This window comes from Equus asinus, chromosome 28 (genome assembly GCF_041296235.1).
Source record: "Equus asinus isolate D_3611 breed Donkey chromosome 28, EquAss-T2T_v2, whole genome shotgun sequence".
Lineage (NCBI taxonomy): Eukaryota > Metazoa > Chordata > Mammalia > Perissodactyla > Equidae > Equus > Equus asinus.
In genome coordinates, this window is record NC_091817.1 from 31,153,283 (window position 1) to 31,225,371 (window position 72,089).

The window sequence follows — 72,089 nt, forward strand, 5'->3', positions numbered from 1 at the left end:
TCTCAGAAAATTACCTATCTAGGCCTCTGTCACAGGGACAGATCACCTGACAGGTAACTACCTCAGCTCTGATAATAAACACCTAGTGACAGAACTAATAACCAACCTAGAAAGCCCTTATAACTCTCAACTGACTCCTATAAAACCTCTGGTCTAATATGTTTAGTTGCTTTGTTTAGTTGATGTCAACAAGCAGTTGTTGATCCTGGATGGTGTGGTTGACACAATGCCGCACATGGAGATTATGGCAAAGACATGGCCCCTTGTCCTCAAGGCACTTTCAGTCTAGGTAAAATCTTACTCCATGTAATCCCTTCCTCCCATTAAATCTTGTATCAAACTGAACCTTTTGATTATCATTGAATAATAAGCCCTACAGGAATCTGAAAAACAATTCTTTCCTTTCCCGACAAGCATCTCTCCTCCAAGCTAGCCATCACAATGCCCTCCAGTTCTCGCTAATATGCCCTTATCTGAGTTCCTCCACATTTCTGGTCACCCCCCACCTTGACTGCCTCTCCATCTTGGGCATATATGAGTTATAAACAAAAGATCCATGTGCGCTTAGCCTTTGATCTTGATAGAAACTCTCCAGTCAAACAGTCCCTTATTATAGATCATATAGTAGGTTAGGTGAATTAGGACCAAAGCCAGATCAGTGATCGCCAGCACTGGAATATCAATAAAGTTATCATTAACCAAGAAACGCTGAAATCACACTTCCATGGTGGGTGGCTATCCATCTCCAAGATAGCCTGTTCTGAGTGGAACATCTTCAGATGTCCTTGACCTGAACATCTAAGTCCCCCAACGTGCATCCTCAACATCAGTTTCACATATATTCGCTTGGCTTGGTCTGTTCCAAAACTTCCCACAATGTCCCATGATGTCCTTGACCTTCGAGAGGGGAATCTCATTTTGGTCCAAACATAGGCTCTTCCTTAGCCACATATCTCAAGCGACAGTGCTCCTGTAATAGGTGACTGTAAACTTTAATGAGAAAATGTAATGCTGCTACCCTCACATTCATCTTCTCACATTCTGCACATGTAATATATAAATGGTGCTTTACAGGAGATTAAAATAAGTTCTGGAGAACAGTCTGTGTGTGCTTACCTATTAGCAATATTAGCAGTCAGAATGACTCAAGCATCCAACAGATTCTACTCTGTGTCTGGCTCTGAGCTTTGTTATGTAGTACCCAAATAAATAAGTTGTGTTCTATCAGATATGATCTAATAAAGGTGTGAGGGCAGTGATCTGCCCCCCGTTTTAGAAACTCCATGGCATTTCAATGTTAACACCAGAGAGGACATATCCAGGAGAGAGCTGGTATCTCTGAGGCTCACTTCACCTTGGGGTTTCTGATGCCGATCCTTTTGCCACCATCACATTGACCCGTACAAGTCCTGTGACATCCCCAGTATGGACACTGGCTCCTTTTCTTCATGTGGTACCAGTAAAACAAAGGTGGATCATTAAAGTAAAATTTTATTAAAGATTCATAATTAACATGAAGGAAATAAGGAAATCATAACATCACAACTTAGAACCTGAGCCCTGTAGTCAGACAGATCTGAGGTGTGAATTTTGGCTTGGCCAACTTTTATTTCTGTGATCTTGAGCAAGTCATTGAACTTTTCTGTATCAAATTTCTTCATATTAAAACTAAGAATTATAGTACTGACCACACTGAGCTGCTTTAAGGATTTGATGAGAACAATAGAACATGCTAGATGCCCAAAGAATTGGCTATAATTAAACATAGAACAACAGTAATCTGGCTGACGTGTAAGGCTACTCTCCATAACTGTTAGCCTATTTTTATACTGTAGGTACCATCCAAGTACCAAACTTTCAAGAACATACCTCAAAATCCAGACCCAAAAAAGAATGGCACTCTTGCCCTTCTTGTCTCTTAAAATGCAAACTTTATTTGCTTCGCATTCTTCTCCAAAGTATTAAACATATGGTATTTCATCTGTCTCCATAAAATTTTAAAGCAGATACAGATGTTCTTCTCTACGAAGTGTTGGATTTAGAGTCAGAAGACCCGGTTGTGAATTCTGCCTCCTCCACTTATTAACAGTGGGATCTGAATCAACTGGCTTCATCTCTCTGAGCCCTGGTGTCCCCATCTGCAAAGGAATGACAACGATGTGATGATGGTGGTGGTGGCAATTATGACAATGATGGTGAGACAAGGACATCTACCTCACAAGCTTGTTAGGAGGATTGTATGAGCTATTATGTGACAACAGTTGCAATGCATAAACTGTAAAGTCCCCACTGGTCTTATTATTTATGATTGGGGGAACCAAATCTCACGGCATGGAGAAGTGGCTCAGGGTCACCCACAGTCAGATTGTACCCATGAATGTCAAATTGGGACACTTCCAATGGAATGACCACTTGTACAACCTCAGGACTTTGTTATCCTTTGGCCAGAATCTGGTCCAACTTCAAGATGAAGCTTCCATATGACCTCTAGACCAGGTATGAGAAAAGCACATTGATTTCTTTTTAATCTTATATTCCTTTAACAACAGTGTGTTCCACACAGGCTGTGCAAGGCTAAATCAGCAAATACGTCAGTGGCAAGGCCCTCACTTTATTATAGTCTACTAAAAGTAGAACAACCTTAACAATGATGTAGTTTTAAAGCTTCCTTATAAACATGAGGCTATTGAGGCTCTGACTGACTAAACAGCTTCTTGCATCTCCCTCAGGGGAAGGGAGAAAAGTGGAACGTGAGCTCCAATTTTCCAGATCCCCAGGCTAATGCTCTGAGTCTTGTGTAACTCTCTGGCATAAATAAGGCACCTTCATCATGCTACTAATTCTTTCATACTTCAAATAGGATTGCCCTGTGACTTGATAAGATAGTTTGCTTAAGGTATTAGATGGGTATTAAAGAGCTATTCCGCCTTCTTCAATTCCTGCTTTGGTGGGATACCCATGGGCAAGAAGAGGCCCAGCACCTTCACATCTGTATGGTTTTAGTGTGATGGACAGTCATCCCTCCACAAAAAAAAACAGTATTTAAGCTTTTAACTTAATTAATGCACTATCTTAATTAAGGCTTCTTTGGCTAGGTGAAATAAATTGAGGGATTTATTGAAAAGCTCCTGGAGTGTCTCACAAAATTGAAGCAACCATTGAACAGCCCAAACTTGGCAAAGGAGATACCCAAAGAGGCTCTGGGGATTTCCTTAGTAAAGCCAAAGGCCGTGAACCTGTAGAGCTGCATTGTCCAGGAAGTAGACACTAGCTATTAAATTTAAAATTAAATAAAACATAACTTAAATGAAAATTTCCACAGTCACACTTGCTGCATTTCAGGTACTTGGTGTCTACCTGTGGCCACTGTATTGGACAGTGCAAGCTACAGAACATTTCCACCACCTGCAAAAGTTCTACTGCAGAGCACTGCTCTCATTGGATGCCTTGAAAGTGCCTCTATCCACAGACCCCCAGACTCTGTGTCACCCTATTCCAATTCTCCAATTCCTATTCCAAGGGAGAATTTGGCCAGGTTTAGATTGTGTCTATATTCTGGAACAATCAGCTATGATCAGGGTGGCCCAGATCATTTCAAACAGGCCTCCTTGACTAGGGTGGGGGATACAGGGATCCTTCTCAGAAAAGGAGTATGGTCATGCCACCTCCTAGTCTCACCAAGTGCGGTACCTAAACAACGCTCTCCTGTGTCAGGCCACCCCAACCTTTCCTGTTCAACCTCCTGACCCCCACGGCAGCTTGGGCTGATGAAATGGAGGATCTGGGAGGTGGAGAAAAGCTCCGCCCACGACTCCAGAACACGTGAGTGATAGATTCAGGGTTGCAGCCCACTTCCTGTGTCCTGTTTGTTACATTCAAGATGCTTCTTTCACATTCCTCTTAAAATCTAATTTATTAGGAAGGGTATTAATATTTATTTTCTCATTTTTCATTTTGGACAGTCTTCTGGAAACATCCTAGTGAATATCAACCCTCTTTACGAAGTCCCACTGGGTATGTCAATAGGAACAAAAGACAAAACACCATTTTTATGTCTCTTCATCTCGAGGTATAACCCAATGTCTCTAATGTGTCTGGGCTTGTGTATGCCAAAGGGATGGCTTATTTTGAATCTAGAGAACCCTCTGAATGCAGGATGTGTTTTTTAGAACACAAGTTCAGAGGAGAGACAGAGAAGCAGAAGAGGATTCATTTAGGAGCTTTTGTCCCTTCTATGAAAAGCATCTGCGCTCATAACAAAGAAACTGAACACACAAGCTAATTATTGGAGCCATTTTTAATTAACCTGGCCAGCTAATGTAATCCCTGGAACATTTTTCTTCCATAGGAGTTTTTCTTCAGGATGAAAACCTCATTGGTTTTCGCATTCATTGGATCTGTGTTGACTGAGCATCGTCAAACCCTTGTATCAAGTGGATGTGTTTGCACATCTAGGTCACTTAAGAGGGCCGAGGAGGGCTGAGGGATTTTGTTTCCCCCACTGCTGACAGTTTCTCCTTGAGTTTGTCTCCCTGTAGACTTCATTTTCTTAGGTTTCCCACAGAACACTCAGGCTTTGGGTCTTATCGTGTCTAAACTCGGTGCATACCCTGGCCCAAAGATGCCCTCAGCCCAGGAGTGGCAATGCATCACCTGTCTGCACAGCCAGTGGCATTCTGAGGATGCACGCACCTGAAAACCCTCCAAGGCAGCGGTTCTCAGCCTTGACTGCACATTAGAATTGCCTGAGGAGCTTTTAAAAAGACCCAGTCCAGCTGCACTCGAGGCCAATTAAATCGGAATGTCTAAGGGTGGACCAGCATCAGTAATTTTTATAGCTCCCCAGGTGACTGCAAAGATGCATTGAGTGGCAAGTTAGTGGACAGAAGCATGAGTGCCACCTGGAGTTTGTTAGAAGCACAGGCTTTCTACCTCAGACCTATAGAACAAGAATTTGCATTTTTAATAAGATATCCCAGGTGACTTGGGGCTGGCCTGGTGGCATAGTGGTTAAGTCTGCATGGTCTGCCTTGGTGACCTGGGGTCAGAAGGTTTGGATCCCAGGTGCAGAACTACACACTGCTCATCAAGTTGTGGCAGCATCCTACATACAAAATAGACAAAGATTGGCAAAGATGTTAGCTCAGGGCCAATCTTCCTCACCAAAAAAAGAAAGAAAGAAAAAAAAGGAAAGATATCCCAGGTGACTCATAGTATATTCAAGATTGAGAAGTACAGCTCAACCAGTGGCTCTCAAGCTTGAGCATGCATCAGAAGCACCTGGAGGGCCTGATAAAATGTAGATTGCTGGGCCACACCCTCAGAGTTCCTGATTCACAAGGTCTAGGGTGAGGCTTTGCACTTCTGACAATGATGTAAAGCTGATGATCCCAAGTGATGCTGATACCATGCAGGAACCAGATTTTTAGACACACTGCTCTCTAAGGCATACTTTATCCCCAATTCATTTATTCTCCCAATAACATCTTTTTATGTCTTTTTTTTTTTTTTGAGGAAGATTAGCCCTGAACTAACATCTGCCACCAATCCTCCTCTTTCTTGCTGAGGAAAACTGGCCCTGAGCTAACATCCAGGCCCATCTTCCTCTACTTTATATGTGGGACGCTGCCACGTCATAGTTTGCCAAGCGGTACATAGGTCTGCACCCGGGATCCAAACCAGTGAACCCCAGGCTGCTGAAGTGGAATGTGCAAACTTAACTGCTGTGCCACTGGGCTGGGCCCCCAACACTTTTTGGAAGCACAATAATATTTCGAGGCACAGCAGATATTCCAGTAAACAAGGAGATGATCCCTGTCTTCATGGAACTTAAATTCTAGAGGAGGTCCAGACAATAAATTAAAAAATCAATTAAATCACTGAAACAAATATTACAGATCATCTTAAGTCATTATGAAAACAATATATGAGTGATGAGAGAGGGGGTGACTAAAGGATATCATTTTAGGTTAAACAGTCAGGTAAGGACTCTCTGCAGGCTGGCATTTGAGCACAGACATGGTGAGTGAAGGTTTAAAAAGCACAGTAAAGAACAAGAGAAATTTGATTCTAGGCAGAAGGTAAAGGAAATGTAAGTGCCCTGACCCAAGGTGGGGCTTAGTAAACTCCATGTAGGATGGGAAGGCTAGAAGGAGAGTTCCCTTCTTCATCCTTGAGATCCACAAGCTATGGGCTGAATGATTTTGGGAACTCTTCCTTTCCTTTCACAGCCTGTTTACTCCTCAAGCTTCCCTGTAGCATTCTTTGGAAGATTAAAATTTCATTAAGAACTTAGTTCACGCTCTATTCACACTGAAGTTACATTTGCTTGCTGGCATTCGGTCTCCAAGGGGGAAAGAAAACAGAACTTTCCAACAACAGTGGGTGAGCCATCCATCTTTACTGAACCTTGTAATAGAGACACATGAAGGAGGAGATGTTTTCTCTGCCATCAGGAAACCCCCAGCCAGATAGGACAGAAAATGGCAGGAGAAAATAGCAAAGAATGAAGAAAGAAAGAGAGCAGAAATGGCTACATAGCTATGAATTGTGAGGTAGGAGTGATGACACCAAGATGGCGACTTAGGTAGTTCCTGACTTCACTCCCTCTCACAAGAAAAACAACTATTCGTGGATAAGACACCACTGAGAAAATGCTAGAACACATCAGTGAGGCTGAAGCACCCGCCTGCACCACAGAGACTGAAACAAACCACATTAGAAGAGTAATAGGAGCAGCAGCAGTGTGACAGCATTGCCCCTCCCCCAGCACTGCAGGTCACTTCTTGGGAGTCCTCACTCTGGTCTTGCCTCAAGGGGATCAAGAGGGAATCTGTGGGAGTTGACCACTAGGAATCAGACTGTGATGGAGAAGAGGGAGAAGCTTGCAACAACCAGTACTTGGGTCTCGACAGACTGAGTTCCTACCTGCAGCACCCAAGTAGAAGCCCCAACCAGCAGCACCACTCACCTGCAGAGCACAGACAGTGGCACAGTCTGAGCAGGGAACATGGCAGGGTGTAGGTCTGCCTGATTTGGGACCTCAAGTGAAGACCTTTGCTGGACCTTGAGCCTGATCTCCCCATCCACACCCACCCCCACTGCTGCCCAGGCAGGGGAGCTAATTCATAGCCCTGACCAATGCTGAGCATAGCTCCTGGCCCAGGTGGACCACAAAGCCTGCCTGGAGAGTTTGGTGCACAGGTCAGCTTGAGTAGCTCTCCAAATAAGGATCTTGTCAGACTTAGGATCTGTTCTGTGGCTCCCCCGCCTCCCTGTACACAGAAGATAATCCATAGCCCTGCCCTCTGCTAAATATAGCCTCCAACCCTGCTAACCAGGAATCCTAACCAAAGCTCCTGGGAATCTTCGTAGCACACCCTGAAGGCCTGATTACAGTGGCATTTATACAGAGAACAAGCAGCTATCTATGGAGCCAAGATGGTGGCCCATCTCTCCAAGGAGCTTAGCAGGCAGGTCTGTCTGATTTGCTTATCAAAGATCTTGCTGGCCGTGGGGCCTGTTCTTTAGCCTGACCTCGCAGGGAAGTTAATGTATAGCCCTCCCCAAAGTGAAATACAGCCTCCAGCCTGACAAGACCAGGAAACCTAACCAGAGCTCTCAAGAATCTGTGTAGCCTATCTTGAAACTCCAATTAGAGCAGCACATGAGTAGAGAACATGGCCCATAGCCCTACCTATCTGTAAAGCTAGGACAGTGGCTAGTGAGGCCAGAGAACTTGGTACATAGTTCTGCCTAATTTGACTTCCAAACAACAGCCTTGCAGCTCGGGCAGAAAAACTAGTTCACAGCCCCAGTCACTGCTAAATACAGCCTTCAGTCGGCACAACCAGGGCACCTAACCAGAGCACACAGGAAGCTGTGTAGCCCATCCAATGCCTTGCTAACAGTGACATTTGAACAGAGAGCAAAGCCCAGGACTTTCCCTGTGTGCAGAGCAAAACCTGTGACCCTGTCTGGCCAGAAAATTCAGTGCACAGCCTAGCCTGATTCAGTTCCCCAAACAACAAGCCATGCAGGCCTTGGTGCCTGTTCTGCTGCCCCATCAAGGCAGGGGAGCTAAATCATATCCCTGCCTACTGCTGAGTATAGTACCCAGTCTCAACATCTAGGAAGCCTGACCAAAGAACCCAGGCAACAGCATAGCCCATCCTCCAGCCTCATCTGGGCAAAGAACCAAGGTAGTGGTATTATTTAACTGTTCTTAATGAGCAACAAGACCCTCTCATGTCAGAGCTTGGGCAGAGGCCTTGCCTAAATAGACCATGATAGCAAACCCCACCTGCCCAAGGACATTACAAACTGACATGTGTAGAAATCCAAATGCAAAGATACCAACACGAAAAATCAGGGATCAATTTTAAAAAAGGTAAACATGACACCAACAAAAGAAACTAATAAACTTCCAACAACTGACCCTAAAGAAATGGAGAGCTATGAACTGTCAGACAAAGAATTCAGAATAATCCTCCTAAAAAAGTTTAGTAGACTACAAGAACACGCAGATAACAAACAAAATTAGGAAAACAATGCATGAGCAAAACAAGTTCAACAAAGAAACAGAAACCATCAAAAACATAGGCAGAAATCCTAAAGGTCAAAAATACATTGAATGAACTAAAAAATTCATTAGAGTTCTTCAACAGCAGACTCGACCATGCAGAAGAAAGAATCAGTGATCTAGAAGACAGGGTGTTTGAAATTATCTAGTCAGAGGAGCAAAAAGAAAAAAGAATGAAAAAGAGTGAAGAAAGCCTACAAGACCAATTGGACACAATCAAAAGAAAAAATATCCTGTATTATGGGAATCTCAGAAGGAAAAGAGAAAGGGACGGAAAGTGTAGTTAAAGCAATGATGGCTGAAAACTTCCCAAACCTTGGAAGAGAAATGGACATTCAGATCCATGAGGGCTAAAGGATCCTAAATAGGGCTACATCGAGACACATTATAATTGTCAAAACTCAAAGACAAAATTTTGAAAGCAGCAAGAGGAAAAGAAGTTACATGAAAGGGAATCCTCATAAGACTATAGGCAGATATCCTAACAGAAATTTTCAGGCCAGGTGAGAATGAGATGATATATTCAAAATACTGAATGAAAACCAAGAATTCTATACCCAGCAAAGCTGTTATTCAAAGATTAAGGAGAGAGAACAACTTTCCTGAATAAAGGCTGAGAGAGTTCATCAACACCAGACGTGCATTACAAAAATTGCTAAAGGGAGTACTACGAGTGGAAGTAAAAGGACACTAATTAACATTGTAAAAATATATGAAGGTAGTGTAAAACTCACTGGTTATGGTAAATGTATAATCAAAGATAGATTCTAAAAAAAAATAAAAATAAATTTAAAAAAAGATAGATTCCGTAATATGGTTATGATGGTGCATAATTTGCTTCCAACTCTAGTTTAAAATTAAAAGTTAAAAAGCAAACATAGTAAAAATAACATAAATAAAATAATCTGTTAACAGATACAAAAAAATATGTAAATTGTAACATCAATAACCTGTAATGTGAGGGGCAGGAGAAGTATAAGTATAATGTATAGGAATGCTAACGAAGTTAAGTTGTTATCACTTTAAAATAGGATGTTATAATTTCAAGATATTTTTATGTAAGTCTCGTGGTTATCACAAAGATAAAATCTACAGTAACTACACAAAGGAATATGACAATCAAGTCTAAGCAGACCAATACCAAAAGGATTCAAAAGACAAAAAAATCAGGATAAGTAACAATGGATCAACAAAACAGTCAGAAAACAATTAGCAAAATGACAATAGTCCATTCTTACCTATCAATAATTACTTTAAGTGTAAATGGATTAAATTCTCCAATCAAAAGACATAGAATGGCTGAAGGGACTAAAGAAACGTGATCCAACAATATGCTGCCTACAAGAGACTCACTTTAGCTTTAAAGACACATATAGACTGAGAATGAAGGAATAGAAAAAGATATTTCAAGAAAATGGTAACCAAAAAGAAGCAGGAAATAGCTATACTTATACCAGACAAAATAGACTTTAAAAATGGTAAAAAGAGACAAAGAAGGTCATTATATAAAGATAAAGGCATCAATCCTTCAAGAAGATATGATAACTGTAGTATTTATGCACCTTATATCGGAGCACCTCAACATAGAGGAAAAATAAACAGCAATACAATAATAATTGGGAAGTTTAATATCCCATTCTCAATAATGGATAGATCAGGCAGACAGAGAATCAATAAGGAAAGAGCAGATTTGAACAACACTATAGACCAGATGGACCTAACAGACATATACAGAACATTCTGTCCAACAACAGCAGAATACACATTCTTCTCAAGTGCACATGGAACATTTTCTAGGATAGATTATATGTTAGGCAACAAAACAAGTCTTAGTAACTTCAAGAAGATAGAAATCATGCTGACTATCTCTCTGACCAAAATGGTATGAACCTAGAAATCAATAGCAGGAGAAGAACCGAATAACTCACAAATACATGGAAATTAAACAATGCTCTCCTGTGCCACCAATGGATCAAAGGAAAAATTAAAGGAGAAATAGAAAAGTATCTTGAGACAAATGAAACTGGAGATGCAACATACCAAAATTTACGGTTCCAGTTCCAGGAGGGAAGTTCATAACAATAAATGCATACATTAAGAAACAGATATCAAATAAACAAGCTAATTTCAGGCCTCGAGGAATTAGAAAAATGAAAACTAAGCCAAAAGTTAGCAGAAGGAAGGAAATGATAGAGATCAGAGCAGAAATGAACAAAACAGAGAACAGGAAAACAATAGAAAAGATTAACAAAGAGCTGGTTCTTTGAAAAGGTAACCACAATTGACAAACCTTTAGCTAGACTAACCAAGGAAAAGAGAGGACCCAAATCAACAAAATTATAAATGAAGGAGACGTTACATCTGGTACCACAGAAATATAAAGGATCACAAGAGGCTACTATAAACAACTGTACCAACTAGAAATGGAAATATTCTTAGAAAATCTGAAGAGACCAATTTAGTAAGGAGATTGAATTATTAGTAATGAAAAATCCCCCAACAAAGCGAAGCCCAGGACCAGCTGGCTTCACTGGTGAATTTTACCAAATATTTAAAGAAGCGTTAGTGTCAAACCTTCTAATCCTCCAAATAATCAAATAGAGGGAACACTCTCAAACTCATTTACAAGGCCAGCGTTACCCTAATGCCAAAGCCACAAAAGGACATTATAAGAAAAGAAAACTGTAGGCCAATATCCCTCATGAATTTAGATACAAAAATTCTCAGTAAAATACTAGCAAACCAAAGTCAGCAGTACATAATAGGATCATTCACCATGATCAAGTGGGATTTAGCCCTAGGATGCAAAGATGATTCGACATATGTAAATCAGTAAATATGATACTATCACATTAATAGAATGAAATCTAAAAATCATAGGATCATCTCAATAGATGCAGAAAAAGCATTTGACAAAAGTCAACATCCATTCATGATAAAACTCTTAAGAAACTGGGCCTGAAGGAATGGACCTCAACATAACAGAGGCCATATGTGACAAGCCCACAGCTAACATCATACCCAACTTACCCAATGGTGAAAGCTTGAAAACTTTTCCTCTGAGGTTAGGAACAAGACAAATGTGCCCACTGTCACCACTGTTATTCAACACAGTGCTGGAAGTCCTAGACAGAACAATCAGGCAAAAAAAAAAAAAAAAAGAAAGGGAAATTAAAGGCCCCAGAATTCAAAAGGAAGTAATATTGTCTGCATTTGCAGGTAACAAGATTTCAGATAAAAAGACTCCACCAAAAAACTGTTAGATCTAATCAACGAATTTAGTAAAATTGTAGGGTACAAAATTAGCATATAAAAATCAGTAGTGTTTCTATACACTATCAACAAATTATCTGAAAAATAAAGAAAATGTTCTCACTTACAATAGCATCAAAAACAATAAAATACTTAGGAATAAATTTAACCAAGGCGGTGAAAGATCTCTACACTGAAAAGTACAAAGAAATTGGTGAAAGAAATCAAAGAAAACACACATAAATGGAAAGGTTTCCCGTGTTCATGGATTGGAAGAATTAAGAGTGTCGAAATGTCCATACTACCCAAAGCCATCCATAGAGCCAATGCAATCCCTATCAAGATTCCAATGGCATTATTTACAGAAGTAGAAAAAACAATCCTAAAATATATGGAACCACAAAAACGCCTGAACAGCCAAAGTAATTCAGAGAAAGAACAAAATGGGAGGCATCATATTTTCTGATTTTAAGCTATATTATAAAGGTGGAGTAATCAAAACAGTTTGGTACTGGCATAAAAACAGACACATAGACCAATGGAACAGAACTGAGAGCCTAGAAATAAACCCGTGCATATATGGTCAACTAATATTCACCATGGAGCCAAGAATACTCAATGGAGAAAAGATAGTCTCTTCAATAAATGGTGCTGGGAAAATTAGATACTCACATGTAAAAGAATTAAGCTAGACCCCTATCTACCATCGCTCACAAAAATTAACTCGAAATGGATTAAAGATTCAAATGTAAGACCTGAAACCATAAAATTACTAGAAGAAAACACTGGGAAAAAGCTGCTTGAGACAGATCTTAGCAATGCTTGTTTGTATATTCAAAAATAAACAAGTGGGGGGCTGGCCCCGTGGCCGAGTGGTTAAGTTCGTGCGCTCCGCTGCAGGCGGCCCAGTGTTTCGTTAGTTCGAATCCTGGGCGCGGACATGGCACTGCTCATCAGACCACGCTGAGGCAGCGTCCCACATGCCACAACTAGAAGAACCCACAACGAAGAATACACAACTATGTACCGGGGGGCTTTGGGGAGAAAAAGGAAAAAATAAAATCTTTAAAAAAAAAAATAAACAAGTGGGATTACATCGAACTAAAAAGCTTCTGCACAGCAAAAGAAACAATTAACAAAAAGACAATTTATAGAAAGGAAAATATTTGTAAATCATACATCTGATAAGAGGTTACTATCCAAAATAAATATGGAACTATTACAACTCAATAGCAAAAAAATGCATAATCCAATTTAAAAATGGGCAAAGGACTTGAATAGACCATTTTCCAAAGAAGATATTCAAATGACCAACAGGTACCTGAAAAGGTGTTCAACATCACTAATTAGGGAAATGCAAATCAAAACCACAATGAGGTATCACCTCACACCTGTTAGAATGGCTATTATCAAAAAGACGAGAGCTATATGTTAGTGAGGATGTGGAGTAAAGGGAACCCTTTTCACTGTGGGTGGAAATGTAAATTGGTGCAGCCACTATGGAAAACAGTATGCAGATTCTTCAAAAAATTAAAGCTAGAATTATCATTGACCCAGCAGTCCCACTTCTGGATATATATCCAAAGGAAATGAAAACACTATGTGTAAGACATATCTGCACCCCCATGCTCCATTGTAGCCACGTTTACAATAGCCGAGACACGGAAACAACCTAAGTGTCCATTGATGAATGAATGGAAAAAGAAATCGTGAGATACACATTCACACCCACCCATACACACACGCACACACACACACACACACAATGGAATATTATTCAGCCATTAAAAAAGAAGGAAATCTTGCCATTTGCAGCAATGTGAATGGACCTGAAAGCATTATGCTAAGTGATGTATCAGACAGAAAAAGACAAATATCGTATGATTTTACTTACTGTGGAATCTTTAAAAAAATTCATAGAGAAAGAGAACAGATTTGTGGTTACCAGAGTCAGGTACTCTGTGTGTGCGTGTGTGTGTGTGTGTGTGTGCACGCATGCATGTAGGGGGATTGGATGAAGGCGGTCAAAAGGCACTTAATTTCAGTTATAAGGTAAATGGGTCCTGGGGACGTAATGTGCAACATGTTGACTCTAGTTAACACTGCTGTATGGTATATTTAAAAGTTGCTAAGAGAGTAAAACCTCAAAGTTCTCATCACCAGGAAAATTTTCTTTTTTTGTGTATCTATGAGATGATGGATATTAACTACATTTATTGTAGTAATCCTTTCACAATATATGTAACTCAAGTCCTTATGCTGTACAGCTTAAACTTAGACAACGCCGTATGTCAATTATATCTCAATAAAACTGGAAAAAAATCATAGGGTACATGACTGGGAGATGCTCCAAAGACTGAAGCAGTCTGAGAGGTCTACCTGGAAGCGGTGGTGTTTCAGATAGGCCTTAAGGGAGTAGCACTGGAGTAAGATGGTATGTATATAAATGGTCCATATAATTTTGTCTGTTTGTTTAGATGAAGAGCTAGATGCATAAAGTCTGAAGATGATAGTAACAAACAAACTTTAAACACGTTGTCTTCCAGAGTTTACAGGTCTCATCAATTCTGCAAAATATTTTCACTCCTCATTTCCCTCCTGACTTCGCTTCCAGGAAGCACAGAGCCAAAATTAAACCCACTTAGAGAAAACATATTTGCCTGAGCTTTATATGTAATGATTTGCTTCTTTCGTCGACAGCCTTAATATCATAATGATGATATTTTTTAAATTATCCCAAGTGGGAAATTCTTGATCTAGATCAACCAGATCTAGATTTGAAAGTTCTAGCATGTTCTAGCTTTGAAAGAATAAATAAATCTTACGGTCACTGAACATCCATTTCTTCATATAAAATGGACAGTTTTTTAAATGGCTATTTTACCGGTTTGTTGTATCACACACACAAAAAACACCAGCATGTGAAAGCAAGGGGGTTAGTTCATGGCATATGGCAAATGCTCTATAAATGCTGGCTCTCTTCCTGCTGCATTGTGCGATTTGCCATCTCTGCTTTCTACCCCAGTCCGAACAACAAAGAGCCTCTCCTATGTATGACTGGGAGATATTCCCATATGCTTAGATCTAACGGATGTCCCACCTCCGGCTCCTTTCCATTCCAACCCTAGTTAAATGCTGCATAAACAATCCCCAGCCCACACACATTTTCCCCCTAACTTCCCCCTAGTTAAATAACAGATGCCATTGTCTTCTATTAGGCTCATTAGAGATGTTTAATCATCCGAGCCTCTATGGTTGCACAACCATAAACGCGATGGCCTTACCAGAGTGTGGGGAATGCCTGGGCTCAGGTTTCGTGAGTCCTAAAATTGATGAGCGAGTTGCCAGTGGCTCTGAGCCCCACAGCCTCTTGTCGAGGGAATCCCCCCTTCCTGATTTGGACATTCTCTGTTCCTTATTATATTCGGAATGGCAAGGAATATTTCACAAACCTACTTCCCCTCCTTTAACTCTCTATCATCCCAAAAGGGACATCTTCGGTCAACAGCTGTTCATAAGTGAGTAATATAAAAAGATGCATTTAGAGTGTTCCTTTAACAGCCTAAGAGAACAGCAAGGCAGCCATGAAGCTGGGATTATGCTTGGAACCCCAGCCAGTGAGAGCAATGAATAGGAATGAGGGTTATTTCAGTCCAATTCTATGAGGATTCCCGAGTATGCGGAGTCCTCCACCACCCGTTCCCAAGCTCCATCTCCAGCTCCCAGGCTGACCAAGTTGACCTCATAGGTAGAAGCCAGTGCATGCCCAGGTGACCCAGTGACAGCAAGGGTACAGACCCCAGATTGACACCCAGCTGCTGCTCTCAGAACCTTCACTTATCTGAAGATTTTGAAGCATCTGTACCTGGCCTTCATGGTGTCTGCTTCTGAATATCTGTTCATAGGTCTGACTCCTGGAGCTGGGTCTGCCTCAGGGACACATCTGTGGATTCCTGGCACATCAGGCATTCACGTTCATGTCTAGCCCCTGTGGGCACCAGACATAGGCTTCTCCTCACACTCCTCTGTGTCCTACTGCAGCAGACGCTTTCAGTGCTGAGTAACAGCCCCTTGACCTAACTGTTGACAGCACTATTCACCCTGAGAGCTCCCAAACTGAATTATTGCACAGGGCAGAGGGTCCTGGCTGATGGGTAACAATAGCCCATCACAGCCCCAACATCCTATGGCCTTTTGGTTCATTCTCTGTCTTTGTCTGTCTGTCTGTCTCTCCCGTCTCCTTTTTTCTTTCCTTCCTTTCTCCTCAACTCCATATAGATATAGAAATACAGATATGGATATAAATATAGAGATGTTAAAGTGGGATTCACAGATGAAAAGCATCGTACCTGAGAGATTGTTGGAAATGCAGGATCTCGGGTCCCATTCCAGACCCGCTGGAGCATATTCTGGATTTTAAAATGATCTTCAGGTTATTCAAATGAATACTAAAATTTGCGAAGCACTGGTCTGGATTATTTTATGCATAGGAAAAAGGACTGACCCAAAGAAGCCCATTGGCCTTCTGCCTTCCCCCTCCTTTCAGATAAGGATGGCGGCTCTAGGATGGAATGGAGTAGACAAGACTCTTTTTTTTAAATATAAGGGGAAAACTGCCTAATGCGGTTCCCATGTTATATTTCATTGTCTGACATCAAGAATCATTCAATTAATTAACTTGGAAAACAAGTTACTTGAAACGACTGAATGCAGGTTCGTTTTGCTGCTCAAACACCAGCAGGGCCAGAAAGAATCATTTCCTGCAAGATTCCTTTTGCCACACAAAGGAAGTCATTCTTGAGGAAAAAATAAACAGCCCTAATATAATTGCTTTTCATTTGAACTCATGCAGGAAGTTGCCAAATGTTTGCACTCACCCATTCTATCAAAAAGAGGCTTCCTTGCCATAATTAAAATATATGATGGCTGCTCCATCGGCCACATCGTGACACTGGGCCAGGCATTGACAATTTCCCAGCTAAACCCCCTGAGCAGGTGTTGGGCCGTTGAAGTTGGGATAGGCTTTGTGCATGAAAGTGGACCAACTTCTTTACTTTACAGGACACACACACACACACGTGCACAAGTAGGCACAAGCACACGCATGGGGGCTTCAAGGAGTTGTCCCGTCTGGAATTCTATTACAAACCCCTCAACTCTGAACGCAAGGCTTTTGCTATGTCTTTTAAAAAATATATGAGCATTTCTTTGATTAAAAGATTGGAAGTTGAGAAAAAAAAGTTCATTCTAGCCGTATTATCTGTTGACCTCCCTCCCTCCTATCCTACCTACCTACTTACCTGACTTAGAAGCGATTGTTTAAAACCACGAAACATTCATTTGAGAAAACTCGGATGCACCCAGCATGGGACATAATCTTCCATGTAAATTCTGTAAATGGTAGCTGATGTTTGGCTCTGCACATCATGGCATTAAGGATTATTCATTCCTTTGAGTTCTGACTAATTTTGCTCCTTTGGGTCATCTGTAATCACATTGTAAAGATAGTTGGCAGGGCATAATTTGTAGCTTTTCTCTGTAAATGGCCACCATTTTGGAATCCTGAGCATCTTCTTCTTCCTGCCCGTATTTCCTTTGAGTTCAGCAAGGGAAGAATTTCTTTTTCAGTCTTCAGAGGCCCCAGGAACCTACCTGTGGGCTTCTGGTGTTGATTTACTCCAGGTTTTATAAATCATTCCTCTCTTTCTGAGACAGAAACCTACCTATTGCTGTTCACCAAGTTACAAGGGAGGAAGGAAATGCCTAGGATCACACAGAGGCAAATCCCACAAATCAAAGGAGGAGGGATGTCACATCTCCTAATACAAGTGACACTTCCTTATATCAACCCAAATGCTCATTTTTTGCAGCACACGCATCATCCAATTTGATCATCATCACAACCCCATAAACGGGCAAGTCTGACACCTTTAATTACATCTTCTAGAAAAACAAAAGCTCAGGGCTCAGAGAGAGAGAATGGACTCATTGGCCTGAGGTCACCTTCTGAGGGCCTGCTGAGAGACCCTGGTCTGAATGATTCCATGGCTGGGAAAATGACCCCAAGAAGCACATCAAGCCCCTGTCTGCTCACTTTTCATTCCAGATCATTCCAGGCTGGCTTTGCTGAAGAAATGAGGTGGTGTGTAGACGCACATGGGTCTGGAAGTCAGGTCTTCAGTAAATGGTCTTGCTTGTGCTACAGCCACCATGTATGGAACATGTTTATTTCTAGTGCTAAACTTTATCTTCTTGGCTGTGGGTTTCTCTCTCACCTTTTAAACTCACACACATGCAGCCTCTTTGACCACTAATACATTGTGATGGCTTCAAAGCAAGTCCCCATAAATGGAAGTTGCTCTTTAATTATTCAGAAACATGACAAAACCCATCATCAGTCCCCAGGTCTGACTCACCCTGGGACCCCAGCAGCAGTGCAGGCATTTACTCCCAAACCACTGCTACTTGGATGAGAATAATGGCAGATGCCTGGGTTTCCTCAGCAGCCAACCCAAGTCTAAACCCACCCCTCGGGGGTCTGCCCCTCTTTCTGTTGCATGATGGGAAGACAAGGGTTTTCAACCGGTGCTATGAGGCCAGGGAACCACCTCCCCCCAACACGTACACACTCACACATTCACAGGCTCACATCCAAAGTGTAAATCCATCTGTCTGTTAGGAAGAAGACTGAGAATGAAGAATCCTTAAGCTACTATTCATACCACTGCTAATGTAATCAAAAATAGAAACCTGTTTGCCCCACTGCTTTTACTATATTTTCCTAGTGATGGTTAGAGACTCAGTGCCTCTCCTTACTCTACCCTTCCCTATCCATCCCTTTGCTTTGAGCACTTAGGTTTTGCTAAGTCTTATACTGGGCTCTGGGTGATGGAGATGAGCATCACCAACCCCTTCCCTGAAAGAGAGACAGATCACACCAATCTCTAATGTGAGACTCTAAAAATAACAGCTGGAGGTGGTCCACGTTACTTTGGGGCTGGGTACCATGCCAAGCCCATCCATCACTCATGTGCCTCACCTAGTCAAGGCCACACCCCAACCCAGGAGTTAGGCTCCACTGTCATCTCCATTTCACAGATGAAGAAACCGAGGCCTGGAGATGTTTAGGACTTTGCTCAAGCATAGCTAGAGTGACTGCTATGGTCTAAATGTTTGTGCACTTGTAGAATTTATATGTTGAAATCCTAACACCTAATGGGATGGTATTAGACTGGGGGGCTTTGGCACGTGCTATGTCACGAGGGCAGAGCCTACATGAGTGGGATTAGAGCCCTTATAAAAGAGGCTCCAGAGAGTTCCATAGCCCTTTCCACCATGTGAGGATACAGTGGGAAGGTGCCAGTTATGAACCAGGAAGAGAGCCCTCTCCCTCACCAGAAGGCGGCCATGCCTGAGCCTTGATCTCAGGCTTCCCAACCTCCAGAACTGTGAGCAGTACATTTCTGTTTTTAGGACATGCAGTCGGTGGTATTTTGTTATATCAGCTCAAACAGACTAAGACAGTGGTCCATAAGCTGGCCATCCCAACATCCTACTATATAGAAGCAACCACAGAATATTATAGGGGCACAGAGGAAGCCCCCAAATTGAGACAGAGATGAAGTTGAGTCTGGGTAGGAGGCTCTCCCCAAAAGGAGATACCTGAGGTCAGCGCTGAAAAACGAGCAGGAATTAGTCAAGGAAAGGTGGGTGGAAAGAGCCTCCCAGTAGAGGGAGGAGTGGCACAGGCAGAGGCATGCCAGTGTAGAGCAGGGGTGAATCTTCAGGATGTTCCTTATGGCTGGAGGGGGTGGATGTGGAGGGAGGGGGAGTAGGAAGCAAGAGAGGGCAGAGCAGCCTCAGGATGGGATCTGCTCAGCTGTAGAAGGTGGTGGGTGTTAGGGGGCAAAGTCCCCCAGGAGAGATGTGTGGGGCCACTTCCAGTATTCTGATGTAATGTGACCCTACATCCATGCCTCACATACAGCACACACCCTGAGCAGGCAGTTGTGGAGGGCCAGAGACCCAAGCAGAGCCTACGGGCTCAGGAAAAACAACCAGATGATGGGGTGGGTGGGGTGCAAGCGTAGTTTCAAGGGGAACATCCCAGGGTGGGAGAATATTTTTTGTTCCAAGGTTAAAGGAGGCAAAGTGTTCAGAAAGGACAGTCCATGGTGGCATGTGGGCCAAGAGTAAGAGACAGGCTGCCCTGGGGCCTGGTGGGCTTAGGGACATGGATGACCCAGAGAGGGCAGTCAACAGGAGGACCCTGCCTGCCTCTGAGAGAGGGGCCTGCACCTCATGGGGCTGGGGGAGATCTGCAGCCCTCCTCTCCTGAACAATAAAAGACAGCAGTGCACCAGTCCTTACAGGCCAAACGCTGCATGTCAATGCTTTCCGTAAATGGAAGTTCTTTGCACTATGTCTATAATGCACTCTAAGTGAGCATGAAAGAGCGAGCTGACAGTTTTGGGTCACGGGCGCCATCCCCGGGGGTAGACGCAGGCAGTGTGACATGGGAAGACTGAGGAGGAGGTGGGGACCTGAGGAGGGCTAGGGAAGGGAGGTTCGCCCCAGCAGGATGAAGACCAGACCATTCCCTTTGGGAGGCAAGGAGAATGGTGACAGGAGAGAGAGGCAGAGATGGAAGAGAAGGGAACGTGGCCTTCTCATCTCCATGGAGAGGCTTTGGGAAAGTGGGCCAGGATGCCAGTGTGCAGCTGAGGGTGGACCTGCCTGGGCTCAGGAGGGAATGAGAGAAAATTACAAACTGAGACCCAGGAAAGAAGAGAAGAGTGAAGACACGGGTTCAGAGGCACAGCAGCAGCTAAGTCATCCCCAGCCATTCGACGGAAATATAGAAGGTGCAAGAAATGGGGATGTGGAACCCACAGATTCCATCTTCTGTGTGTCACTTAGTGGGTTATTTCCTCAAGGCCAGAGCCAAGTATACCTGGAATGAGCCCCCTCCTCTTCCTACTGGGGGGACCTCACATTCATGCCTTTTCTGTTGCACCCTCCAGCTCTGCTGGGGAACGTGGACCCCAGAGGTGGACTCTGACAACACTGAACCTTGACATTAACACCTCCTCCAAGACAGTGAGACTGTATTCTACACCCCAATACCTGGAGTCCTGTGCTGGCCCAGGTTCAGAAGGAGAAGGAACCATGACGGGGCAATAATGTCAATGTGTACCTGAAGCCATGTTGAAGCTGACTCAACTCCCCTGGTGCCAAGCCCGCCCTGAATATAGATGCTGGTCTAGATGCAGCCAATCTCCCCCATGGACAGCAGGATTTATACCCTCGTGGCCTTACCCTTACCCTACCTGGGACCCCAGCCTGGCACCCATCATATCATTGTGTGGGCTCCCCAGGTCCTACTCCCAACTAAGTCTCTTTCCCTCCCTCATCCCACCAGCCTCTGTGGAGGCTCCCATAGGCCTCACAGTGATGCACAAATCTGTCCAACTCCCTTCTTTGGCTCTCACTCTATCACAAGGTATGTCATCCTCCCTTCCAGGTTGTGTATTCATAGACAGGAGACTGCACCTTCTGGGTCCTCATGACTGATAGAAATATTGATCTGGCAGTGCTAACAAGGTCAGATTCACTTTCCACGTGACCATTTTGAGAGATCACCTCCTTCCCACCCATTGGGAATTCTCTCCATAGGAGGTCAGTTCATGAGACACGGAGACGAAGAAGGAGCTAACAAAGGAAGTAGGCAGAATAGGAGAATGGCAAGTGCTCCCTTCAGAGTGAGACATATTGGTTTGAATTCTGCCTCTAACTTGTACCACTCTAATACTCTGAACGGTTTTCTTAGGGATGAGAGCAACTCAACGAGAGCTACCTAAATAAGTTATCGTCATGATACAGGAGGACCTACCACGCATGTAGCCTGTTGTGAGCATTGTATAGACTTGACTCTCCTTTGATCCTTGTGTCATCCTTGGAAACTAGGGACTATTCCCATTTCACAGATGAAGGGAGTCAGGCTTAGAGAGAGAGGAGACCTGAGCAAGGTCACATGGTGTCTTAACACCAGAACCGGTATTTGGACCTTGGACTGGACATCACCAGAACCCATACACTTTCTCTACCCCACAGTGGCCTCCCTCTTTACCTCTCGTGCCCATAGTAGGAGGAAATGTCAAGTATAATTCCTGAATCTTGAGCTTAGAAAGTCAGGCCAGGAAAGTGTAGCAAATATAGTACACATGGCATATCTGGTGGGAAGCTAAAAAATGTCAAGTTTTGAAACCATGAATTATTTTCCTTCTGTTTCCTCAAATCAGCTCAAGCCCATCTGTGTGTGGTTTTCCTAAGGCAATGTGCTGAGAACAAGTTCCATCCAGGTCTTTCCCACCCCCTTAAGCTCCCATGACACTATCTGAAGAAGCATAGAGAACACAAGGGTTGGCAAAATGGGGACTGCCTTGTGGAAGGTTTCATAAACCCTGGCAAGACCTTGAACCTCACTCTTAAATGCCCAGCCTGATGGCAGGTATCTTTGCTCCATTTATAAGAAAACATGCCTTCATTCCTCAATCAGAACAAAATGGAGCTTGTTAAGAAATTCCCCAGGACAACACACTCGAAATTTCTTAAGAAGGTGGGCATGACTGGTATTAGGGAGAAGAAGAGGAGGGAGCATGCTCAGTGTTTTCTGTACATTTTTCCGTTAATCTTCATAGTAACCAGGCAGGATATGTGCTATTATTGCTCCCATTTTCCAGATAAGCCCCGTAGAATATATTTTTGTCACCAGTGACTAGTAAAAACCAAAGAACATTCCTTTGGCCAAACACAGACACGTTAGTGGGAGAGCTAGAGATTGAACTCCAGAGCCTGTGAACATTGGAATAGAGATAGACTCCTTAGAGAAAATATAATCCAATTTTCCCATTTCCCATTTCCTAGAAACTGAGTCCCAGACAAAATGATGTGCCCCATAATTGTTTACATAATCTGCTGAGTCTTTGTACTTATTTACTTAGGCTCTTATCTATTCGCACTTCCAATTACATGTCTTTTCTTAAGCGCTCCGAGAGCCACCTCCCTGTAGTAGACCCCTCCAGTATTCTGCCCACATCCTCTTTCCCAGCTGCTGTGAATGCTGGTTGCTCATAGCTCACTGCTGCAATTTTCTCTGGAGAACTGCCCTTGACCGACAGGCGCCAAATGACCACAATGGGGTTGAGAGGTTATTCTCATGCTGTGCCCCCCACAAGGGCAACACTTAGCCAATGGATGACTGATTCATTGGGTCCCCAAAACCCATGCTCCTTACTTCACAATGGCACAACCCTCCAGAGCGCCCCATGAGATCAGGCTAAAACGCGTCTCCGGTTGAGAAAACATCCTTCCTTAGCTTATTTTCTTTTGTCCTTTTCCACTTCCCTCAGTCTCCTTTTCCTAAAAATACTCCTTCAATAAGTCACTTGCACAAGAACCATCCCTGTCTCAGGATCCACTTCCAGGAAACCCGTCCTAAGCTACTGTCCAAGGAAGGAGCCGGACATTGCACAGGCCACAGGCCACAGAGAGTGAACACCAAAGTCTTTGCCTTACAAGTGTCCCTTGGATACTAGAATTTTCAAAATAAGACCTCAGTGCTACTTAAATGCAAAGGGACTTTAAAGACATCCATTTATTTTAGCAGTAGGATGGCCAACACCCAGTGAAGGGAAGCAACTTCCCCAGCTCACACAGACTTGAAATCCAGATCTACTCCCACATATCATAGTACAGTCAGACCGAAGACAAGGCATGTTCCCATTCCCACTGTGGGATGGATGTCACCAGCTCCGGTCTAGATGCGAGGGTTCTCTGTAGTGGACGAGGTGGGGTTAGAGCTCAGAGGGTTGGCATGTTCTGATCTGTCTACTCTCCTGCTGATAAAATGTTGCTTGCAGAATCAAAGCCACACTGTGTGGCCCCACATTTAGGTCCTTTCATACGGCAACGCCCTCAAGCCTTTGCACTTGACATCCCATGCTCCCCAAGGCACCCTGAAGTCCATGCACCCCTCATCTTTTCCTAAGCCCAAGCATGCTGTGCTCTTGCTGGTCCAGACTAGTATATATGTAGAATTACCAGACAAAATACAAACGCCCAGTTCAACATGAATTTCAGAAAAACAGCAAATACATTTTAGTACAAGTATGTCCCAAATATGGCATGGGGCACACTTATACTCCAAAGTTATTTGTTGTTTATATAATCTGGCATATTGTTTATTCCTTCTGCCTGAAACTCCCACCCTACAGAATCTTAGAAAACTCTTCATCCTCCAAAACCAGCTCGAATCGAACCTCTCTCCTCAGGAGCAGAGTGCCCTGGGCTCCGCTCGGCTGGAGCATCACTGCCACAGTGTTATAATGTGTTATCAGGAAGGCCTTCGATGCTGGACTCTCCGGGAACCACATGGGGGCGGGGTCTGTGTCTCCAATTCACACATTTATTCAGGCACACATGCATGCGTTGATTCACTTAATAAATATGTGCTTAGCATCTTCTCTGTGTCCAACATGTATGGGGTGCAGGGTCTACACTGGATTAAAAAAACAGATATGTTGCCTGCCATGATACAACCCAGTGGAGGAAAAAGGTGTTGGACAACTAAATAAACAAATAATTGATTTTAAATTATGAGCAGTCTTGAGAAAGAACAAACTAGAGACTTCAATACAGAATAACGGAGATGGCTAGCAGAGAGAGTGGTCATGGAAGGCCTTTTAAGGAGGGAAGTTTTTTAATGAGGACCTGAGGGACAAAAAGTAGCCAATTGTATGAAGGGCAGAGGAGAGGGGGTTTCAAGAAGAAAGGAGGAAGGCCTGAGGCCAGAAAAATCTTGTCTTGTTTGAACTTGTTAGATGAACTGAGCAGAAAAGAGAAGCATGAGATAAGTATGGAGCCGTAAGTAGGGGCCAGATCATACAGGACCTTACCAACCACGTTGAGGAGGTTATTTGAAGTAAAATGGGAGGCTGTTAAAAGATCTTAAGCAGAAAAATGACGCAACCCAATTTATGTGTTTGAAAGAGCACACACTTCTGTGAGACTCTTTCATCTTTGAATCCTCAACATTCACAATGAATGTACTTAATAAATATATGTTGAATAAATTACTGCTCCCTTGTTTGACCCTTGCCTTCCCCATGTGTAACAGGACCATTGGAACTTCCATCCTGGCACTCTTTCACCCAGGGACGATGGTGTCTCTCTATTGACACGTCCTCGCTGTTAAGAATGCTATTAGAGAGGTATTGCAAACACACAGAACTCCCGTCCTCTTTGAAAGGAGCTTTGGTTTACAAGAAGAGCTGATCTATCATTTAGCAAACTTTTACCAAGTAGCATGTTGACTTTTAAATTAAATGTCAGCACTGGTTTCCACTGGGAATCTGGCCCAGGCTTCTGGAAGGCAAGATCTGATCAGCTACACAGGCCAGACCCCCAGGATGGGGCACCAGAGAAACTGCTCTCAGGAAACATGGTGTGATGGCAGAGTACCCACTCCCAGCATACTGGTACTGAGGCACAAGCGGCCCATCCCAGGAAAGTGTGTGTGTGTGTGTGTGTCCAGCAGGGGTTAGGGGAGATCTTTCCACTGTCATGAAGGAGGAAGAGATGGAGGAGAGAAGGAGGCACTCCACACTCTTCCCCGACAGTCCACCCTCTTCATCCAGTTAAGACACAGTGCTAAAGGTCTTAAGGGACCTTCCGTTGAGGACCTAACACATAGGTACCAAAAAGTCAAATCCTAAGACAGGAGGAGGAAAAGAAAGTAGGGGTTCAGGGAGTCTCCTTTTCTCCTTTTTCCTTCCTCTTGGCTGGGATTTTTCTGGACCTCACTAAAGCCTGTATCCCTTATCTCAGGACTCAAGGATCTCCAAAATCACCCTTAATCGCTCTGAAGTTTTACAGCCTACTGTTCTGCTTCTCTTCTTCAACCCACTTCATCTCCAAAATACCTTACACTGCAGTCAACTTAAATGCCGTTTGCTCAAAAAACTCTCTCCACATTTTTTGTTTTCAGCTCCCAAATGTCAAAATTCTTAGCATCCCCTCTAGGCCCTAAGGTCTTCTGGCTCACCCTACCCTTCTCCTGCACCAGCGGGAAGGTCGGACCACTCTCCCCTGAGCACCCACTGCCTGGCATCTAGACCCTCCTTGCACCTTGCCTGTCGTCCACCTCATGCTGCAGTCAATTACATCCCACGGTGGAGATCAGCTCCTTTAAGAACCAGGAATGCCAGCTCTCCCTTTCTGAATGTGCTGCAGGGTCAGGCCCTATCATTGAAGGAAAGAGAGAAAGGAGGCAGAGAGCAAGACCCGCTAACCAGCATCTCGTTTCATTTTCACAATGACCCCGTCTGATGATTCTATTATCCACACTTTTCAGATGAGAAAAGTGAGGTTCATAGAGGCTAAGCAAAAACCCCAATCACCTAGGTATTAGGTGACAACATCTCAATTTAAGTCCAAGCCCATCTAATTCGGATACTGATGTCCCCTCACCCCCAGCTCCCAGCTCCCCCCAAACAAAGCTACTTAACTTTGTAAGCATATTTGCCTCCCTTTCCCATCTGCAACACACTCTTCTCCTGCGCTTACTGGAAAGATCACTTGTACCCACATCTCACACCTCTCCCCCAGCCCTTCCCTGAAATCTGGCATTTAATGGGAGCGAGCTTGCTAAGCCTCTTGCAAACGCTACGGGAATGCAGGGACTGTTGGATTCCAAGCGACCAGATTGGACCAGAGGCACCAGAGAGGACTACATCTGCCACAAGTGCGATGAGACATTTTAGTCTTCACTCGTTTGACGATCTCATCTGGAACATTCGCAGTCTCAGAGAAAGTGAACGTCATAGCCACCAGAAGGATTTTTATTTTTTTGCCTTTCTCCAGAGGTCAGAAGTGACTACTATAGCAAGAAGTCTCCTTCTGGGCACCCATTGCCAAAAAACAAAGTCTTCTTTGCAAGGCTGAGAGACTTCATGATCAGGTCCCTGGTCTCTTCCTGCAGTGGCCTGCTCTTTCCCCTGCTGTTCCAGTCTATCCTCAGGTGGGCTCTGACCCTACGCAAGGCTGGAAACGCCCCCATCCCAGAACCTTGGTATGAATTCAAGATCCACACTCCTGCTGGTGCTTCTTCCTCTGCCTAGAGTCTGCTCCTGTCTGAGTTTCTTTGTGAATGTCTTCTCACCCTCCAAAATCCATCTCACCACTGACCCTCTCTTGAGCTGTCTCTGAAGCCCTGTGACTTTGTCAGCAGAATGCATCACTTTTGAATATCAGGATAACACAGCATCTTGTACAAGTCTCTAATCACCATTCATTCCACAAATATGTAGGCATCACCTACTATGTACCAGGTACTGTGTCAGGCCCTTGGAACATAGCAATGGACCAAAGAAACTAAATGCCTTCCTTCAGATGATCAATCGTCTGGTGCATGGATTGCCCCATCATATGAGGCCCGGTTAAAACACTCGGCTCCTCTGGTGCATTGACTTTGCCTCTGGCAAAGAACACTTAATCCCCGTCTTTGTTTCTCCAGGACAAAGCATGGTGCCCAGCATTTGGTAGACACTCAATCATTGTCTTTATATTCAATTGGAGAAGAAAAGTCATGATGGAGTAGCACTCACCAGAGAGCCAGGATGCCTGGCTCTGCCACAAACAACGTGTATGATCTCAGACCAAAACCAGTTCCCATTCTCAGATGTAATTTCTTTGTTGAAACTGAAAGCCAGGGAGGAGATGCTCTCAGGACTTACTTAGGGCAATATGCTTCAAATGAACTATATAATCCACAGTGTATTTTTCATAGGAGGGGGAAAAAAGCTTGGGGAGATCCTAATTGGATTTGAATTCTGAGTTACCAGGAAGTCCCAAAGTCTCAGCCAGGTCCTTCTGATCCGAAGCCCAGGGCCCACTGGCAACCTGATAGCCCATCTTCAGATCAATCCTATTGATCTTGCTCTGTAACAAAGCCACTTCTCGACAGACTACAGCTTGGAGGTGCTTGCTGGGGTTTCCTGCCATCCTGTGTGGCTGTGTCTTGTTGTTAGGCAGAGACTGAGGGTGTATGAGGCACGCCTTGGTCTCGAAGGTTTGACTGTCTCTGTGTCAATGTTGTGACAGTGACCTTTCTTCCTACCACGAAATAGTTCCACACGGGGTGTGAAGGAAAACCTGAAACCTCACCAATCCATCCTCCAGGTGAATACCATTTGTCTCACGACATTGGGGAGACAAGAGCATCTTGGTGGGTGTTGCGAACAGGATGAGAGAAACACTTAGGGTCTTTTATACTCACCAAGGAATGTTGATGGATTATGACCTAAAAATGGTTAATGACCAGAAGAAGAGAACTGTTTCATCAAACACCACCGTGCCTTAGGTCTTTGTATGGAAAACCTTCCAAGGCTGAAAAGAGGAAGAAAGCCCATTTGGGAGGAGTGGCTGGACCTCACAGCCTGAACCCATCCTCTGAGTTCCATCCTCCTCTAAGAGACTTCTCACCAACTCCAGGAACCAACTCTGCAGTGGCCTGAAGGGGCGCTGTTTCCCCTGTAAGCTTGCTGGCCCAAATGTGGATACAGGACCCGCTCCTTAATTCTTTGTGGCACAACTGAGATAGATAGAGCTGGAAGCTCCAACAGACTGATTAAAGACCTAGGGGTAACTAAAGGGAATCAGTTCAGAGGATCAGGTAAAAATTGAAAATCGGATCACCCGACTCAGAAGATTGGACGTGATCTCTGGACTTCTTATGGCATCTCCATTCTGGCACTGGGTTTGCTTCCATGAAGTGCCTTTGGAATCATGTCACGACAAGCCCGCAGTCTGATGTTTGACCTCTCAGGAGTCCGGACACAAGAGAACGAGTCTCAGGAAAAAGAGAAGAACTCCCCTCCCCTGCATCGTCAAAGGCTCAGTTAGTAAGATCCAGTTTTCTCTGAAGAATAGACTTCTAGTGGGGAACTCTCTCCTCTGGGAGGGACCTCAGTCCTACTTTATGGCCTCAACCAGTTGGTCAGAGGAAAATTTAGCCCAATAAGGCCAGTATCCTCCTTCCTGATAAGTGATGGATTCATGTGGTTTGTGAAGAGTTGTGTTTTTCAGTTTTGCACATCTAACTGTTTCTTGGACATTTCCTTCAGCTCCTCAAACTTAATTCGTGATCACCCTCCTTGTGGACCCCAAACTTGGTCCTCCTCTAGCATTCCCCAAGAAGCACCAAACACCCAGTAGCCAAACATGTAAGCTCCTTGCATCCTTTCCCTCAGTCTTTCCTTGATCCCCTCTTGTGCCAAGCCCTAGTGACATTATCCTTGCAGTGTCACAGACATCCTTGCTCTCCACCTCCACAGCTTTGTCCTCTTTTAGACCACTATCACCTCTTCCCTGAGATTCTGGAACATTCTCCTAGCTGGCCCCCTTTGCTCAGGTCCTTCCATTTCCAAGCTACTGGCTCTTGCTACACCATTCGCTGAAAACAAGTTCAGGTCTTATTTCTCTTCTGCTTCAAAACCTCCAGAAGCTTCCTATTGTTATAATATCAATGATTTGATTCTCAAGGGTTTTACCAAGTGTTCCACAGGCTAAGTGTAGTGCAAAAAGAGGTTTTTATGAAAAATAAATCTGGGAAAATAGATTAATACACCTAAGGGTTTTGTTTCTTTAACTGCAGGACTTCTCAGTGCCTTTGATAATATATTGATAAGTAAGTGTATGATGTTCTGTGGTTGTAATATATTAGGCAACATTCCAAAATTATTTCACCAGGATTCTATGGTACTCATGTCACATGGAAAGTGCATTTGAAAATTTTGGTGTATATTATGAAGCACAAAGTCTATATTCTGGCATTTAATGTACTCCATAATTTAACTGCACTTTTGTTTCCTTCTTCAGTTTTATCCATGAACAATGCTTAGTTTATTGAGTTTTTAATTATCAAATAGATGCATGATTTTTCATGAAGTTAAACAAGAATCTTTATAAGATGAAAACATTGCTTTCCCTTCAAACCAGTGCTTTAAGATAACTTATGATGTCATTTTTATCATTCTATTTCTCTCTTTGGTATGCTTACCAACACACGTACACTGGCTTCCTTTTTCTTTCTCTTCCCTTTTTCTTTTCACACACAAAAAAATAGTAACATACTACATACATCATTCTGCAGCTCCTTTTTATTTCATTGACAGTGTTTTCCTGGACATCTTTACAGGTTAATGCACATTGATCTTTCTCATCATTTAAGTAGCTTCAGTGATATACTACAGAGCAGATACACAAAATACCACAGTTTATTCCATCAGTCCCCTATTGATGGATTGATGGTGCTCTAGTTGCTTCCAGGGTTTTTATTTTTCCAGGTTTGTTTAATATATGCAAGGCTATGATAACTATTTATAATGAAATCTTTCCATTTTATTTCTGAAGGATAGTGTCTCAAAAATTGACTGAGCTCATTCTTCACCAGAGGGCTTCTTTCACCATATTGTTTCCCTTTAGTAGCTCTTGGGTGAGAGGAAAACTTACCGAAGTGGTTGAGGGTAGATGCTGGACCCCGGGCTGCTGCTCTTTATTCTAAATACGTATGACAAAATGACCTTCTGCCCTTTTGACACAATGGGGCACAGTGCCTCTCTGGACACAATGGACAGATGGTAGGCCTCCAGCTCCACCACAGGACACTTGTCCCCAGCCATCTCTCCTTCCTGCCTTTATTCACGCTCCATGATGATCCCTCCTGCACTGGGTCCCAGGGATGTCTTCATTTAGAGAAAAGCCAAAAGACATCAACCACATGACAGCAGAAGGATGAAGAGGATGCACAGAAAGAGTGCATCACTCAGAGACTGTGGTGACCACAAAGGCTCAGGCTAAGGACACAGAGGGGAGCAGAGCTGGCACGGGAACAGGGGCTACCCCACTCTCTTTCATCCTCCAGAGTGACTGGCACGTTGCATAGGCAGACTTTGCCCAGAAACTGGCTCCCAGTGGATCCCATTCACAGAGGGAGTCAATTCTGAGAGATATCACCCTTCCTTCCACACCTCCTAGCCGCCTCTCCCCTTTGAAACCCATCTGCTGAGCAAGCCGCAAGTGACCCTAGAAATCTATCTTCTATCTGACTCAGAATAAGAGAGAGGGTGCAAGCACAGACTCTGGGTCCAAACCACCAGGCTCAAAACCTGCCTCTGTTTCTCACCAGCCTTGTGATCAGACAAGTTACTTACACATTTTGTCCTTTTAGCCTCAGTTTCCCCATCCATCAAATGGGAATAATAGTGACAACTCATAGGCATGTGACAATTTAACAAATATAATTTAGTTCCCTTCAAATCAGTGCCCAGACACAGCCACAGATATATTACACATATAAAACAATTAAAACAGTGGCCCATAGTAATCTCGCAGGAAGTCTTATTGGCCACAAACCCATCGTCAGGCCAGACCTCCCTGTAATGCCCCAGCCCAAGACACAGGAGACCACTCTGTGTTCCCTACACATAACATGATGCCAGACCCCTGCCCCTTTGTCCATGCCCCTCCCTCCCCTCAGACTGACCTTCCCTCAAACCAATGCCTGCTTGCCCAAGTCCTTCTCTTATTAAAAGCTCAGTTTAAATGGTACCCCCATTATAAAGGCTTCCAGGATTCTCACCTATCCTCCAGCACCCCCAAAGATTTCTCTCTCCCACGTTGTCTTACAGCAGCCCTCCTCCTTGGTCCAGTCACTTTCCGCCTTACATTACAGTCATGTATGCCCTTGACTTTCTCTCATTCACGCTGCAAATTCCTTGACAGTGTCATTGAAATCCTTCCATCCCCTTTGCCATCTGCCACATTGACTGACACACAGGGATAGTAAATACACATTGGCCAAGTGAACAGTGTCATCTTAGCAACCCTTTGCAGTGACAATGTCCCTGGCCATCTTTGAATTCCATTGCATTGCTGCATGAAAATGGAGGCTTCCACTCAATGGGTAGACGGATGGGTAGACTGCCCGCACCCTGGGGTCCACTGCAGAGCCTGGAGGAAGGCAGGATGGCCATAGCATTATGAGAAATTTGGGGCTCAGCTGGGTAGTAGCATGAACACCTGGATTGGTCACGCTGGCTCAGAGGGCATCTGAAGCTACAGCCCGCTCCAGTCACGTGCCCACACACCTCACCAGCTCCTCATCACCTGTCTCAGAGCCCAGGTTTTAATTTGAAGTGCAGTGTCTGACCCAACTGAAATGGAATCCAGGGAAGGTCGAATCCTATTAAGTCACCAGACCATAAAGCAGAAAGGTATAAAGTTGACAAATTGCTTCTCCCAGTGGCCGCAGCTGTGCAGCACTGGGCAAGGCTGGGCTCTGACCCAGGAAAGGACCGACAGATATTCCCTCCTGTTTCCCAGGGATGGGTCTCAACATGCAACATCCTTTCCCAGTCAAGGGGGCTTAAGTGTTTAAATAGTAAGTGTTGAACATAGTTCCTTGTATTTTCTTTTCTGATTCAAATAGAACCTGCCTGTGCCAGATTATGCCAGCCTGCAAGATAGTAAGTCCACAGCAACCTGTTAAAAAAAGGATTTCTGCTGGTTATGCACCAAGTTCAAATTGCACAAGTCGGAGCATCCTGCCCTTTCCCTCCCAGATAGACCTGGGAGGAGCGGAGGGGGTGAATCATGTGTTCCTGAGAAGAGTTCTCTTGGTTCCACTAGAGTATGCACTATGCTCCTTTTCTTATGCTCTGTCAGCCAAGGTGATTCCATCCAGGACGGGGAGGTTGAGGAGTGAGGCAGATGCTGCGTCCATTTTATCTGCATTATCCCACAGAATTCTCCCTACAACTATGTAATATCAGGATGATGCTGCCCATTGTAAAAATGAGCAAAGACAGTTCCAGTAAGGGCAGTTACTTATCCAAGGTCAAATAGCTAGCACAAGGTCAAGTTGGGATACAGGGTTTAGTCTTCTTGATTAAAGATAATTTTTAGTCTATCGCACAACACACTTTTCTTTGCTGCCTCCAAAACCTCTACTCTAGTCCAGAAATGCCTCACTGAAACCTAAAGAGCAGCATCCTCCATCTGGAGTGTGCTTTACTCATTCTCACAATAAAATTATTCATTCCATTCTAGAACCTTTCAATGGACTTTACAACTTTCCAGGAATACCCTGCTAAGAGTCTGTAAACAAAGCTCTTGGTCTCTGGCTTCATTTTTTCTCCAGAGCACCTGCTCACTCAACCCAGATGGCTCTTGCTCTTAGCTCATTGCTATGCTCATGCCCGTGCCTACCCACCTCAGCCCCTAAACATGACCGCCAGCTCTCATCTCAGACCCCTCGGTCTGATGAGCTAGTAGGAAAAACTTCATCCTCTGCGCTGCAAATATTATTGCTCAAATAAAATTTTTGAAATGAGATTCATACACTGTAGCTAAGGGACACTTCTTCCTTCTACTTAAGCATACCAGTGATCCTGTGTAAGTCTCAGTTTCCTCACCTGTCAAAGGGATAGTAATTGTGGTTGCCTCCTTAGGATGCTTTGTAGATAAAATGTTGGTCCTGTCCTGTGCATATCAACTCCTTAGAGTAGTAACTAGCACAGAATGACAGCTCAATACATGTTAGCCCCATCCTCTTCCTCGTCAGCCGCTCTACCCGGTCCTAAGTCATCAATGTTGACGGGACCAACGTGCCCTACCTCTGCCTACATTGGAAGGTAAAGGGTTGGTGGAGGGGAAGGGGGCTTACACGCAACAGAGTAGCTCTAGACTCTCCACATATTTCTGAGAAGCTATGACTTCCTTCCCACCTGGACCAAAGAAAGGGCCCAACATCAGCTGGCTGTTTGAGAAACTTCCTGTTTCTCTCTCGAATGCCCTACCTTCTGATTTTATCCCATTCCCATCGAAGGAGGCTAATGTGCCCAACTCTCTTCCTTTGGGGTTCAAATCTTCCATACTTCTTATGCAAAGACTCTCAAGATGACTCATCCCTCTGGCCCTCCAGACACTGGAATCCATTGGGAAAACCTTTTTTCTCAAAGAAAATAGGGACAGAATTAGGGCCACTGCTCTCCTGACTGGGTCTTCCTCCATTCCTCCAATCTCCACCACAGTTATTTATTATTATTGGCAACTGCATCCATTCTTACATCCAAATTCATTAACTGGTTATTTGAGTAGATTGGAATCTCCTGGGTAGAGTTAAACAAATTCTGACTCCTTTCAGGACCATATCCTAATTTTTAAAGCATAAACTTCATAATAAAGAAGAATATTACAAGTCTGATATTTTGCATGAAAGCTGATTTTTCTATCTTTGCTGCTGCATTCTTTGCATTTGTTTATGCCATAAGAATTTACCAAGGTGCTATCATATAGCAGGTGCTTTGCTAGGAATCAGGGATGCAGACAGCCATACAAGTAAGTCCAGCGCAGATCCCGGAATTATAATGGAAGCGTTTGCATGGTGCAGTGGAAGAATGGGGGAGGGTGAGCTTGGTTCTTCCTGAAAAAATAATCTGTTTTCATTCTACTCTTGGGATTTGCCTTTCTCCTTCAAGTTGTAGCTCAGAATTCACTTCTTTAGGAAGCCTTTCCAGTGAACAATTCAAAGTTTCAGAGCAGTACAGTGAATTCCAAAGACTGAAAATGGGGTCACTGGATTCCATCTAAACTCTCCCTGGACAGGTTGGGGAACACAGTTTGACCTGGGAAGTAACTAGATTTGGAGTCTGGTGAGCCAGGCAAATATAGGTGTTTCCCAGAAGTTCTCTTGAGCATGAGGAAGAGGAGGAATCTAGAAAACTCTTCAACAGCCTAAGGAATGTAAATGAGAAATTTCTCAACCCTTTACGGGTTCTCTCCCAATGAATGGTCTTGGGAATTTCCAAGTGGACCACATTGTGATGCACATCCACTTCCACTGTGCGGTCTTCATTTTGTATGTGGGGTGGGGGACAATGGTGTTCTTTGCTGGGGAAAGCTCAGAAAAGGCTTGTCATTTAGAATCTATGAAGTCAATTATCACATTTAACTAATGACTGGATATGAGAATAATTAGCAACCATTTCACCCAAGGGACTGCTTTTCTTCAGAGAGCAACAAGGGGGTTCTTAATTTTCCTAAATGTTTCCCTGTCAGTGTTTCACTTAATGCCAGAAGGCATCAAGAACAATCCCATCGCCCTTCACACCTGTGCCATCCCCACGATTACACAGGCACAAGAATTCAGAGACAGAGAGGGGGGAAGGCACTGATCTTTGCTTAGTCAAATTTTCAATATTCCTCACTGGATTTAAGAAGATGTGATTATTTTCATTCAGCGTTCTCTCTACTGAATGTAAAAGGAGAGAATCAGGACTCATGTCGGAGTTCCAGCTTCTCACACGATGGATTTAAAGATATTACCTCTTATGGACAAGTCCATTTCTGTTGTGCAAGGTCTGTTTGTGAATTCATGATGACTCCTTCCACCAGTGAGACAGTGGCTCCAAGATTTCACATCCAACCAAAATCTGTATCCTGAGATCCAGTTATCACTGAACATCTCAAAGCACAAAGGCCCATGGTCATCATGCCCCCCCATGTCTTCTTCCCTGTGTGTTCCCATATTGGTGAAGGATGCCCCCCAGTTATTCACTTTGGAAACCTGTGTGCCATCTTGCAGTTCTCTTCCCTCTTGTCTCCATGCCTTATTGAGTCTGTCGATTTTTCTTAAAATCAACAATACCTACCACTTTTTCTCCACCCCTACTGTAAAAGCTCCTTATCACTTCATGCAAGAATTCCTTGAATATCTCCTATTCAAGGTGCCCCCTACCACAAGCTTGACCTACCCTCAAACTTTCCCAACTGCCATAGGAATTTTTCTCCAATGTAAATCTCATCTCATTAAGTTACTAAATTCTTTACATTATTATTTCCCTTCGGGACAAATTCCAAGCTTCTTATACTCCCTGAGAAGTCCTCCATAATCTGTATCTCATGCTACTCTCTGCCCCCTCTCTAAATGCACTCTGTTCTCTGATCTATCGAAATATTTACATCCCTTCATCATCGACATTCTTTTACCATTTTGATTTAGTCTTTCTGTGGTAGGGGAATAAAGTGTGATTGGGTTCTCTCTCTCAATCTGAGAATCACTGTGAAATTAACTGTGAATCACAAGTGAAATTAACTCATTTGTAGTATTGTAATTACCACAATACTATGAATGAGTTAAGTCGTTCTCTATTTGCTGCTCTTTCTGGTCATTTCCTTCTCCTTTATTCCTTCTCTGACTTCTGTTGGACTGATTGACATTCCTCTGCTCTACTTCCCCTGACCTGAATAGTTAGTGGTTTGGAAGTTTGTATTCTAGATCTAATTTCCTATTTGTTACTTTATGCTTTTGATAAACATACTTGAACATGGCTTTTTTCCTGAACAATTTTAGAGATAATCAGCTTCTATATTCTCCACATAACAAGACAAGAATCTCAGCCTGCTTTAAATTCCATCTGCCTCCTTTATACAGCCCCAGCACATTGCATTTGGAATCAGCTGAAATATTTTAGTTAGAAAATTAATTTTTAAACATCAAAATAAGGATTTTTCTGGTTTATTTGCTCATGATTGTTTTTTTTATCCTACTTCTTTCTCTTGGATTTATTTTTTCCCTTCCTTGTAATTCTTTTTAAGGGATTTGCACATGGCAAATCTTCCAAATCTTTGCATATCAGAAAATCTATTGATTTTACTCTTAAACTTTATTGGGTACAACAATTCATTCAAAGTTAATTGTCTCCTTTAACATCTGAAAATAATTCTTCATAATCTGCTGCATCCATTGCTGCTGCTGAGAAGTCTGGTGTCAACCTAATTCATATCCCTTTATAGGTAATTGGTCCATTCAGCTTACTGTACCTCATTCCACAAGCTTTTGGAATTTCCTTTAATGACCTAAAATTTCACCATATAGTGTCTTGCATGGATTTAACCTTTCATTTATTTATTCTGCCTGACATCTAAGAATATCTTTTGGTCTAAAAACTCATTGGATTCTTAAATCCTATGAAATCACCTTCTATCATGTTTTTGAATTATTGCTGGGTTCATGCTGCTATTGAGTTCATGTGCTGGTGTTTTTTATTTCAAGAACCTGACTTTCAATATCTTGGATCTCTCGTTATTCTGTCTGGGTTTATTAAGAGCTACCAAATTGAGCTCTAAAAGGTGTTCTCGTTAAGTGGAAAAATCATGCTAAACTGAGCTGTTATCTGGATTGAGCAGGTTTGAAACAAATGCGCCCAATTTAATGTCTAGTTTTCACTACAGAAGCTTATGAAAGGCCTGAGCAATTCAGGATTTTAAACCCTCGGATGGAGGAAGGGAAGGCAAGGAAGCTACAGCTCCGGATGAATATCTGACCATGTTCTTCAGTGGTGATCTTTCAAAGACCCCTCCCCACTCACACCCTTGAAGTCAAGGCAACCCCGCTTGTATGAGTACAATCTTCTGAGACAAGTGAATGACTTCAACACACCCTAACAAGACAAAAATGACAATGTCCCCATACAACTTTAATGCGTTTGAACTAGCACTTCCCAGTGACACGTGACCCATAGGAACCCGGGAAAGCACACTATGTCTTCACTTTTGGTGTTCTGTGACCTTGGGTATTTACATTCTCAACGAAACTGTTGTATTGCCCTTAAGGTTTGCGCTTAATACCTACTTTCATACTGAAGAAATGTAGCTGGTAAATGACGAACTCCTTGAAAAAGCAATGAGCTCCAAATAACAAAAACAATGTGTTAGAAGATATTATTAACTACCTAGCCATCCTTCAGTGTCAATATCACCCTCCCAAGGAGCAGGGAGTCTAATATTGGTACAAATTTCCTGGGTCCTGACATTCAGTGTCAGAGTTTTAATTGACTCCAGACTCGCACACAGTGTGTCCCATTAAAGACAATAGTCATCAGCAGGATTGCATCACCACCCTCCCCTCAAACTGTCTGAAAACCTGGGGATTCCAAGGGAAAGCTGGAGAGATTTTGTCACATCGTTAGCATGCTATTTTCAGAGGCCTTCGGCAAGGCAGAAGTGGCAATGTTAGTGTGAGTCTGTGATCAAGGCCCTCAGCCATCAAGGATGTGCCCTCTGGAATGTCTATTCTTTAAAAGAAAAATGCCGTGTGTTACAGTTCTGGCCTTTATTAGAAACTATGTTAGACTATTTCTGTTAGAAAGGGTTAAACTATGTTAGAAAACCATGGGTATTTGTGCTTTGTTTTTACTTTTTCCCATTTTCACAGGGGAGAAGTAATGAAACGAATGAAACTTGACCCCCTGTCTATAAAGCCTGTCACTCTTCATTATAACTTGTATTATTGCTGTAACATAGCCAGCTCTTCATTTACTCAATGAAATTTCATTGACCACCTACTATGTGCCAGACACTCTGCCAGGCAGAGCAATATAGGAATGCATGAAACAGAAATAGTTCCTGACCATCTAATGAGATAAATAATAAATGAGAATAGATTATTACTTAGTTGAGGGCTAAAAGAGAATGGACAAGGTTATTGTGAAGATGAATTCAAAGTGGGAGAAGGAGTGGGTGGGTGATACCTAACGCTCCATTAGATATGAAGGGTGGAGAAAACCATCTCTTAGGAGCCCATCATGACCTTTTGTCACACTCACACACCCAAAACTTATGGTCTAGATTTTTTTATCTTTGGAATAGACACATACATTATACATTGCATTTCCTAGGGTCTAGGGTTGCCAGATTTACCAAATTAAAATACAGAATTCCCAGTTAAATTTGAATTTCAGAGAAACAATGATATTTTCAGTGTAAGTACGTCTCAAATATTACTTGCGACATACTTATACTAAAATAGTTCTTTGTTTTTCTGAAATTCAAAAGTAACTAGGTGTCCTATATTTTATCCATCAAACTTACTAGAGAATAATTCAATAATTTTAAAGTGAAATAGAATAAAATGTAGATTTTATTGAAATTGAGGTTGGAGACTTAAGCTTTATTGGGTGTTAATATATAATATTATAATATATATAAACTACTGAGAAAAATACATATATATAAACTATTATATATAAACTACTGAGAAAAGTTGACTTCCAAAGAAGAAAGCAGCGTCTGCCCAACCTCTTTATCTGCCATGGTTGATGCAGGTCACAAAGACCACAGAACACCAAGTCTTGTATACAACAAGCAGTCAATATCAACAATATTTGCTTAATTATTTTCATTATTGCTGGTGGTGTGCTTACTAATCCATTAAGCTAATACCTCATGGACCTTATTATTTTCCAGACACTATACTGGGATTTTCCACACACATAATCTCTCTCAATCCTTCCAGCAACCTTATGAGAAAAATACTGTTATCCTGAGATTACAGAAGAGGAAACTGAGGCTGAGTGGTACAGGATCTTGCCCAAGGTGAGAGAATGCAAGTTTTAACCTAATTCACCCTGATTCCAAGCCCCTCACCTTCTCTATCACAATAAGTGCAAACACAGCGTGTTTGGGTTTTAATTTAAAACCTTACCATAAAGGAAGGAAAATGAATTCAAGATAGCTAAGTCTAATTAAGCAGCACTAAATATATCTAGTATATTTTTGCAGTGAGATTCTCCTTGCTGTGTGTGGTTGCTTATGACAGGTCACCCACCTATCTTCTTTGCAGACATAAATAACTCCAAGCATTTGGAAGAAGGTGTGGAGAGCTGCAGAAAGAACAAAGGAACTTTGGTATAAAAATGCCACATTTCCTGGAATAAACAGGAGGCAAACACGGTCGACGATGAATTTCAGGCCTTAGACTCTGCTTTACTGACCCAAGACAAAGAGGAGGGCAAACAGAGGGGATGAAAACAGTTGTCCAATACCATCGTCCTTAGGCGTAGCGAGGAGGCACCACCCCAATGTGGAAATAGACTGAAGTCCTTTGGGACACCCCTTAAGCTCCTTGGTCTCCAGGATAATACTGGTCCAACAGCTAAACATTAAGGGACTTCAATGGGGAACAGACAAAGCCTGTGAAGTCGCAGGTTGTTCATCCAGTATTTGAAAGTCCCCAGACAGGGAGAAAGTATTCCATAGAGCGGGGGACAGAGTCGTAACAGCCTGCAAAGCTATTCTTCTGGATAAATGTGGATAATAAAAATAACAACAAAACCTAGATCCCCAGTGTATAATTTCCAAAGCTCCCTGTAGTGTAAGTATGATATTCATAATTATGCTCATTTTGCAACTGAGGTCCCAGAAGACCTGGGAGGTTGGTTATGCACGTCTGCGGGAGAGTTGAAACAGAAGGCAGGTCCAGAGCCAGTACTGGAGGTGCTGGATTTCATGCTATTAAAGGACATTCTCATGCATTTGACCATCCATATTTTTCATCCTCTCTTTCATTACTGCAGATGAATCTACCTAAGGCCAATTTCTCTACTGATGCACCAAAGCTCATACTCTTTTGCCTACCCAAAGACATCCTTCTAAATATTAACTCCTCCAGCATCATCAAACGTTCCTTTGCTACTTGATCATCCTCAGCAACATATAAACACACACTGCCTCATGGACCATCATTCATACACACACACGTAGATACAAATACACATAGAGAGACAGACCTTCTTTCACCCCCATCTCACTCCAATTCTGCCTCATTTCTCTATTCCTTTAACATAAAAAAGATGGATTGCAAATGGATATAGGATTGGGTAGATGTATAGATGTGAGAAGGCAAATCCATTAGAAGGTTAATTGTAGAATCGAGGTGGGGGTATGTGAGTATCCACTGTACTCTTCTTTCAACCTTTCCACATATTTGAAAAATTTAAAAGTAAAATATTGAGAGAGAAGCTGTCTCTATTTCTTCTCAACTCCTTTACTCCCATTCTCTCCTGAAACCATTCCAATCAGGCTTTTATTACCACTACCCACCATTCCTTGTCAAGGTCACCAATGACCCTCACGTTGCTAAATGCAGTGGTCACTCTCCAATCCTCTTACCTGATCTATTGGCAACATTTGACTTCCTCTTTCTTCCAACACTTTTTGTCCCCCTGACTTGGCTTCTAGGCTGTCACTCTCTCTTGGTTTTCCTCCTAGGCCATTGGCTTCTCCTTCTCAGTCTCTTTACCTGTTTTTTTCTCACCTCTCCAAAATCTAAACAGTAATGAGCCCCAGGACTTATTCCTCAGACTTCCATTCTATTCACACTCCCATGCTGAGCTCATCCAGTCTCACGGCTTTAAATGATAGCTTTGCAGATGGCTTCCAAATATCTGCCTTTAGCCCAGCCCTCACCCATGAACTCTGGACTCCTACATCCAACTGCTTCTTCCATATCTCGACTTGAGGTCTAACAGACATCTCAACCTTAAAATGTCCAAAGTCAAACTCCTGGTTTTATACCAGTACCCCTAGTCTCACCCAAATCTGCTTATCTCCACAAAGGTCACCCTTTGAACAAGCCCAAGCTAGCCAGCTGGAGGATGAAAGACCATGCAGAAGAAATACAAACACCCTAGTTGACATTCCTTCAACAGCAAGACCTTTGACTAAGGCCATCCTAGATCAGCCAGTCACCAGTCAAGGAAGCAGCTAATGATAGATGTACGCATAGGCTCAGGAGAGCTCAGCTGAGTTGACCCAGACTGGAAGAACCATCCAGCCAACCCACAAAATTATGAGACCAATAAAAGATTATTTTCTTAAGCCACTATGATTTGGGATGGCTTGGTCTCAATGAAAAATTCCAGGAAATCTAAATTATTCTAGAAGTATGTGTAATTTTAAGGAGAATCACTCTTGAAAAAAGACAATTACCTTGTTCTTTTAATGCATCAATTGGAAGTTGGTCTTCTCATTTGCTCTTATTTCCTGGAATATGGTCCCTTAAATTGTCCCAATCTTCTCACCTAGGAAAGCTTTCATGGTAGGACAAATCCTTTCAACCATCTTTGAGATTCTTGAGTGGAGGTTTTTGCACACTCTTTCTAAATTGTTGAGATACCTGAGTTGATTCATTCCCTACTCATTGAACTGCAGACAGGAGATAGAGACAGGTGCACATAAATGTGTCCTCTGTTTCTTTTTATTTTAATGCCATGTGATATTTCCTGGATTTTAAATCTGGTAAGTGTGGTTTATGTGGCGAACATACCTCCATTTTGTATTGATTAACTTTTGAGATTGAATCAAAGTATGCTGAATTATTAAAAACTTAATCTTTGACTCTGGGTTGGAGATGCAAATATGTTCTTGAAATTCATTGCATTTCTCAAATTCTTCCATAATTTTTATTAGGAAGCCATTAATATCTACCAATTTTTGATCTGATATATCAGAAAGAGTAGTTCAAAGACATAGCTACATGGGCCCCAAATCCTGACTCAGAGCAGTTAAATTTGACTTAACAAAATATTGCTAATGAATCAGCAGCCTAATCAGATTGATAAAGTAAAGTAAAAGATTCTGAAGGGCCTAGTAAAACCCTAAAGATAACTACCTCCACTTCTCTTTGCTCTTCTCGTTTGCTTGACTCCCTCCTACAACATTCTGGTCACATGGAGGGAGCCAGGCCCAAGAGACCCCTGCCTGAACTCCCCCACCCAGCCTTGTATACATTATTTTCATCTGTGCCCCCACATTTCACTTTGTTACATCTGTTTAGCTCTTAATGTATTGTGAGTTTATCAGCCATCTGCCCTTCTAAACTGATATTCCTCCAAGTCAAGCACTGAGTCTTATTTATATCTGTATGCCTTGTACCCAGCACAGGATTTGGCACAATGCTGGTGCTGCAAATAGGTTTGTCAACTGAATGAAGTAAACAGCTTCATGGCTCATTATCAAGTGTAGATCTCCCCCAAGATGCTTGAAGACTGATGAAATCTATGCAAGTGTTTGTTACCATCATCATCATCACTCACTTCACTTCAGTAGCTGTGTTTCCTGGATTTCGTTTGTTTCTCCATCTTTATGATCTAGTAAGTAGTGGGAGGCTGGGCAGAAATCCAGGCCTCCTGGCTCTGAGTCAGTTAGTTTTTCTTCACAACATTATTACCACTAGCCTGATGGGGACCCAGAGAGGTCAACATAGCAAGGGTGGCAGAGAGAAGTCTGGAATCGCACATCAGAGCCATTGCCTGGATGAATGAACGGGAAGAAAGTCACCATTCAGAAAACAATAACTTTGTCCTATCACTGTGCTCATCACTCTATGTTTCATCTATTTTTTTAACAGTCTTTAGTTTTTGGAGGAATTTTAGGTTTCATGGCAAAATTAAGAGGAAGGTACAGAAATTTCCCACACAGCCCCTGCCCCCCTACGTGCATAGCTTCCCCATTATCAACATCCTCCACCAGAGTGGTACATTTGTTACAACTGATAAACCTCCATTGACATGTCATAATCACCTGAAGTCTCTGGTTTACATTAGGGTCCACTCTTGGTGTAGTACATTCTATGGGTTTGGACAAATATATAATGACATGTACCCATCATTAGAGAATCATACAGAATGGTTTCACTGACCTAAAAATCCTCTGTGCTCCACCTGCCTATTCGTCTTCCAACACCCCAATGCCTGGCACCCACAGATCTTCTTACTGTCTCCACAGTTTTGCCTTTTCCAGAATGTCATATGATTGGAGTCACAGAGTATCTAGCCTTTTCAGATTGGCTTCTTCCACTTGATAACATGCATTTAAGCTTCCTCCATGCCTTTCATGGCTTCATAGCTCATTTCTTTTTAGAACTAAATAATATTCCATTGTCTGGATGACCTATAGTTTATTTATCCATTTGCTTACTGAAGGATGTCTTGGTTGCTTCCAAGTTTTGTCAATTACAAATAAAGCTGCTCTGAACATCCGTGTGTAGGTTTTTGTGAGGATATAAGTTTTCAAATCCTTTGAATAAATGTCAAGGAGTGCAAATGCTGGATTGTATTGTAAGAGTGTGTTTAGTTTTATAAGAAACTGCCAAACTGCCTTCCAAAGTAGCTGTATGCTTTGTATGTCTCACCTCTTTATAATTCTCACAATAACCCTATGAGGTAGGTAATAATTTCACAGGTGAGGAAGCTGAGCTGCAGTGGATTTTCTAGGCAAGGCAGTGAATAAGTGACTAACCACTCACCACCCTTCAAGTCGACTTGCCATCCTAGATATTCTACAGATGTTTATATATAGCTTCAAAAAGTTGCTCACAGCCTTAGCTCCAGGCAAAATAGAAAACCTATGACATCTATTAACATGGCCAATGTTATTGGAGGCTGGGTAAAGAGGAGAATACTCTTTGGAAAAACAATCAAGCAAAAAACTTTGGTTCTTGAGGACCAAACAGCTCTTCCAGACAGCAGAGGGAGAGAAGCAAGTATGTCTAATGAACATGAATCTGTCATTATCCAAAGCACCTGACTCCCAGGAAGATTAAAGCTGCTGTGTGTGAGCCTGCTCCCAGACCGTGCCTTTCACAGGCAAACAGTCTGAGAGCTTCGATGATTTGGGAAGAAGATACCTCACAAATGTTGCATGGGGCGTCCAAATTTCACACAGAACGTACTTAAACTAAAAATAAGGTCATTTATCTGAAATTCAAATTTAACTGGGTGTCCTGTATTTTTATTTGCTAAATCTGGCAACCCTATGTTTTGACAGTGAGCAAACTCTACCAGAAGACTTGTGGTCCTGTGTCATTGGTGAGAACTGTGTCCCATGTCCACGCCTCCATGAGATCACTGTGGATAATCTTATGAGCCTGCTGAAGCACAGGGCCATGGGTATAGAGTAGGGCTTATGAGTCATAGGGAAGGGCAGAGGGAGTTGGAAAGGTAACCAGCAGTGTCAGCCTCATCACTATCATTATTCCACGGTTCCCTGGCTGCCACCCCCTCTTCCAGTCCCAGCCATGCAGCTATGTTCTTAGGACTTAGTCCAACACAACTATGGAGGGAGTTGGATGCATAAAATGAGGCAACCTCTAGCCTGCTTTACTCTTTACTTATTTTTGGCATGTCCTTCAGTAGCTACTACTTCAGGTCCCTCACTTCGATCAGGACAATGCCTCAGAGGCAGTGCTGTAGAAAGAAAACTGCCCTGCATGTGTAGGAAGACATGCTGCTCTGCCAAGCGATAGATCCAGCTCTGGATCACGTGTGCCCTTGGGCAAACAATCTCTCCTCTCAAGACCTCACTCTCCTCCCCTGCAAAAAGGGAGGATTTATGGTAAAGGAGAAGTCCTTTCTCACTTTGTCTTGGAGCATAGTCTCCCCCTGGCTCCTCCCACCCTACATCAGCTTCAGCATCTCTTAACAATCACTCATTTATTTCATTCATTTTTCTCATCAGGGTTCTAATGAGTATCAAATATATCCTGGGCACCATTAGGCAGGTGCTGCTGATACAAGATAAAGGAAATGTGCCCCCCACTGCTAGCCCTGAGCTCACCGTCCAAGAGAAAAGATAGACATGCAAACAGCTAATTCAGTGTGAGGAGTGCCATTGTAGAGTTATAAAGAAAGTACTAGAGGATATGTGAGGAAGGCGGGACAAGAACCTCTATGCGAGGGCTTCTGGGAAGAGTTTAAAGATGAAGTGACTTCTGCACTGGGTCTTGAATGATGAGTAGGGTTTCGCCATTCATGTGAAAAGCCTGGTGTGTTCAGGGAGCAGTGAGAGGCTCCATTTGGATGAGAGAGAGTTCCAGGATGCTGAATGATGATGGAAAGAAGTAGAGGGACTGCTTCCATGGCAATAGGGATCAAAGAGTAGGATGAATCCATAAGTTTTGTGAGCACCTAGAAGACAATTATTTCTAACACATCAATTCTTAAAATGCCTTTCCGGGCAACGTTAATTCACTTAGGTGAGATGGAGCCTCTTAAATAATGGGGTTGCCAGCAGTGCACTTCACAGCGATGTGGTGCAGGATCCCAGAGGAGTGCTTAAACGCAATGAGAATGTGTCAGCCCACTAGGTATCTGCCTCATTTGTAGCAGGGATCCCAGCAGAATGGACATGTTCCACAAGCAGCATTACTCTGCCTTTCAATCCTCGTGGGGTTTTATAGCATGCTCAACCTCAATGTGCTCCCCAACATGGGGCACCTAGAAGGATGATTGTGGTTTGGGGGTTGAAAATCAATGCCTATTCCTTTCAGCAGGAAGCTGACATCTCATTTTTTAAGGGTGATATGCCATTACAAAGATGCATTGAAAGGCTAAAATTTGAGCGCACTCTTGAACATCCTAAGTGGCACATGAGCTAGAAAGGAGCTCTCATTAGTGGTAATGGCTCTTCTACCTTGAAATGCAGGAGAAGGGCATACGCTACAAGAAAATATAACAATACGTGTTGGGTAAATAAACACATTGTTGAAGAAATAAGAACAGATGGGGGTTTTGTTCAGTTTCAAAATGGCACAGCCTGGCACATCTGTGACAAAAGGAGCCAAGTCAAAATGTGGAGCAAAACGTAGATGGAGTCAGGTGTTATTAGGAGCCTCCATTAAAAAATGGCCATGGCACCACACAAGAAAAGCACTGGTTGGCCACCCCTATTTTAGCAAGTGCCATTAGGTATTATCATTCTCATGGGCAGTTTCTGGGAATGACATTTACCTACCTTGAGTGAGCTAAGAGCTTTCTCCCAACAGCCTCCCCAAATGAGGGGGCTTTATAATTCTACTTTAAGATAAGGAGACTGAGAAAGATGGCAAACATCATACCCAAAGTTACACAGCCAGAGATTGATAGCGCCTCAGTAAATCTAGATTTCTCTGAAACCAAATGGAGCATCTTTCTGCTGAAGCCCAGAGAAAGTAAGTGATTTGCTCGAGTTCACCAGACCCTGGAGCGGGCTGGAACTTGAACCAAGAACCTCGTTTCTCTGGCTGAGTTCACACTGCACCCTTTCGGTATGCTGAGAATTGCTTCGTCTCTCAAACCTCTTGACCAACTTTAAACATTCAGTCGACTTTCCTTCGACAACTGTAGTCTCTGGTATTTCTGCTCTCTGTTTGAAAGGAAATAACTTGATAACTTTTAAAATCCTTCTTTAGAGAAAAATAATACCCATTTCTATTCCTGCTGCAATCCTCCCAGCTCTGCCGGCCTCGGAGCTGGCTCTCGGCCTCCCCTGCCCCTTAGGCTTTGTTAACAAACTCTGTTTGAGGTTAGGGTGAGAGATGGTAATTCAGCTACTCACAGGGGCTGAGGGGGCCAGCATGAAAGGTTTCCAGAAAGCCAGCAGGCATGGGCCACATTTTCAATGGACAAGGGCAAAAGAGTCAAGAGTCATTTTCCCATGTGGCACATATATGAGCATGCATGAGAGAGAGGGAGAGGGAGAGAGAGATAAGAAGAAGGACTGAGAGGGAGGAGAGGGGAGAGAGATGAGGAGAGAGGGAAAAGGAGCGGGAAGAGAGCAGGAGGGGAAGAGGAAGGGGGAGAGATGGGGAGAGGAAGGGGAGAAAGGGTGGGAGAGAGGGGATGAGAGCAGGGGAAGAGAGGGATATTGTGCCAGGAGCAAGGCAATGTCAGTTTAGACTTTCAAAGAAAAATTTAACCTATGGGCGGAATCTTAGTTTCCAAATAGGCTTATGGAATCTTCAGTTTTCTCATTTCAAAGCTTCCTATTCGTCCAGCACTTCTACAATTATTCCTTTGTGGAAGGATAGCACTGTAAGAACAAAGAGGCACCATAAAATGGAAAATGGGACGAAACACATTCTACTCCAAACCGTAACGTATCAAAGGCGTGGTCCTGATCCAGCCCTGGGGAAGGACTCCCAGGGTAAAGTGTGGTTAGGGTTCTCCCTTCCCACCTGCACACCACCACCTGAGAAAATATAAAATGGCAGCACAGTCTTCAGCACTCTGCATGTATAAGGAAGACCAGGCCCAAACTACCAGGCCTCCCTGTGGGGGGGTGGGTTGTCAGAACCCAGTGGCCCTATGCTCTGACTCCATTTTTCACTTTTCTCTTTGGGGTAACCAGATCCGCTTCCCACTGACATCACTACAACAGATTCTGGGGAGTGGTGTCCTGCTTCTCACTCAAGACCTTAGTCCAGGTGTTATCTCTTCCTTTGTTTCCTTTAGCACAATTAAAAGAGAAGCCTTAACTGAATCCTAAGAAATAAAAAATTGAAAATAAACTCAGTGAACATAAAGGCCATAAAGATGGGTGTGGTTTTGGGAGGAATCTACTTGTAAACCTATATGTCTGTCTCCTGTATTTAGAATACACAAGAAGACCTCAAACCAAGTTCCAACTTGAAGCTCATCAGTTAAAAACCAGATGCATGGTAAATACATACCATGGAATAATGCTCAGCCTTAGAAAGAAAGGAAATTCTGGCACATGCTATGACATGGATGAACCTTGAGGGCATTATGCTAGTAAAAAAAAGCCATTCATAAAAAGACAAATGCTGTGTGACTCCACTTACAGGAGATATTTACAGTAGTCAAATCCATAGACACAGAAAGCAGGATGGTGGTTGCCAGGGGCTAGGGAAGACGGGCAAATGGGAAGTTGTGTTTAATGGTAGAGAGTTTTAGTTTTGCAAACTGAAAAGACTTTTGGACATGAATGATGGTAATCGTTACACAACAATGTGAATGTACTTAATACCACTGAACTTTATGCTTAAAAATAGTTAAGACAAATTTTATATTCTACCACGTGTATTTTACCACAATTAAAAGCAAAAAAGTTTTAGGGGGCTGGCCCCATGGCCGAGTGGTTAAGTTTGCACACTCTGCTTTGGTGGCCCAGGGTTTGCTGGTTCGCATCCTGGGTGCAGACCTATGCATCACTCATCAAGCCATGCTGTGGTGGCATCCCACATAGAAGAACTAGTATGGCCTGCAAATAAGATATACAACTATGTACTGAGGCTTTGGGAGAAAAAAAAAAAAGAACATTGCAACAGATGTTAGCTCAGGGCCAATCTTCCTCACCAAAAAAGCATTTAAAAAAAAAAAAGTAAAAAAGTTTTAAAACCTGGGTTACAGCTAACATTTTACTCAATGAAGAAAAGCTGAAACCTTCCCTTCTAAGATCAGGAATAAGACAAGGATGTGCACTATCACCACTTTTATTCAACATAAGATTGGAAGTTTCAGCCAGAGCAATCAGGCAAGAAAAAGAAATAAAAGGCATCCAAATTAGAAAGGAAGAAGTAAAACTGTCACTATTTGCAGATGACATGATACTATATATAGAAAACTTAAAGACTCCACCAAAAAACTGTTAGAACTATTAAATGAATTCAGTAAAATTGCAGGATACAAACTCAACATACAAAAATCTGTTGCATTTCAGATAAACAAGTTGTCGCCTTTAGCTAGACTTACCAAGAAAAAAAGAGAGGACTCAAAATCAGAAATGAAAGTGGAGATATTGCAAACGATACCACAGAAATACAAAGGATCACAAAAGACTACTATGAACAATTATGTGCCGACATATTGGACAACATAAAAGAAATGGATAAATTCCTAGAAACATATAACCTACCAAGACTAAATCATGAAGAAATAGAAAATCTGAACCGATCAATTACTAGTAAGGAGATGGAGTCAGTAATCACAAACCTCCCAACAAAAAAAGTCCAGAATTAGACAGCTTCAACGGTGAATTCTACCAAACATTTACAGAATAATTAATACCAATCCTTCTCAAACTCTTCCAAAAATAGAGGAAGAAATATTTCCAAACTCATTTTATGAGGCCAGCATTACCCTGATACCAAAACAAAGACATCACAAAAAAAGAAAATTACTGGCCAATGTATTTGATGAACATGGTTGCAAAAATCCTCAACAAAATATTAACAAACCAAATTCAACAATACGTTAAAGGAATCATACACCATGATCAAGTAGGATTTATTCTAGGATGTGGGATGGTTCAACATCCACAAAATCAGTGTGATACACCACATTAACTAGATAAAAATCATATGATCATCTTAATAGATGCAGAAAAAGCATTTGACAAAATTCAACATCCATTTATGATAAAAACTCTCAACAAAGTGGGTCTAGAGGGGATGTACTACAACGTCATAAAGGTCATATATGACAAGCCCACAGCTAACATCATACTCAAAGAAGAAAAGCTGAAACCTTTTCCTCTAAGATCAGGGACAAGACAAGGATGCCCATTCTCGCCACTTTTATTCAATATAGTACGGAATGCTCTAGCCAGAGAAATCAGGCAAGAAAAAGAAATAAAAGGCATCCAAATCAGAAAGGAAGGAGTAAAACTGTCACAATTTGCAGATGACATGATATTATATAGAGAAAACCCTAAAGACTCCACCAAAAAACTGTTGGAACTAACAAATGAATTCAATAAGGTTGCAGGATGCAAAATCAATATGGAAAATTCTGTTGCATTTCTATACACTAATAATGAACTATCAGAAAGAGAAATTAAGAAAACAATCCCATTTATAATTGCATTAAAAAGAATAAAATATCTAGGAATAAATTTAACCGAGAAAGCAAGAGACCTATACACTGAAAACTCTATAATGTTGATGAAAGAAATTGAAGACACAAACATGAAAAGACATTCCATGCTCATGGGTTGGAAGATTTAATATTGTTAAAATGTCTACACTACAGATTCAGTGGAATCCCTATGAAAATTTCAAGGATATTTTTCACAGAAATAGAACAACCCGAAAATCTGTATGGAACCACAAAAGACCCTGAAAAGCCACAGCAAGCTTGAAGAAGAAGTATAAAGCTGGAGGTATCACATTCTCTGATATCAAACCATACTACAAAGCTATAGTAATCAAAACAGTATGGTACCTGCAAAAAAACAGACACATAGATTAATGGGACAGAATAGAGAGCCAAGAAATAGAAAAAGATAGGCAGTAAACTCCTTGACATTGGTCTTGTAGATGATTTTTTGGATTTGACACCAAAAGCAAAAATAAACAAATAAGTCTACCTCAAACTAAAAAGCTTCTGCACAGCAAATTAAACCATCAACAAAATGAAAAGGCAACCCACAGAATGGGAGAAAATATTTGTGAACTACATATCTGATAAGGGGTTAATATCCAAAATATATAAAAAACTCATACAACTCAATAGCAAAAAAACAATCTGATTAAAAAATGGATAGAAGATCTGAATAGACATTTTTCCAAAGATGACATACAGATGGCCAACAAGTACATGAAAAGGTGCTCGACATCACTAAACATCAGGGAAATGCAAATCAAAACTACAATGAGCTATCACCTCACACCTGTTACAATGGCTATTGACCAAAAAGACAAGAAATCATAAGTGTTGGCGAGGATGTGGAGAAAAGAAAACCCTTGTGCACTGTTGGTGGGAATGTAAATTGGTGAAGTCACTATAGAAAACAGTATGGAGCTTCCTCAAAAAGCTAAAATTAGAACTACCAGGTGATCCAACAATTCATTTCTGGGTATTTATCAGAAGGAAACTAAAACACTAACTTGAAAGGACATACGCTCCTCCATGTTTATTGCAGCGTTATTCACAAGAGCCAAGACACGGAAGCAACCTAAGTGTCTATCGATGGATGAATGGATAAAGAAAATATCATCTATATCTACATCTATCTATCTATATACGTACACACACACAACACACATATTATCCAGCCATTAAAAAGAAGAAAATCTTGCCATTTGCAACAACGTGTGTGAAACTTGAAGGCTTTATATTAAGTGAAATAAGTCAGACAGAGAAAGACAAATGCTGTATGATCTCACTTATGTGTGGAATCTAAAAACAACCAAACTCATAGATACAGAGAACATATAGGTTGTTGTCCTAGGCAGAGGATGAGTGTGGGTGGGCGAAATGGGTCAAAAGATACAAACTTCCAGCTATAAAATAAATATCATGGAGATATAACGTACAATGAGATGACTATAGTTAATAACACTGTATTGTATATTTGAAAGTTGCTAAAACAGTAAATCTTAAAATTTCTCACCACAAGAAAATAACTTGCAACTATGAATGATGATAGATGTTAACTAGACTTATTGTGGTGATCAGTTCGCCATATTACAAATATTGAATCAGCGTGTGTTATATACCCTGAAACTAATATAATGTTATATTTCGATTACATCTCAATTTTAAAAAAGAGTGCATTTCAATTACAATTTTGCCTCTTTGGCCTGGTTCCACTGCCTGCCTTCACTTTGGAATCTTTAGATCCCACCAATTAGGCTCATAAGCTGCAAGATGTTTTCTTGACCTTGTCGGAGACCAATGAGACTCTATATTAAACTGACTTTTTCTTTCAACTAACTTTAAGGAGCAAATAGATCAAACTTACTCATCCCAATGAGTGTTAGTTTCATTTAAATTAAGCATTAAGGGTGCCTGTCAGGGTGAGCAAGAGGCAGAACTGAGGCACTATATCATGAACGGCTTCAAGACGACACCAAAAGATGAGTAACTGGAAGCATCAAGATCTCTATTCCTTTGGTTAATTATCTCATCCATTTGTTCTCCTAGTCATTCAATAAATAATATTTTGCTCATCAACCTTTTTCAAAAATCTTAGAATAAGAGATGTACTTGCATCCCTTCATCTAGTAGGAAAAAAATAAAGACATATGCACAACCAACCAACCAACAGTAGATTCAGCCAACACTTGTTAAGCTCCTACAATAGATTAGGAAGCGGGCAAATAAAACTATATGGACATGAGTTCTGATTTGTTTGCTATCCAAACTGAATCAAAAGATTATTGTTTTGCCTACACTCACAACGACTCACTTAATTCCCGTATCGATCTGTCTTTCTGAAACACCCACCCTGACGGTCCCTAACCCTGGCTCACCAAGCATCACTCTTGCTCCCTTGCAGCCACACATCAATGTGAAGGTCCACGCAGAGCTCAGGACAAAGATGTTTTGGTGGATCAATGGGTAGGTAGATGGAGGATGAAGCAGGAGACTTCAGGAGATTGCCCAGGTAGAATACAGACAGTGAGACAAGAGGAATGAGGAAGAAAGCTGGGAGACCATCAACACTCAAGGGAATGGGCAGAGAAGTAGAAGGACAAGAAAAGAGAGGTGTCACAAGATTCAAAGGAAAAAAGGGCTTGGAGCAGAAAGTAGTGGTCAATAGCATCTAATGTTGTTAAGTAGGATGAGAAGTGACGTCATTAGGATGTGACATTTAGGAGGTCCCCTGGTATTTTTAGAAGAGTATTTCCATAGAATTAGGGTGGTAAAAGCTATAGTGACACATAAATAGAATGGAATACAATGAGGCAAATTGTGGAGAGTTCTTTTAAGACAGTTGATCAGGAAGTGAAGGAGGCACAAGCGAGTACCTCAAAGGGAGGCAGGTGGACCCCAGGAATGGAGGCTGCAGTGGTGGTATCTGTCGTTGTTGAATGTGGGTTGGAGCTGAGTATTTTTGCAGGTTGTAATGGGAGTGATTTTGAGAGAGAGAAGGATATTCAAGACTCAAGAAATAGAAGGATGGTCAGGGGACGGAAGATCCTGGGGTGGTGATAGCTTGCAACCAGAACCAGGCAAGAGGGCATGCCCTAGATGAAAGGCAAAACCTTTTTACAGAGGAAAACCAGAGCAGGCTCAATGCTGCCTTTTCCACAGAGCCCCCACCCAAATCCCAGCTCACCTAATGCCAGACCCCTCCTTCACTGTGGCAGGGTTGTGTGTAGAGTCAGTGCAGAACAATTATTTATAGCACACAAGGATGGAGAGCCTGTCTTGCCTGGCTCAGACTTGGATCCTGCATGGAACTCTGAGAGTTCAGCCAGCTCCACTTTGACTCAGGCAGCAGAGGTTCCTGCTTCAGTGATGTCCGCCACTCTCTCTGACTCTCCTTCCTTGCCTCTCTCCTTCCCTCTTAACCCCAAATCCTCTTATTTCTTGTGCATCTCTCTTCCTGAGGACAGAGACACTGGGGCAATCTGTAGTGAGCTGGGAAAATCCAGAGCCCTTCATGAAAAGGCAGGCAGAGCGCTTCTTCTCCACGGCAGGAAACCTGCCTGAGCCCTGCTCAGCCGGGCGTCCATCTGGAAGGGGAAGGGCTAGCTCAGGTCCTCCCTCCCTCTCCTTCCCTTGTCCCCGAGGGGACACTTTCCTGGAAGCACTAACGGTGCTTCAGTCCATGCAGTGCCCAGCCGTGAAGTGGGGCCTACAAAGAAGTCAGCAGCCACCTGTGCTGCAGGAGAAGAGGAGAAACTGAACCCTCGATGGGGAGATGGTGGGCTCTGTGTCCGCTGCCTGCTGCCCGGCCCGCCAGCCCTCCCCACAGCCGGGGCTGATGGACCCACCGACAGGCTGAGCCCAGGCCATGGAAGAAGAGCTGGCCTCTCACAGACGGTTGGTTTCCCTGTTTGTCCACGCTCAGCCTACAACTTCCCTCCCTGCCGGCGGCCCTGACCCCAGGCCTCCCCCTGAGAACTCAGCTTCTGCCTCATTCCAAAGGCAGCCCCAACCTGTGTCCCAGACCGAGTCCTTGGAGAACTGCCCGCCTAGAGACAACACTCCACTTCCCCTCACCGTCACTGTTCCCTTTGCAAGGGACGTGCACTCTGCTCCTGCACACCAGCCCAGTTCGTGAGTCCCCCTTCCCTGCCTCAGCTCTCCAGTGCCAATCACAGACAACAGTAGCCTCCTGTAGCCTGCCAGGACATCGTGAGGGAGGCCTGCCAGTGCTGACCGCTCACCGGAGCCCCACCACCCAGGACTCACTGACCAGGCTTTCTCAGTCCACGCAGCCTCAGTTTCCTTCTTTGTAAAATGGGCACAATCATAGCACCCACTTTAGAGACAGAGGGGGAGAGCAGGCCTTGGATGCCTGGCACACAGTCAGTGGGGGCTATTACAATTGCTGCTTCTTGCTCTTGCTTTCAGAAGCACCTGTGGCAGCGTCTATTCCTAGCCTGTGGCTCCCGCTTCAATCCTGCGCACACAATGCCCTCCCTAAGAGGAGGCCCAGCTGGAAACAGGCAGACAAGCATAGACTAGAGTCCAGACAGACCTAAGTTTGAATCTAGACTCCCATACTTACTATCTCTGTGACTTAGAGCGAAATCATTAACCCCCTGGAGCCTCAGCTTGTTCATCTATAAAGCCCCCCTAGAAGGTTCTGTGGGATAAGGAAGCAAGATGAAGAGGAACACGCCCGGTATTCATAGACAGCGAATCGTCCGCACTCCTGCCCCATCCTCTCTTCTGAAAAAGCAGGCGGGCCCCCGGGGCTTTGATCCAGACCCCCTCAGGATTTCGCCGGAAAAGCACCAGCTGCCCTCCCCAAAGGGAGCCGCGAGCTGAGGCCCGCAGGCCACGATGTGTTTGATGGAATCAGCAGCTGCCCCTGCCTGTTCTGTTCGCTGAATCCCGACACTCAGGCCTGCCTGTGAGGAGCTTGCTTATGTTCCTCCAAATTAAACCGGAGCCTGGGGAGAGAAGGACTTTTGTCAGGATGTGGGGTCAAGAACCACCCTCCTGTTCTCCAACAATGGTTATTTACAACTGCGTGTTTCTCCAAGTGCTGCTCATCAGCTGCTAACAGCATCCTATTGAAGGAGGGCTAGAAGGTGCAGGAACAGACGCCTCTGCCAGGCCCTGTGCACTGAGCCGGTGACGAGGGTCTCAGAGGAGATGCAGAGGGGTGTCAAGGAGCAAGCACTCCGGATCACACAGCCAGGGCTTGATGCCAGCTTACTAGTTTGAGACTCTGAGCAAGTCACTTTACCTCTTTGAGCCTCTGGTTCCCCATCTGTAAAATGGGCATTGCAACATCACCAGAGGACACAGTGTGGGGACGTGCATGGCAGGGTGCTGACCTGGTGTGAGTGTTTGCTTTAGAATTAGCTGGAGTGGAAGGAGCAGCACCTGAGTTCTGGGGTGTTCTGTCATGGAAAGGAATGGAAAGCAATGGCGGTGTAAAGCACCTACTATGTGCAGAGGCTTTTGTATTTAATCCTGAAAACAAGCCAAGGGAGTGAGTGCATTGTTCCCATTCTAAGGGAGAAGCCTGAAAGCCTCAGAGAGGTCAAGCGACCAGAGATGTACAGCCATCTGTGCCTGCCTCCCTAGTACCCCTTAATGCCAGGATGCCCGGGGGGCTGCAGAGGGGTTAGGAATTCACAAGGGGGCTGGGCTGCTGTCTGGACCACATTCAGATGAAATGAGAAAATGGGACGTACTCGCCGAGTAGGAGGACATCCCTCTAGGACACACCCTGAAGCTTCATGAGCAGACGTGCAGGGTGCTGCCTGTGGCTGGCACCTCATCCCCCAGAGCAGAGGGGCTTCCTCTGGCCCTTCAGCACCCGACCAAGATAAGGGAGGCACCCAGAGGTAAGGCAGATGCAGCTAGTTCTGCCGGAACCAGCCAGATCCGAGGAGCATGCACCCTCCAGCCCTCATCTCCATCATGCCCAGTCTCCAGTCCTTCCTGCATATGTTCCCTGAGACACTCCTGCATGCCCTCAGCCTGGCCAATTCCCACCTGTCTCCGTGTAAGATGCACCACCCTCGGGATCCCTCCTGGAATCTCCAATGTCAGAGAGACATTCTGTCCTGGGCTCCCATAGCATCCTGCATGCTGCCTGTCTGGGAACTCTGCTACAGACCTACACGCTATGTGATCAGCTGCCTTCTACCCAGGGTACGTGCTACCAGAGGGCAAGGGCTGTGTCTGTTCCACTACCCTGTTGCAGATATTTCCAAACCCCACCACACAGAGCAGGGTCCATTAACATCATTACTAATGATATCATTACTGAGTGAGATGACGTATGTGAAATTCTGGGTACGAGGCACAGTGATGCACACGTGGGCAAGGGGAGATGATGGATGTGGGTTAGCTGCACTTTTTAAGGTGCTGCAGGCTCTGGGCTATTCGTGGAAATGCTTCTGAGTCAATTCATTCACACGTTCATTCTTTCTTTGTGTGTTTTTGGTGCCAGGTAATAAATACTATGCACAAAAGATCCAAAAGTTGGTAAGACAGAAGATGATGGCAGCACTGGGCATGTAAATGCATGAATGCCACCACGCATGGCAGGTGCTGTGCTGGAGGTCAAAGGCAAGGGGTAGATAACTCTACCTGGGACCAGCAGGGAAACTGGTCTGGCAAACAAGGAGAAGGCAGGACCTTCTGGGCAGCTGGGAATCGTGATGGACACAGGACAGAGATGCAGTTGGAGTTAAAAGCGGGTTGGTCCAGAATTATGGAGCGTCGGGACATTTTACAAAATCCCCAACACTAACATGCTGGCCATGGAGAAAGAGAGCAGAACAAGGACTCAAAGTTTCAGCCCTGGCTCTATTTCCTTCTTGGGTGGGTGTCCTGGGTGGGCCACACAGCACCCTCTGCCTAATGTTTAAGTCCTGAGTCCCGGTGAGAGTCAGTACCATTGACAGTTGCTGAGACGTTCTGGGCTGCGGCCCTCAGCTTCCCGAAGTGGTTGAAACATGGCGGACAGAGACCCTGATTGGGAGGGGAGTGCTTTAGCGGACTCCTTCCAGGCTGGGACTGTCTTCATCCTACCTCCCATCTCCCTCCACGATGCCCTTCCTTCTTACTCAGGTATGATTAGAAAAACGACCAGGCTTTGAGCTAAAAATATGAATGCTTTATGTTCCTCCACAGGGGGAAAGAAATAAGACAAGAGAATCTATGAAAGTAACAAGGAATTTCATCCTTCAGTGGACTTCAGAATGGATATTTGAGACTCAGCCATCCATAAACATTGGGTAATATCATACTCGTGTAGTGCAGAATGAATTCCACAGAACGAGCCACAAATCTGCATTAGGTCCAGCAAGGGGGGCTTTCTACGAACATTTAAAAATCTAAGTGATGGCTGGCATCCTCTGTGCCCAGGTACATAGACTGTGCAAGGGCCAATCAACCAAATAGCATCGTCTGTGGGCAACGTGCTAGTGGGATGCGCTCAGGGCTCAGGCAGCATGAGTCAACTGGGGCAGGGGGCTTTGAGCCGAAGAAATCTCAATCACGTCAGCCCCCTGCCTGTGACCTGCCTTGGATCCTAGCGACTGCAGGGCTTATAAGGCACAGAGTGTTGTGGCCCCAACTTCTATCCATGCATTGTGTCTTACCACTGCTCATCCATTCTCAGCCTCAACTCACAGCTGAAGGGGACAAGGCTGTCTGTCCGTCTATCTGCCCTTCTCCCTCCATCCTCCTCAAGCCCTGGCATTCTGCACTTGTCATTCCCTCCTCCCAGGTCAGCCATTCCCCAGGCCGTTAGCTCTCAGCTTAAACATCGCACCCTCCAGAAGCCCCCGGACCCCAGGATGGATTAGCTGCCTCTTCCGCAATGACTTGATCCAAAGCAGTAAATGCCAAGCCTATCCATGCCACCTCTCTCCCCAGCCCCATCCCCATCCCCACCGGGGCCTCCTCCCCATCTTGCTGCATTAACCTAGCTCCTCACACACACACACACACACACACACACACACACCTGCCAAACCAATGAATCCCTCTTCCCCAAACCTGACCAGATCTTTCTCACATCAGAGCCACCATCCCCGCACTTTCCCCAGAGACTCTCCCATCTTTGTCAAACTGAATTAAAAACTCAGAACTTCCTCCTCATCCTTTAAGGATGAGCTCCAATGTCACCTCCTCTCTGAAGCCCGCTCGACCTGAACCTGCAGAACGGCCCTCACATCTGTGCCCCCTGGCCTGAGGTGCCCCACCCCCTCCGGCTCCCAGCAGCAGGGTGCCCACATGTGTGTCCCAGACAGAAAATGAGCATCTACCTCAGCTGAGTCCAGAGCATGATGCCTGGGCCTAAGCCACCTTCAGTATCCCTGGTGTCTGCACAGCTTCGGACACACAGGAACTTACCTCACTAGGAAACTGAGAATAGGGAAAATAATATAAAGGGGCTTCCTGCCCTTGTCTTCTGAGCTAGTAACCTGGGTCGAAAGAGGCAGGGGCTTGCTGAGAGTAAGGATGCCACAGCCACTACTCCCACCCCTCCACTCTGTCCGGGAGCTCATGTTCACAAATGCCAAAGAGCAAAGTGAATTCCGCCCCAGGAAGATGGTGCCCGTGTGCAACCAGCTCCGTCCATTTGGGATTTGGGAAAAGAAGGTACCGTGTGTTTAATAAAAGCCAGCATTGTGGAGGATTCACGGAGCATCTACCCAGCCCCAGGCTAGACGTTTCACTTTCCTTCCCTCCTTTAACCCTCACAACAACCTGACGAGCCAGGTTCAGTTACTCACATCGTATAGAACGGAAACCAAGACAGCCAGCACGTAAGTCTGCCTGGCCAGGTCACACGGACATCAAGTGGTCAGGCTGACTTTCAGGGGTTAAGCTCCAGCGGCCTGGAGCCAGAGGCACAGCTCAGAGCCACCGTGCTGTCCTCACGTCTTTGCGTTTGGCATTTCTTCAAATCCGCGTTCGGATCCTGGTTGGTGCTTGGAGGGCTGCACAGCTTGCACACATCTAGATCAACTTGTCAACGACAGGCTTGCTTACAACAGATCTTTTTCACCCCTCCTCCCCTGACTCATGAGGCTGACAGAGCGGTCTATTAGATTTCCAAAGGAGTCTTTCATTAGAAAAATATATTCTTTTGATCACCCTCTCTCTTTCCAAAGTTGCAAAGGCTGGAGATCAAGTTGCCGACCTGAATTCCATTCATCAAGGAGATAAACACCGGCCTTCTACTCCCCCACTGCCGCCTTCAAAGAGCACATGTCAGCTGGTCAGCAGCTGGTGGTGGGGGGGCAGGAAGACCCAATCCTAGGACTGGGGAGGCCCAGGTTTGAATCCAAGCTCTGCACCTTCTGAAGATCTGATGACAGATGAGAGACCGCCGCCCCTGCAAACCTGACCCGCACACAGACTTTGCACCTTATGGTGCAGAGCTCACAGACTCTCTGCAGGACCCCAGCCGAAGTCAAGGGGGTCAGGGCAGAGAGAGGATGCTGGGGGTGCTGAACTGGGGGCCTTGCGTAGGCAAGCATGACCTTGGGCAATTGTGACCTTGGGCAAGTCACTTCTCTCTTGGTTTTTGTTTTTCCATCTGTACAGCAAGTTTGGGTCTCTCTAAACTACTAAATGTTTGAATAAATGAACTGATGAGTTAATGAATATTGTAATATACCAGTCATCTTCCTGCTCTAAGATACTATGATTCTAAAGCACTTTTCTAAGGAAGAGCCCAGCTTGGTTACTGGCCAGCCAGAACCCAGGCATCTGAGGTAGGACCAGCATATGCCTAAGGTTAGCGCTATACTCATAATCTCTTTAATTGAGAAGATGAACTTAAATCAACAGGGCTTTAAGCTAGACCCAAAGTACCGTGTGAGGGTTATGAATGGTGGGCCTTTCCTTTTCTGTTCTCATTTAAACCCAGCTGTCCATCCCCAGGCAGCCAGCACGGGGTGAGGGGCCGCCCAGAGCTGGGGGCAGTTGAGTTGAGCACCAGCTGACCTTTCAAGGTCTCTCCTGCTCCGGATTCTCAGATTCAGTAATAGTGCCTGTGAATAATAGATCTGGTCTCTGACACTGTGCATGATAAAGTGACCTGAGACGCAGTCCTATTAAGATAAATCACATTTAAGTTTAGGAAATTATATGTTTGAATCCTGTAATTGAATGTCACTGTGATGCCTGAGAGGAAAGAGAGGGAACTCAATTAGGGGCTAATTAGACCAGGCAACTTACGAGGCCTGGCTTGCCTTCCTGCCTCTGCTGAAGGGAGTTAAGCAGAGGCATCCATAACCCCAGCCCTTGTGCCTTAGTTTCCCCACCTGTGAAATGGGGATGGTCCTTGTGAAAAAGAGGGAGGAGGGGCCTTGAATAAGACAGAGAAGGAAGTGACAGCTCCAAGGCAAGGCCCCCAGTTCAGCACCCCCAGCGTCCTCTCTCTGTCCTGACCCTGTTGGTTTCGGCTGGGGTCCTGGAAAGAGTCTGTGAGCTCTGCCCCACAAGATGCAAAGTCTGTGTATGGGTCAGGTTTGCAGAGGAGGCAGTCTCTCATCCTCCATCAGATCTTCAGAAGGTGCCCAGAGCCCAAACCACCACAGACCACCGTTCCACCGTTCCTCTCGGTCCTTTCCTTCAGTATCAGCTGCTCAAAATCTCCCGCTTTCTAACCAACATCCTCCCTCCTTTCACTTTAGGCTGCTCCACTACAACCTGCTGTGACCCATCTTGTTAAACAGTTGGCTGTGGTCACCATGCTTCTTCCTCACTCCTCCATGTCCTGCCATCTCCCCCTTCCTCCAACACTACTCTTTGCAGGGTCACCGCTGGTCTCCCAGGAGCCACTTCCATTGAGTCCTGGTCCCCTTTTGGCATCTGTGATCCCAGATGTTGTCCTTCCAGAATTACTGCCAGGCAAGCACATCTTAAATTTCTCCCAGGCTCCATCCTCTTCCCTTCTTCACACTGACCATATTCCAGGCCAGCCCCTCCAGCCCCTCCGTGCTGAGGAGGCCCAGGTTTAATGCCCACGTGGACCACTTCTTGAAAATTCAGACCCATCTATCCAGCTACGTCCTGGATTCCACAGAGACCGCTGACATTCAACATTCAGGAACAAACTCATGAATTTCACGCCCATCTCATGTAGCTGAGATAATGACAAACTCATTTGCTACAAGCAGGAAACTTTCTCCTAAACTTATCTCTTTTATCCTTGATATTCTCTTGAACATCAAATTCTGGAGCGACTTCCTGCTGAGTGGAGGTCTCCGAAGGGAGGAATATTCCATCAAGGGGGTCCTGGAGGCCAAGGTCCCCATGGACAGGTTAATACTTGGAGGCTTTACAGTGGAGTGGAGCTTCCAGAATGCACAGGAGAATTGAGTAAGTGTGAGAGGATGGGTGGAGGTTGAGCCAGGGATGTGGAGGCCATAAGAAAGGAGGTGGGAGCACTCAGTCCGAGAAGTCCTTTAATTGAAGGTGGTGATGAGCAGGGTCAAGGGCAGACGGATTTAGAGGAAGGATGTGGATGGGACGAATTGACATCTAGGTTCACAATGGAACACAGGTGCAAGTTTTCTGTAGTGCTGCCACAAATGTGTTGCCCCCAACCCCTGTTTCCTGCCAGAGTCTGAGGCCACCATGTTTTACTAAAGCTCAGTAGTGAGCTAGTGAGGGGGCAGGAAGAAGAAACTTGGCAGGAGATGGAAGCCCGTAATAGCATGGCACCCAAGCTCTGTAAGGTGTAGGTGGGACGCAGGGGCATGGAAGGCCTCTGGCCCAAGACCAGCACCAAAGGAATAAGAGACAGGACATGGTTTGGTCAAAGGATTTCCTTTATGATTGCTTTGACCCAATGATGATGGCGTTACGGACAACTATAATAGAAATAATAGAATAAGGGCATCTCTCTGTACGTCACTTACTAAGTTTCAGTACAACTTTAAGCTGTAATAACTTCAGAGCTATAAATGTGACAAATACACAAAAACTCACTTGAAAGTTTGTCTAAATTTCTTTGGCATTTATTCACTTTTGTGAATTCTTAAAAATAAGTCTTTAAATTTCCTTTTTCTTCAGCCTTTCTGGCTGAACATGGCAAATACCAACAGAAACAAAAATTAAAATTAAAAATGTATAAATTCACAAGATGAAATACTTTTAAAAGAAAAATGGAAATACTTCCACTTTCCAATGATGCATTTTGGAAGTTGATAGCGTTTCTGCTTCTGAAGTTATTAAAGCTTAAAATCGCACTAAAGCTTTTGGGATGCTTTGTATTTAAAAATACATCATCTTATCCACAATTATCTCAACAATCGCCCGAGGGTAGGTCCTGTCATCACTTCCATTTTAGAGACAAAACAGCTGAGGGTGGGTGAGGCTGGAGACCGGCCTGAGGTCACTCAGGGATGAATTCTGGAGCAGAAGCCACTGCTTCTTGTGACCAAAATGAAATTCAGGAGAGACTCGAGAAGGATGTCCCCAGCTCAGACTGCGTGGCGCTCTTTGGGTCAGTTTGACTTGGGGGTACATGGACCAGATGGGGGAGGATGAAGGGAGGGTTAAAGGAAACCCAGAGGGAGAGCTGAGAGTTGCAGGGAGCGGAAACGGAAGAGAAATATGGGGCCTGGGGAGACGCGCGCCACGCGTGGCTGCTCAGATATTAATCAACAATGTATTTTAATGACACAGAACACCAACGAGCTTTGGAAGGAACATGAAGGGTTCTGGACACGCTGAATAATGGTATCATCACTCTGAGTCTTTATGGTCTCATCTTTGCGAGAGCTTCAGCAAGAACCCTAAGCAAATAGTCAAGGTGCCGGTCACCGGCTTTGACACGAGTCAGCCGCGGATCAGCAGGAATCACATGGCACCCCAGCTCCTAAAGTAACGGCCCCCTGCAGGTGTACCACCTCTCAAATCCTAACGCTGCACGGCCTGTCCTACCAGGATTGGGTCAGGCTTGGGGTCAGAAAGGCCCGTTAGACCTTGCTGAAAGGATAGCCACTGTGTGACCTTGGGCACGGGATGGAACATCTGAAATTCAATTTGACACCTGTGAATCGGGATGACTTTAGGTTTGTGGCGAATGTTAGTGAGATGCGCCATGTGACAGGACCAGCACAGGCTCAGGCACGTGGCAAGTGGGGATGAGCCAGCCCCAGGCCTTTGTGGCTTTCTTAGCTGTTCCTCATCCCAGCTGCTTGAGATTGATGCTCGAAGCAGAGCAGCGAGTCTCCCACAGTCAAGAGGCTCGTTGTACTGAGCCCTCAGCCCCCCCGCTCAGGTCCTTTTCCCAGAGCTGTGTGCTGATGTCCCCAGAAAGGCCAGCCAGCCCCGGGTCGGGCAGAGGAAACCCAGAAACTCGGCTCCCTCCTCGTATGATGCGGGGAGACCAGCCCTCATCTTACAAAGACGAAAAGGAATGAAACGCCCGTTTTCTTAGACACATGGTACAATAAGGCTCTGGACATCGATGGGCACAGAACCAGGACTTAGGAGCTGTCTCTGAAAGGTACAGGGCCCTGCTTGTCCCTGAGGGGGACGCGAGACAGCGAGCATGGCCACGGCCATGAGAAAGAAGAGGGATCCCATCCACTGGACACCTGCAGCGTGCCTGAGGCCTTCCGTCTACAACAGCTCTGCCCTTCGAAGGGACTAAACAGGCTTAGAAGGCACACGTCTGTCACCCAGGGTCACTCGGCTCCTCAGTGGCCACAGTGAACAGGTGAGCCCAGAGTGCCATGCGCCTGACTCCAAAGGCCTCCTCTGTGCTCTGTGGAGCCACCTCTCCAAGGCGACTGTCAGGTCAGGAGGTAAAATGACCCCAAGGCGGGACACAGGAAGGCGGTTCACAGTAACCCTCCCGCCAGCACGGAGTGGGTGAGGAGCGGCCGTGGGAGGCTCAGGGAGGACACCCTATCCGGGGACATGACAAGGGGAAGGGCAGCCTGCAGAGTCAGGCAGGCCTGGGTGAGAATCCTGGCTCCCCCTGTAGCTGCAATTTTCTCAAGCAGAAGATGAGAGTAACAGTAGTAACACCTATCTACCACACAGAATTTTGAGGATCAAAACACAAAAATGCGTGAGATGTGACACATGTCATGTAAATGTTGTTTTTCCTCTTTCTCTCCTTTACATAAGAACAGGATCATTCTCCACACAGACTTTGGTATTCCACTCTTCTCAAAAGCTTCTGGCCTCAGTTTCCACTCCAGAATACCTCAGGTAGTAAAGCTGCCTTACAGGCAGGGCTGCTGTGGACAGCTGCTCAGGCAGTGCACTGCACAACTCCAGGGATTGCTATATGTAAGGGGCACCCCTGGAGCTGAGCAGAGCCATGACATTTCATACAAGGAGTACTGTGAGAATTTCCTGAGATTGTTACATCAGTTTGGAAAATGCCAAAGACTGAAGATTAGCCATCAACACAACAGTTATCAAAAGAAGTTTTACAATTACCCTGTCTACCCTGATCTTCCCTTTGCAGAGTCTAAAGTTTTGTAGGACTATTCTCTCTCTCAGCTCTACAATCAGAAATAAGCATGACAAAAAAAAAAACCCACACACAGGATTTAAACCCCGGTGTTAATCACTATGCCCAAGACCACTCTCTCTTATAACCCAGTACTCCTCAAACTTGAATGTGCATGTGAATCATTTGGAAGATTTTGTTAAAAAGCAGATGCCGAGGGGGTAGGAGGTTTAGGAGGAGGAGGCGAGGCTGGGGGCTGAGAGTCTGCATTTCTGACCGGCTCCATGGACCTGGTTATAGTGAGGCTGACTCTGGGCTCCACAGGCCACACTCAGAGGAGCGAGGTTGTAAGGCCCACGGCCCCCGGCATTGGCATAAGGGACGGACTGCTTTTTTCTTGGTTAGTTGAGGATTAGCCAAAAATGATGAGTCGTCAAAACAACGCCTGTGAGTCAAATCCAGACTGCCGCCTCTTCTGTAAATAAAGCTTGATCCACACCCCCTGTTTCCGTATCATTTATAGCTGTCTTTGCTCCGCAGCAGCAGAGTCGAGTAGTTATGACAAAGACTGTATGGTCCGCAAAGCTGAAAATATTTAGTATCTGGTTCTTTAAGAAAAAGCTTTCTGGGGTCAGCCCGGTGGCACCACGGTTAAGTTCAGACGTTCTGCTCCAGCGGCGGGGGGGGTTCACCGGTTCAGATCCCGGGTGCAGACATGGCACCGCTTGGCAAGCCATGCTGTGGTAAGTGTCCCACATATAAAGTAGAGGAAGATGGGCACGGATGTGAGCTCAGGGCCAGTCTTCCTCAAAAACAAAAAAACGAAAAAGCTTTCTGACCCCCAAACAAGATGACTGAGCCATTAAAGGGAGACAAACTTGTGTCATGTGGAGCAGGGGAGCGAGTGAGAGACACAGAAGAGAGAGGTACACCAAATTTAAACTCAAAAGCACCGCATTACGCTGTGGGGTAGCCCCGACGCCGCGCCAGCTCACTCACTTCAGAGGAGAGTTGGTTCTCCCCTCAGTCCTTCTCCACAGCATGATGGAGGTGAGGTCTTCTCAGGCTTCCCTGCTAGGGCGGAAACGAGATACAGCCCAGGAAGCCATGGAGAGTCCACCCCGGCCTCCATCACAGAGGCCTCATGTAATCGGCAGAAGCCTGCATATTTATGCAGCATAATGTGCATCCATTTATTGTGGTCCAAGGTGTTCTAGAAAATGCAGCCAGCCCAAGCTGTGTTCAGAGACGTGGCCAACCACCCCCTCAGAAGGCCAGTTCACCCTGACACTGGGCCACCAAGCACAGGATCCATTGTTGAGAGGTTGGCCATAAAGAACTGGAACAAGCCCTTGTGGTTATTTCAGTGTTTGTTCCTGAAATCCATGTTTTATGGCTCTGTCGACTCTCAGAGCCAGGCAGTAACACGGAGGTCATCCACTCTGATCCCACAGGTGAGTCGCAAGGTCTCCCTACCACGGTTCTGACTGGGTGACTCCAGCCTCTGCTCGAACACTTCTGATCACAGGGAGTTCACTACCACACATTCTTGTGTAACTCTTCATATTTGCAAGAAAGTTACTCACTGAACTGAGTTCACACCAGCTTCCCTGTGGTACCCATCCACTGTGCTAGTGCTGTGTCACAGAGCCAAAGGGAAAGAGGCTCACTCATATCTCTGTCACAGAACTTCAAACCTCTTCTCAGAGGTGATCTTGGATAAGTTGCTTTACCCCTGGGGGCCTCCATTCCCTCGTATTTAAACCGGGCAGGACCTGAACACAGAATGTTTGTGAGGGTCAATTAGGCAGTGCCTGTGGGGCTCATATGAAGCTCACACCAGCTGTGTGAGCTGGAAATTAGTTATTCTCACATTAAAAATAAGCAGGGGCCAGCCTGGTGGTGCAGCGGTTAAGAGCGCATGCTCCGCTTTGGAGGCCCGGGTTCGCCAGCTCAGATCCAGGGTGCAGACATGGCACCGCTTGGCAAGCCATGCTGTGGTGGGCATCCCACATATAAAGTAGAGGAAGATGGGCACGGATGTTAGCTCAGGGCCAGTCTTCCTCACCAAAAAGAGGAGGATTGGCAGCAGACGTTAGCTCAGGGCTAGTCGTCCTCAAAAAAAAGAGAAAAAATAAGGAAACTGAAGCTCAGAGGGTAAACGGCTCCATTGGGGAGGGGATGGAGGATTCTGAGTCCAAGCGCTCCTGACAGAATCTCAATGCTCCGGGGGTCTCATCTCTTACCTCCCGAGAAAGCAGGGGGCTAATCTGGGGACAGGGAAACCTTTAGGCCTCCCAATTCTGGACTAGAGGATTCCAAAATGGGCCCCTGGAGGTTGGAAATAAATCAGGTCAATCCCAAACTCTCTTTGTTTAGAAAAATGAAATGTTTTATCAACTTCTCCAACAGGAAATCTGATTTCCGTCCTTGTCTCCACTTTATCATTTCCTCCCAGCTGCTTTCGAGATCACAGCTTCAAAGATGGTTAAATGTTTGTCACATTTGATATTATTGCCCCCATTTTTCACATCCAGGAAGCTGACTGATGCTTGCTGGAAACGCCGGGATGAAACACAGCTGCTCGTGCAACTGTGTGTGCAGGGCCAGGCGTCCACAGAGCCGCCCAGACGTCTGTCTTTGTGGTGGCATAGGACGGGGTCTTCTGACCCTCAGGTGACAGGAGCAGGACTTGCGGGAGCGAGGCTGGGCAGCGGAGATGGGGCCCATGGGAGTGGAAGGTCCTCCTGTGCATCCACGTCGCTAACGCCTCCCCATCTGTCTGGTTCTTCCCTACCACCCCTCCCTTTTGGAAGGTATCACCATCTCTCACCTGAGTTATTTCAACCCCTTCCCCCTTGCCAGGGTCTGTGGCTCCAACCAGAGTCCCCGCAAACCTTTTCCCACATTCCCCACACGGCCTCCAGAGTGATTTTTCTCAACTGCAAATCTGATCATGTCACACCACTGCTCAGAATCCTTCAGTGACTCCGAATCCTCCCCAGGATGGATTCCAGGCTCAGTGACGTATCTTAACAAGGCCAGCTCTGCTTGGCTTCTGCCTGCGCTGAAGCCTGGCCCATTGTGGCGGCCCCTTCGGGCTCACTTCAGCTCCCCAGCTCGGTCAGGCTCCCTCTCACCTCCCCATGTGGCTCCCTCTGCCTGAAACCCTCTTTTGGCTCTCTGAGACGGTGGATTAGAGATGGCTGCAGGTCCGTTGACACTTCTCCATCAGGACGTGGGAGTCTTTGTCTTCTCCCCTTGAATCTGGGAAGGCTCTGTGACTGCCTTGACCAGGGGAGTTCGGGGGGAGTGACACCCTGCCGGCCAGTGATACAGGCCTTTAGAGACTAGCAGCTGCCACCTCCTGTGTGTGAGAGCTCTGAGTCACCATGAAAGCAGCCTGACCACCTAGGGAGACAAGAGGTGACATGTGGAGAGTTCTTGCGTCTATACAGAGGAGAGGGGCTGACTCCCAGCTGTCCCACCAAAGCAGGAGGCCTGGGAGGGGAGCCCTTTTGGACCTCCCAGATCAGACCTCCCTTCAGCCTGCGGCTGAATATTATCAAATGAGCTCAATTAAACCACATGGAGCAGAAGAGGACCAGAGCCCCACCCGGGCGCCTACCTCACAGAACTGTGAGATACAACAGAACATGATTGTTTTAAACCACTAAGTTTTGGGGCAGCTAGTTATGCCGTAACAGACAACCCACTTTCCCTCCCTCCCTCTTGTTGACTGACTCCCATGCATCCTTCGGCTCAGACTTGGCTTCCTCTGGAAAGCCTCTTCTGATGACACGAGTCTGTTTTAGGTGCCTCTACTCTGTTACCGTAGAAACCCACACCTCTCCCTTCCGAATGTGCCTAGCTGCTCGCCTCTCTCTCCCACTGCCTCCCGAGGTCCCCAGAGGCAAGGATCCATGTCTGTCTGCTCAGCCCTGTATCTCCAGCAGGGAGCATAGTAGCTGCTCAAGAAATATTTCATGAATGTGTGAATGCACAAATAAATGAAATCACCTGGGACATCTAAGAGCTTCCCAATTAGTCGTGAGAGGTAAGCTAAGGACACAGAAGCAAATTGTTAAGCGTTAAATGACTCTGTCAAGGCTATGAAGAAACTGAATGTCCAGCCCGAGGAGGCTGGGCATATAGATATTCCAACAAAAACATAAGGAGTTATGACGCGACCGTTAAACAAACAACTCCCTGCGTGAAAAGCAATTCCTAACAACATTGTGGTAAGACAGTTGACAGCTCCCCACCCCAGACACCCCCCAACCAGACACTTGCACTTGCCTGAATACCAGATCTAGTTTATTTGTTCATTCATTTGTACAAGAAGCATCATCAAGGGTCTCCTGCGTACTGGATGCTTTGCCAGTTGCTGGAGATCCAAAGCCAAAAAGCACAAGGTCACTGGGGCCATGAGAACCAAATGAGAGAGCACGGCACGGACTCGGTGCTGACAGGGGAGGCTACGCCCTTGCGGGTGACTTGAGATGAGTCTTTAAAGACGAGTAAGTGCTGGGGAGAGGGCGCTTCAGGAGGAGATGCCCCTGCACCCCTTGCTCCCGAGTCACCAAGGAGGATATTGCTGGTGGCAGATAATTATGAAATTAACAGGAGCTGGGGACAGGGGCTAAGAAAGGAAGGTACCCTCAGGGGTAGGGCGAGAGCAGATGCTGCTTAGGAGAGAGAAAGCCAATAGGCAAAGCCCCAGGCCCGGAGCCATGGGGGAAGGCTGAGATCAGCTAAAGAGGGAGAAAAATGAAAAGCTCGAGGCAAAACACAGAGTTAAGGTTTAATTAAGAAAGCAGGCATTTTAGGTTCACACAAACAAGCAAACAGAATCCCCTCGGCCCTCCTGATCATCACCAAATAATTGCTTTAAAGCTGTGGTTTGCCTTGCTTGGACGATCCTTAAACACGTTGATAAAAGCAATGAAGGCAGGAGTGATGGGAGAGCAGGCTGCTCGCTCACAGCCTGGAGGTTCCTGGTTCGTCCTTGGCTGTGTGTGACCAGGGCAGGTCACCGCCCACCTGAGGGGCCTCTGGTTCCCTCCCCTCCCCAGCCTACCCCACCAGGGCAGGGGAGGACTGAATAAGTGGATCCTGAGTCTTCTCTAGTCCTGGAAGCATGTGACCCAGTTTGATGGAATGGCACAGATTCTCACGTTGAGTTCAATCCATTTGGGTTCACATCTTACCTCCATCATTTACTATCTGTAGGACCTTGGGCACAGTAGGTTAGCATTTTGAAACTTGTTTTTTCTCACCTTAAAATTGGAGTTTTTAATGCCTCCCCCCAAAGTTGTGAGAATTAGGGAAAACTAGGTTCAAAGTATCGGTATGCGGGGAAGTTCCTTATTTCTCCACAAGAGAGCTGCTGATGTCTGCCACATGGAACTGGCCAAACCGAGCGCCATTAACAACTCAAGAGGGCAGAGCAGTTCCTGACAGAAAGGACGCTGGCGGAGTCATCAGGTATTTCTACCGTCTTGCTGTGTGGAACGCTCTTTCCATATTCCTCTGCCTTAACTAATAATCCCGTCTCACTCTTTAGGCCATGATACGGGAGCTCCTTGCTCTTGGATGCTGCCCGGGTGTCCGAAGTTCAGGTCTGGTTCTCTTGCTCCCATCAGACCCTCCAGGATGTATCACAATCACCTGCCTCTTTGTTCCCACACGTCCTCCCTATTCTCCCACGACCGGAAGCTCTGTAAGCACTGGGACCATCCATGTTTCCTTCACTGTTGGATCTCCCAGACACGTCTGGCACGTTGTAGCAACCCCATGACTGTTATTTAAATGAATTTTGGGGTCACTCCAACCCTACTCCTGCACTGCTGCTAGCCAACTGCGTGATCTTAGGCAAAGCAAACCATCTAGCTTTCTAGTCTCCCTGTGAAATGGGTTCGACAGCGCCTACCATATTTAATCACCATGGGACACCGTCAACAGTAGGACACCTGCTGTCTTATATGTCACTAAGAAAGAAAGGATACTTCCGAATAACTTTGACCTGAGGCTTTTAATCTCTGGAAATATTTATTTTATAGTTAGTTTAAATGCTCTTTTAGACTTAATTGGCATAGATTTTTATCCCATGTCACTCTTGGGCACATATAAAAAGGAAAAATTATAAATGAATTCAATTGGTGGAAGTATTCCTAAACCTGGTTTATATTCAGTTACTTTGCAATTCAAAATCACCAGATAGGTAATTTTCCAAACAGTATCGCCCTCTGCGTCAGCACGATTATTGGTGATGCAGCATTTTTTAAAAGAATCCTTAAAAGAACCAAAAGTTGTGTCTGCTGAATGTTTAATCTGGCTTTGCAATGGGCTACGATTGATGTCTGCTTTCAGCGTATTGCTAAATACCTCTGAGTTGCTAACTCTGCCATCGCTTCTCCACCATCGTTTGATTCCTGGGGACTAAAAACATGCTCTGCTTCTAGGATTTCGTTCCAAGCTGCTGACACCCATTCCGTGAGCTTTGATGCTGGGGCATGCAAAGACAGTGACCAGGACAGCGCGATGCTGCATGACAACAGCAATTGTAAGATGACATCAGTTATAAGGTACAGCCCAGTCTCGAAATACTAATGAATGAAAAAACATGCATCTTGAAATTGATGAATTCTAGTACTTCATAGGGCTGTTATTGGAACAAAAGCATGACTTTTTTGAAAAGCCTGTGGCATAGGCTCTTTCACGTGGTGGGAACTAAAATCATGTTTCTTTCTCCTTTTCTTCCAGCCTGAAGACGTTACCTGTGATTGCAAGTCTCCTGACTATGATGAGGGGTTGATGGATGGGAAAGGAGTTTTCAATACACAGAATGAGCATCTGATGGGGGAAGGCAAAAATGAGAGGCCATATGGGACACTGTGTTTCTTAGCCTGGATCTATACTGACCATATAACCTCTCCTCTAAACCAGGACACTGCTAAGAGTAAAAGAGGTCCCTCTCCATAACTTCACTGAGACCATAAACATAAACTGGGACTGACCCACCACGGAGACAAGCCAGGATGTAGAACAAGCCACCGCATGCCACCTTCATCCAGAAGTCAGACTGAACCAGATGGAAGTTTCTCCATGCTTGGACTTAGATTGCCTTTGTCCAAAACCAAAAACGTGAGATAACTGATGGGCACGCAGGTACTTTTGACTCCCGTCTCAAGAAGCCTTAAAAATAAAGCCCAAA

The 72,089-nt window shown here is 44.6% G+C and overlaps 1 long non-coding RNA gene across 1 annotated transcript; it reads right to left on the bottom strand.

The window, feature by feature from the left end:
• Positions 1 to 1,589: 1,589 nt before the first annotated feature.
• On the bottom strand, positions 1,590 to 59,433 carry LOC139042380 (uncharacterized). Its single transcript, XR_011499069.1, has 3 exons — positions 59,178 to 59,433; positions 11,612 to 11,706; positions 1,590 to 2,138 (listed from the first exon to the last, which is right to left on the bottom strand). It is a non-coding gene; the product is annotated as an uncharacterized lncRNA (long non-coding RNA).
• Positions 59,434 to 72,089: the final 12,656 nt, after the last annotated feature.